The 72,089-nt window shown below is 45.1% G+C and overlaps 2 protein-coding genes and 1 long non-coding RNA gene across 3 annotated transcripts in view; 2 read left to right on the plus strand and 1 right to left on the minus strand.

Moving 5' to 3' along the window:
* The first annotated feature begins 4,706 nt into the window (after window positions 1–4,706).
* CLINT1 (clathrin interactor 1) lies at window positions 4,707–57,716 on the plus strand. Its single transcript, XM_069968803.1, has 12 exons — window positions 4,707–4,958; window positions 33,591–33,695; window positions 35,719–35,815; window positions 43,136–43,244; window positions 45,577–45,741; window positions 48,611–48,788; window positions 49,804–50,041; window positions 50,535–50,607; window positions 52,393–52,473; window positions 53,130–53,419; window positions 53,504–53,681; window positions 55,562–57,716. Exons 1-12 carry the CDS (start codon window positions 4,918–4,920, stop codon window positions 55,846–55,848), a joined length of 1,842 nt encoding a protein of 613 aa, XP_069824904.1. The 5' UTR covers window positions 4,707–4,917; the 3' UTR covers window positions 55,849–57,716.
* Window positions 23,995–25,635, plus strand: LOC138789938 (uncharacterized). The gene is made up of 3 exons (XR_011362818.1): window positions 23,995–24,172; window positions 24,361–24,556; window positions 25,536–25,635. It is a non-coding gene; the product is annotated as an uncharacterized lncRNA (long non-coding RNA).
* A 12,470-nt stretch (window positions 57,717–70,186) lies between the features above and the next one.
* Window positions 70,187–72,089, minus strand: part of LSM11 (LSM11, U7 small nuclear RNA associated) — a 5,071-nt gene continuing 3,168 nt past the window's right edge. Inside the window, exon 4 of the mRNA XM_069953363.1 lies at window positions 70,187–71,534. Within this exon, the coding sequence (XP_069809464.1) occupies window positions 71,205–71,534 (330 nt within the window). The 3' untranslated portion in view covers window positions 70,187–71,204. The remainder of the gene's footprint in view (window positions 71,535–72,089) is intronic.

Below are 72,089 nucleotides of genomic sequence, written 5' to 3' on the forward strand. Positions count from 1 at the left end.
TGTTGTACGGGTCAGTAATGCATCATCCATAGCCGTTAATTAAAGGGGTTATCCAGGCTTAGAAAAACATAACCGCTTTCTTCCAGAGACAGCACGATTCTTGTCTCCAGTTTGGGGCTATGTTCACACAACGTGAACAACAACGTGAGTTGCAGAACCCCACCTTAAGTTTCTAGAAGAAAGTGGCCATGTTTTTCTAAGCCTGGATAACCCTTTTAACTCTACCTTCTTGGGGAGAACACTGGGGGAGATTTATTAAACATGGTGTAAAGTGAAACTGGCTCAGTTGCCCCTAGCAACCAATCAGATTCCACCTTTCATTCCTCACAGACTCTTTGGAAAATGAAAGGTGGAATCTGATTGGTTGCTAGGGGCAACTGAGCCAGTTTCACTTTACACCATGTTTGATAAATCTCCCCAACTGTGTCTACTGGTCCATAATAAACAGCAATAGAGACATGAGAGCGAAGGTTTGCGTATTATCTCCTGACACTGCATTGTACCTAGTATTGTATATTACCTAAAGGTGCGGACTTACACCATACCTCCAAATCATTCTGGATCCAGAGGGAAAGATGGGCTGTCCCAGTAAGTGTGCTGCCTATTCCTCTGAGAGGAGTTAAAGGTAGATATCCAGGTTTAGAGAAACCCCGTCCTTAGGTATTACAGTTCAGCTCCATTTACTTCAATGGAACTGAGCTGCAAAACCCCTCACCTAAACTAAGAACGAGAGCAGTGCTGTTTTTGGAAAAAAGCAGCCATGTTTTTGTAATCCTGGATAACCCCTTTAAGACCTCAATCATATCACATTGAGCAAAACAAAAGAATCCCGGCACTCACCAATTGGTTATTGGTTATTTATTCAGTGAAAGCATCCAGCAGGTACATGGAAGACGCATTTCAGTTTAAATAGCCTTCATCAGCTCAGGTGAGCTGAAACGCGTCCTCTATGTACCTACTTGAAGTTTTCACTGAAAAAATAAGCAATAACCAATTTGGTGAGTGCCGGGATTCTTCTATTCTGGGACCAATCCTACCACCTCCTAATACCAGCATAGCCCTCTGGTATCCTGAGTGTCATCACATCTATCCACCTCCTTTTTCATATTTCCAGCTTAGTTTGATCTATGCTGTGCTCTTCCCATCTTGTAATAAGTCAGGAAAGAAAAACACAGGCGAGAGGCTTCACCTTATGTGATACCACTACACAAGGTGCCCCACTACCTGCAGGACATATAGCAGCTTATAAGTACTGGAAGACTTGAGATTTTTTTTATAGAAGTAAATCACAAATCTCTGGTACTTTCTGACACCAGTTGATTTAAAAGGAAAAAAATATATTGGTGAACAACCACTTTAAGGCAGAGATGGACTGGTAAGATGGACAGGTTCTGCAGCTCTAGATAAAGGAAAGACATATGTTGAATCCTCCACTGATCAGACATGGATGACTTAAACCTGAGGATAACCCACCATTTTTATAAGTCCCTTTAGAGGTAGGTCCACATGTACTGCATACGCTGCAGGTTTTCTGTTGTGTAAACACACCCTGATTCTGGCTATATCTGTCACACCAAGACTGCCCAATGGTGCTAATGAAACTGACCAGCCAAGTCTACCATCATCTCCGCTGATGTAGTGCCCCCAACAGGTGACCCAACTGTACAACACAGTTTAATAAAATATGGAGGCTTGGCCGGCCCACTGACTGACAATCTGAATGGCCCACCGGGAATCTGCCTAACTCAGCAGACTGTCAGTTAAGGCCTGCCAACATCAGACTGATCTATGTGTACAAGGAGACCAAAAAACATTAAAGGGCTTATCCAGCATTAGAAAAACATGGCCATTTTCTTCCAGAGTCAACATGACTCTTGTCTCCAGTTTAGGTGCAGGTTTTGCAACTCAGTTCCATTGAAGTGAATGGAACTTAATTGCAAACCACGCCTGAACTGGAGACAAGTATCTGGAAGAAAGTGGCCATGTTTTTCTAACCCCTTTAAACTCCCTAGATGTAGGTCATCCAAAAATGTATAGGATCAATAGAAAATCTATTGATTACAAGAAATTGTCCTGTAATGAACTATGTCCAAGTTTTCCTTCTTTTTACTTTTATTCTGCAAGTCTCCATTTGGTGCCCCTTTAAAGAGGTACTCCGGGCTGGGGTCATTTTTATTGTATGGCCGGGGAGGAGGTGGATATAGAAGCCGCCTGTCACTTACCTCCCCGGTTCTAGTGTCAGGTCCCGGATCGTGCCGCCCCGCTTGCTGATCTGAGCTGCGGCTTGAGACTTGATGTCTTAAGGCAGCTCAGCTATTCATCGTCCGAGGCGGGACTCTGCTACGACCGCTGAATGGCTGAGCTGCCTTGAGACGTCACATCTCATGCCACAGCTCACACCAGAAAGCAGCAGCCGGACGGGAGAACGGGGCGGCGCGATCAGGGACCCGACTTTGGGACCGGCTCCCCAGCCATACACTAAAAAAAATAACCCCAGCCCGGAGTACCCCTTTAAGTGAGGCCTGGAATGTCTTCTGTAAGGTGCATAGTGGCTATAACAGGCTATAATACCAGCCAATGAGCACGAGGCTCTGATGCAAGCACTGTGTAGTTTTTTTCCATAAAAAAAAAATGGACACTGTGCCAGGAACTGCAAAAGACAAAGCGACGATTGTGTGATTCACCTTTATGATGAGTTACATATGATTTGAATTGGCAGCGTGGCCGGCCTAAGAAATGTCAAGTATCCATCTTACATGGTACATGGTTGATACTGAGACGAAGACCAGGAAGAACTCCGAGGCCTGGATTATTGGGGCATAAATAAAGTTCTCCAGCTCCACCAGTAAAATTCAAATTTTATTGAATTCCTCTCAAAGTTATAGCCAACGTGTTTTACATGTTTCATATGTAATTACTCATGGCTGTAAATTCTAGCTTTCCATAGTAGTATAGGTATTAGAGACGCACGAGTCCGATCGGGATTCCTAGGCAGTAATGGCACGTATATTTCCATATAAATCACGGCCGTTGTACTACGCCTGTGGTTTTATGAAAATATTTGTTGTGTGAACATAGCCTTTAAAATTTACTTTCTAGTGTTGCTGGCTTTACCCCCGATTTCTCTGGGCCTTCAGCAAATGGGATATCCTTTAGTAGATTCCCAATCTCATAGTACACTGCAATATATTACTATAGTATTGCAGTGTATTGTATAAGTAACCAAATTATACTGAGGGGGGAAGTGTTAAAAGAAAAATTTTATTTATTTATTTTTTCAAAAAATACAACCCTCCCCTATAAAATTTCCCAAATAACATTGTCAATGAAACAATGAGGGGCTTGGAATATGGCAATATAAAGCAATGACTTTTTTCATTTATATATATTTTTTACGTAGTAAGGCATACTAAAAAGCAACCATACTTGTCTGTAGAATAAGGCCTGCTTCACACGTCAGGAAAATCTATCCGGATTTACTATCATATATTTCCTGACCCATATGGTTCTGCTGGGTACGGATTTTTCCTGAAGGGTGTCCGTGGCGGAAAATAGACCAGGAAATTAGAGGACATCTCCTATAATTGTCCGGAATGGAATAGAACCTTATAGGGGCATCTGGAATTCCAGACAGCTCCAGAGAAGCACCTGGAAACTGTCCGGAATTCCGGATGCTTTGCTTGGCAACACTCGGGTAAGTGCTGCCGCTGGCACTTTAACTGTACATACAGATGAATGTGGTGCTGTTTGACAGAGCCGGGAGCCATTGGCTCCCGTCCCTGTCAATAGCTCTTCCTATGCCTCCAACCACAAGAGGCCGCTCTCTCCTGCTCAGCGTTGCGAGACCGCACGGCCATGAAAATGTAAAGGGAGCCTCAAACTAAAGTCAGTTTAGAGTTGGTTTCGCATCTCTGTTCTTCTTTTGTTCATCCATTTTGAATGGATCCGTTTATTAATATGGGTGGAGCCTAAAAAGTGGACGAAAAAATTAAACGAAAAACAAAGAGAACACCTGTCTGTTTATGTCCGTCACCATACACCTCAATGGAATTTTTTTTATTTTATTTTACTTTTATTTTTACCGTCATATTTTTCACAATACATTTTATAGTCAAAAAGGGCAATTAAAAAAAAAAACAAGAAAAATAATCCCTCCTACAGCTCTCTCAAGGCAGGGTAAACTAAAAAGTTATGTTAAAAGCTAAATCGCCATCGCCAAAAGGGTTGACTTTTTGTTGCTATGGACAATAAAGTTTAAAAGAAAAAAAAAAATGCCCTTGTTGCCCATAGCAACCTAAAGTCAGCACTCATTTACAAACTGCTGTGGTAAAATGAAAGTTGAAGGCTGATTGGTTACTATGGGCAACTCAGTTTTATAAATGCTCGGCGTTTAAGGGGTTAAAGACAGGTGAGGTCAGGAGCTGTATGATTCAGCAGCCCGCGTCACGTGCTGTCAGTTCCCATTCGGCAACGCCCCCGTGAGTGACGCAGGTGCTTATTATTCCGTTACCATGACGCGCCTCGCTAGTTACCTGTCTCCTGACGTCACTTCCAAGGTGGAGCTCACTTGCCTGCGTGGAGAATCGGAAAAGCCTCAGGTTGAACTCAACCTCAGCGCGCATGCGTGATCGAGACAGCCTGACTACGCAAGCGTGAACCCTTTCCCCGGTTTCGCCTTCGTCGCACTGCGCATGCGTCTTCTGGTTGGCGAGCGACGCGTGCAGCGACTGCGCTTGCGCAGAGCGGTTGGCCTCCGGCCGTAGCTTGCTAGTGCGCAGGCGCGAAGTGACGCGATCGGTCGTTGCGTGTAGGGCAGTGGAGCGGTTGCGCGGAGTGACATCGGCAGGTCTCCGGTGAGTGAGAGAAAGAGGGGAGAGAGCAAGTCCTCGGGACCGGAGGAAGAGATCGGGAGCGAAGATGCTCAACATGTGGAAAGTCCGGGAGTTGGTGGATAAAGCGTAAGTTCTCATGAATAGGAGGAGGAGGGTGCTGGGCAGGGCTGTGTGTGTAGCACCGGCTCCGGGCCAGGCCTGTCAGGTGTCACCCGGCCGTGTATACCATACATAGCGTGTGTATATGATATATATATATATATACACACACATACTGACAGGGGTCCGGGGCGGGTCACGTGACTGTCACACACGTAGTAACCTATGGATTGTGCAATGCATGAGACTATTATTATATTGGAATTTGCCTTCATGACGTCACTGTGCTCTAGAATAGAAACCATGGCGAATGGAAACCCCCTTGAAGGCTTTTATAGATTATACAACATGGACTACAATTCCCAGCATGCACTCTGGTGCTTGCAGCACTACAACTCCCATCATGTCCTGACTGGTGACCAAGCTTGCAAAACTATGATTCCCAGCCAGAACTAACATCGGGGTATGGAACCTTGGCTCTCCGGCTGTTGCAAAACTACAACTCCCATCATGCCTGGACAGCCTGCGGCTGTCCAGGCATGATGGGAGTTGTAGTTTTACAACAGCCGAAAAGCCAAGGTTCCTTACCCCTACACTACTAAGAGATCGGCAGCTGAGGGGTGTCTGGCTGTTGCTAAACTACAACTCCCAGCATGCCCTGAGATTCAGTGGTTACAGAACTACAACTCCCAACTTATAGGACAGATTACCACCTTAGCGTTTGATTTAATAAGCCTTCATTTAAGTGGCCATAGTACGGCGCCACAGGCTGTCCAGGCATGATGGGAGTTGTAGTTTTGCAATAGCTGGAGAGCCAAGGTTCCCTACCCGTGCAGTAAGAGATCAGCAGCCAAGGGGGGGGGGGGTCTGGCTGTTGCTGAACTACAATTCCCAGCATGCCCTAAGAACCAGTCATCTCTAGTATGGAGCTCTCTAGTGGATACGGATTATAACTCCCAATTTATAGGACGGATTAGTACCTTAGAAATTTAATAAGCTGCCATAGTACGTCGCCATACAACCTATACTTTTTTTTTTTTTTTTAACTAAATCGACATCGTTTCTTAAAGAGGTTGTCTTAAGGTGCGTTTACACGAAACGATAATTGGCCCGATCTTACGATTAACGATGTCGGAGTAACGATTTTATTTTCATAACGACCAGCGTTTATACGATACTATATATCGTACGGAAAATTCGTTTTGCGAACGACTGTTCACACGGAACGATCTGCAAATGTTTTGAGAACGACGATTTAATAACATGTTGAAAGATCAAAATGAACGATTTCCCGTTCGTCGTTTGATCGTTCTCTGCGTTTACACGTACGATTATCGTTCAAATTCGATCGTTATCGCGCAAATTTGCAAGATAATCGTTACGTGTAAACGCACCTTTATACAGATAACTCCTGTCCATATGGCCATTCAGGACCTTCATCTATGAAGAGGCGTCCTGTACAAGTCGTCCTTGTAGCACAAGGACAGCCATTCATCTGCATGGCCTCTATGTAATCCTGCATGTCCCTGACGGCGGCATCTGCTGGGATCAGACGTGTGTGATGTCACTTCAGGATTGCGGTCTAACCGGGCACCACAGAGGGTTTTTGGTCACTCCATGTCTCTACCTACCGGCCTGTAAGCTGCTGGCGTTAGTCGGTGGCAGTCATCTGACACCTGCTGACAAATATGTATAATCTCCTTGGAATTTGATCCTTCAGTTTAGTAAACCTCGAAGTAAAGCGCAGACTACAATGTAATGGAAGAAATAGTTTCTTAGGTCATGAGCAGTCTGTGTACAGGCGGGAGCGCTCAGGACTGGCAGTCACCTGGTGGATGGTATGAGAGGTGCCAGCAGTCCCCGTGCTTATAATTGTATCTTGGTTCATGTACAACCTGCACATCAGCTGTCAAGCTCACCATACTTGCAAAACTACAACTCCCATCAAGCTTTAGCACCACCCCTGTTCACTTTAACCTCTTAAGGACATAGGACGTACCGGTACGTCCTATGTCCTCATTAGCACTTCAAAGCGGGGCCGCGATCCCGGGTGCCGCGTGTAGCCCGGGACCGCCGCTATTAGCGGGCACGGTCTGATCGCCGTGCCCGCTAATTAGCTAATCGGAGGCAGCTGTCAAAGTTGACAGCTGCCTCCGATTACCGGAGGCAACGTTTCCCTGGTGTCTAGTGGTGGAGATCGCTCCACCGGGACCTTGTCCCGGAGGAGCGATCTCCGTTACTGATGCCGGCCGGGGACGCGTCCAAGATGGCGCCGTCCTCGGCTCGGCACTCGTTTACTTCCGGCTGCAGCAGCCGAAAGCAAACGAGTGCCGATCTCATGGATCTCTGCAGCATATCTATGCTGCAGAGATCTCTATGAGAGATCAAAGTGTATATACTAGAAGTCCCCCATGGGGGCTTCTAGTATATGTGTAAAAAAAAAAGTGTTGTTAATAGTAAAAAGCCCCCTCCCCTAATAAAAGTCTGATTCACCCCCCTTTTCCCAGGTTTTAAATAAAAGTAAACAAATAAATAAATAAATAAACATGTTTGCTATCGCCGCGTGCGTAATCGCCCGAACTATTAATTAATCACATTCCTGATCTCGTACGGTAAACGGCGTCAGCGCAAAAAAAATCCCAAAGTGCAAAATTGCGCATTTTTGGTCGCATCAAATCCAGAAAAAATGTAATAAAAAGCGATCAAAAAGTCGTATATGCGCAATCAAGGTACCGATAGAAAGATCACATCATGGCGCAAAAAATGACACCTCGCACAGCCCCATAGACCAAAGGATAAAAGCGCTATAAGCCTGGGAATGGAGCGATTTTAAGGAATGTATATTGGTTAACAACGGTTTGAATTTTTTACAGGCCATCAGATACAATATAAGTTATACATGTTACATATCGTTTTAATCGTAACGACTTGAGGAACATGCATAACAAGTCAGTTTTACCCCAGGGCGAATGGCGTAAAAACACATTTCCCCCAAATAAAAGAAATGCGTTTTTTTTTTCAATTTCACCACACTTTGAATTTTTTTCTGGTTTCGCAGTGTACTTTATGCAAAAATTCAGCCTGTAATTGCAAAGTACAATTAGTGACGCAAGAAATAAGGGGTCATGTGGGTTTCTAGGTGGAAAAATGCAAGTGCTATGACCTTTTAAACACAAGGAGGAAAAACCGAAAACGTAAAAACGAAAATGGGCCATGTCCTTAAAGGGTTAAAGGAGAAGTCCGGTGAAAATTTTTATTAAAGTATTATATTGTCCCCCAAAAGTTATACAAATCCCCAATATACACTTATTACAGGAAATGCACATAAAGTGCTTTTTTTCCCTGCACTTACTACTGCATCAAGGCTTCACTTCCTGGATAACATGGTGATGTCACTTCCTGGATAGCATGGTGATGTCACAACCCGACTCCCAGAGCTGTGCGGGCTGTGGCTGCTGGAGAGGATGATGGCAGGGGGATGCTCAGTGTCCCTCCAGTGCCCTGTGTCCCTCAGTGTCCCCCTGCCATCATCCTCTCCAGCAGCCACAGCCCGCACAGCTCTGGGAGTCAGGTTGTGACATCACCATGTTATCCAGGAAGTGACATCGCCATGTTATCCAGGAAGTGACATCACCATGTTATCCAGGAAGTGACATCGCCATGTTATCCAGGAAGTGACATCGCCATGTTATCCAGGAAGTGACATCGCCATGTTATCCAGGAAGTGACATCGCCATGTTATCCAGGAAGTGAAGCCTTGATGCAGTAGTAAGTGCAGGGAAAAAAGCACTTTATAAGCATCTCCTGTAATAAGTGTATATTGGGGATTTGTATAACTTTTGGGGGGGTGTAATACAATACTTTAATAAAAATTTTGCCGGACTTCTCCTTTAATGGAACGGTGCTGCAATACCACACCCAAAATGAGGACAGGAGAGGTGCTATTTCTGCCCCCAGATCCACTCATAGAAGTGATTGTTGTCTAACTTGGGAGACCAAGATACCATTTAACCTGATTAAAGCCCCTATTATATGGGGCGACTGTGAGGTGCAAACAAGCGCTTGCTCTTCTTTCCCCGCTCGCTGCCGGCGCCATTAGTGAGCAGGTAAGAGCCCGGGCTGCCCATAGAAGATAGCAGTGGTCCGTTGCCGCTGCTCCTATTCCACGGAGCGTCAGCAGCTGATCGCTGCTATCCTGGTCGTTTGTCTTTCAACATGTTGAAAGACAAACGACAGCAATGATCACCGAACATCGTCCATGTCGGCTGATCGTTGCCTTCTATTACACTAGAAGCTTATTGGGCGATATCGGCCAAATACGGCCGATGATCATTTAGTGTAATAGGGCCTTGAGATATGGAGAGTGGGGGGAGACCCCTTATTCAGCCTAATTCAGTGCTATGCCCCTTCCACTACTTATCAGCTACTGTATGTACTGCAGGAAGTGGTGTATTGTTTTCATTCAGGAGAGGTTTTCTATGGGGATTTACTCCTGCTCTGAACAGTTCCTGACATGGACAGAGGTGGCAGCAGAGAGCACTGTGTCAGACTGGAAAGAAAACACCACTTCCTGCAGAACATACAGCTGCTGATAAGTATTGGAAGACTTGAGACTTTTTAATAGAAGTAAATTACAAATCTTTGGCCCTTGCTGGGACCAGTGGATTTGAAAGAAAACATTTTGGAGTAAACTACCCCTTTAATGCACAACTGCGCCAGGCCCTATTCACATCCATTCTAGCGATAGGCCAACACCTTATGAGATGGCAATTCCCCTTTAATATAGCACAAAAAAAATAAGATAAGTTCCCACCGGTCTAGAGTTTCGTCTTCCCTGTATAAAGCTTTCTGGGTCGCTTTACATCCCAATACTCCTCCTATTATGTGATAAGATAAGGAGAGGTTTCATTCCCATTGTAATCGGCCTTGGGTGGGCTCTTGTCTGTATGGGGTTACCAGCAATTCACAATGGTGGGAAAATCCAGGTTTCTGTGGAACGAGTCACCATGTTTGATATGCGGCAGACAGGAGAGATACTGACGGTGTACGGCCATCTTACCCGCAATCTATAGTCTACAGTACTTTGTCCATCTCTGTATGCATGGGCTGATAATGGAAGGTGTGTACGCCGACACGTGATGTGGGAGTCATCTGCTGTATGCCTCTGTCTGCATGTGGGGGTCATTGACACTTTCCTTTGAAAGCAAAAGCTGCACCTTAGGGTCCTATTACAAGGAGCAATTTTTAACGACTAACGATAAACGATCGCAAACGAGATTGTTTATCTTTATGGTTCCTTTATACAAAGCGATAATTTACTCAGTTGATCGTTTAACGATTTTGAAGCAACAATTTGGTTTTTCATAACGATCAGCATTTAGACGAATAAATGGTTAGAATAATCGTTTTTAAGATCGCTTAACCCCATCTCACACAAGGTGAAACTTTGAAAGACTGTTTACATGATGCGATCTGCGCATTTTTAGCGAACAGCGATTTTGAGAACATGTTGAAAGATCACAATGAACGATTTCTTGCTCATCTCGCTGTTTTTACAGAGAGCGATTATCGCTCAAATGCCGTTATCGCGAAAATTCAAACGATAATCTTTCCTTGTAAATGCACCATTAACCTGAAATCGTTCTCCATGTTACACAGAATGATGGCCGTTACTATGATCGTTTACTCCTTCTGATCCCAGCAGAACAATGAACAATGTGCAATTACACTGAACGATTAGTGAACTAATGCGGAACTTGAGCGAATGAATGTGAAATTACAGCGAGCGTTTAACGATAATTTTAGGTTCAGATCTGAATCAATGATCGTTGACATACGAACGATTTTTCGATCGTTGCCTGCAATTACACAGAACGATTATCGTTTTAATTCAAACGATATAACTGTTCTTCGCACTATAATTGTCCCGTGTAATAGGGCCCTAACTCTCGCCTCCTTGGGGGAAAGCAGAGTCTATTACAACTAACAGAACTCTACTTTATTTCAGCAATTGGGGGGGTGGGGGGTGGTATCCCACACCCAGACCCCGGTCCAGAGCTTATGACATGTTCTGTTATGACCCATCAAAAGTTTTCTTAAATGATTGCTATGCGGCCAGAGTCGAGCGACTTGTAAAGTAAGATTTGGTAGACACAGAGTTATCTGACAGATTATTGAAGCCAAAGCCAAAAACAGACAGTAAACAGAGATCAGGTCATAAAAGAAAGACTAAGCGTTCTAATTTTTAAATCCATCTGGCTTTGGCTTCAATAACCTGTCAGATACATCTCTGTAAATGCAGCCTTAGGGCCCTATTACACGGGTCGATTATATTATCAGCGGAAAATCTTTGTTGTTTGAATTTAAACGATAATCGTTCCATGTAATTGCAGACAGAGAACAAAAAATCCTTCTTGTGTCGTTGATCGAATAAACATTCTTTATTGTTCGCAGTCCTTTCAGCGTAATTCTACATCGTTCCTCCTTATGCCGCGATCAGATGGAGTAAATGATCGTAGTAACTAACGACTATTGTTCTGTGTAGGATAAAAAAATCTCATTTGCTATTGGGTAATCACTTTGTCTAATAGGACCCTTAAAGGAGAAGTCCGGCAAAATTTTTTATTAAAGTATTGTATTGCCCCTCAAAAGTTATACTAATCCCCAATATACACTTATTACGGGAAATGCTTATGAAGTGTTTTTTTTCTCTGCACTTACTACTGCATCAAGGCTTCACTTCCTGGATAACATGGTGATGTCTCTTCCTGGATAACATGGTGATGTCTCTTCCTGGATAACATGGTGATGTCTCTTCCTGGATAACATGGTGATGTCTCTTCCTGGATAACATGGTGATGTCTCTTCCTGGATAACATGGTGATGTCTCTTCCTGGATAACATGGTGATGTCTCTTCCTGGATAACCTGGTGATGTCACTTCCTGGATAACCTGGTGATGTCACTTCCTGGATAACCTGGTGATGTCACGACCAGACTCCCAGAACTGTGCGGGCTGTGGCTGCTGGAGAGGATGATGGCAGAGGGATGCTCAGTGTCCCTCCAGTGTTCTGTGTCCCTCTGCCATCATCCTCTCCAGCAGCCACAGCCCGCACAGCTCTGGGAGTCTGGTCGTGACATCACCATTTTATCCAGGAAGTGACATCACTATGTTATCCAGGAAGTGACATCACCATGTTATCCAGGAAGTGACTTCACCATGTTATCCAGGAAGTGAAGCCTTGATGCAGTAGTAAGTGCAGGGAAAAAAGCACTTTATAAGCATTTCCCGTAATAAGTGTATATTGGGGATTTGCATAACTTTTAGGGGGCAATACAATACTTGCCCCCCCAATACAAAAAAATTCTCCTTTTAATAGAGGTACAGAAATGGCTGCATCAGTATCAGAGGAGATGATTCTTCTTTCTCAGGGTCGGCTTTTGACCCCTGCCAGACGTCTCGGAGGAGTTATACAGGTATCTCCGGTTTATGTTTGGTGATATTGTAGGTAATCCTGATAACCTGACACATGGAACCTGACAGATTGTGGCCAAATTAGATGTGACGATACAGTCACTGAACTCGACGTGTCAACGGCCTAACGATAAGAGAGCGTCCGATAACATCACCTAATGACATAAGACACAGAGATAACACTCGGCTCAGGGGAACTTGTTTTTACTTGCAATTGGAAAACCATTGTCTGTAATGGGCAAAACATGGGTGTCACAGGGATGCCTGCAACTCGACGGACTAGTTTAAAGGGTGGCCGTACACCTTGAAGAATGAAAGTTCATCCGGCAGCGATCTCTTACGTTCCTACTCTACAGGAACCGTCCGCTCCTGGCTAGACTACTCCTTTAATAAAGGATAGCGTTCACAATGATCCTGTCTCCAGATCAGCTTGTAGTTGCAGCTGATGCCGTCGATCTGCTGATAGAACCATTGTGGCAGGTGCCCTTTAATAATGGAAGAATAACATATGTTCCAGTGACACGTAGGTGGGTGGTTCTATGTATGTATTTGAGGCATCCTGTCTGCTCTCTATTACTGATGATCTGGGCAGGAAACACATTGCCGTCTGACCCAGCAGCGTATTACACATGACATTTTGCCCCTTACAGCAACATCCGGCACCCTGAGCTCCATATGGCGGCTTACAATACTATAATCCATTACTTTATTACTGAGACATTTGCGGCTGCACTTTCTTGGATTCTTGGCATTTAGCGATACTTTAGGGACCTTGAATATTTTTGACTGAGAGAAAGGAGAGAGGCGAACCTGTCGCACGACTGTTGTTTTGTGGTTGTATCTGTAACAGGGTTTTAGGGAGGGGCAGGAAATTTGATGAAGTAACACCCCGAGAGAGGCGTAGAGAAGGTAGACGTAGAAGAGTCCCCTCCATTCTGCATGTTTAGGTCTAGGCCACATGGTGACTTATCGCCATGGAGCCATACAACAACAGTGATTTTTTCATTGTCAACTTCTTCTTCTACATTTCCCATGATGCCTCTTGCTTTGCAGAGACCGAGGGAATCGAGTCTCCATACTCTTGCTCTGCGTCTTTCCAAGTGCAGTAGGTGATAGATCAATGACACAGAACATGTCCTGTAACTCACTCTGCAGAGTCTGTGTATTCCTCTGAGATGCAGCTTCAGTCTCCTTATGATGCTTTACACCCCTGAGAGCTCCTACAAGCTGGAAGGAGAGCAGGGTGAAGCTACATGTCCTTGGAATAAACTGAGATAAAGACAATTGGGGGAGATTTTATTTTTTGGCCATATCGCCCAGCCCTAGATGAATAACACAGAACATGTCCTGTAACTCACTCTGCAGAGTCTCTGTGTATTCCTCTGAGATGCAGCTTCAGCCTGTCTCCTTGTGATGCTTTACACCCATGAGAACTTCTACAAGCTGGGAGGAGAGGAGTGTAAAGCTACATCTCCTTGGAATAAAGTGAGATAATATCATTGGGGGAGATTTATCAAAGGGGTGTAATTCTTCATAGATTCCTTGGAAAATGAAAGGTGGAATCTGATTGGTTGGTAGGGGCAACTAAGCCAGTTCTACATTAAACCAGTTTGATAAATCTCCCCATTGTGCACATGGCAGAAACTAGCAGCATGTGTCATTGTATGAATTCACCTACTACATCACTGCCCTCCTGGTTCGTCATATAGAGCAGAAATATTTTAGCATGGGAAGAGAAACAATGGAGTTAGGTCTTGGTGAGGAGCTGCCAGGACAGACAGGAGAGACAGGAGAGACTGATATCCTATCTACACAGTACAGCATGCACAGACCTAGGGGTCTGAGTGGGGATCATTGCAATGATGAAAGGGCTTTTGATGTACGGCTGCAGCTGAGCAGGGATGACACACGTTACACTGCAGGAATACTGGCGGAGTTGGCTGTGTAATTGTAAGCAGGTGGTTCATTTTCTGCAGAACGATCTTGTCATTCAGTATGTGGCTTATAACGTACAGTAAGTGTGTGCACTTGACCTGCCGACGCGTAAGTAATGAGGCCGCTACGTTGGAGTGACAGCGCACCATTATTTGACAGCACTTTGCTTCTATAATTTGTCTCTTTGCTCCTTTCTGGGCACTTAAGATGCAAATAACCCGGAGTCTGGAGACTGACATTAGAAGGAGTTTGCCTTTCAGCCATGATGGGATTGTTCTGCCGGATACTCCTATATCCGCAGTTATTAAATAGGACCAGATGGCTTAAAGGGATATTGCGAACTGGCCCATTATATTAGTACCTGATGATGTATGGTAGCAGACCTGCCCTACACTTGTACAACATCACCGCCTTCCAGCTGTGGCAGAACTACAATTCCCATCATGCCTGGACAGCCAAAGCTGTGGGAATTGTAGTGAGTTCTATACCCCTGAACTAGCTGATCATGGAAGTAACCAGAGGGGTGGTCAAATAACAAGGGACCCCCATCTCCCAGCGGCGGGAACAAACCCTGTAGTATAAAATACATGATGATTTCCGGTTGTCCGCGCAGGATAAATCTTTTTTTTTTTTTTTTTTTTTTTTTTTATGTTTTCCTCCTCTTTCCTGTTGTCTACTAATTTTTTATGTTTTGATCCCTGTGGTTCTTAGCTTTTTTTTTTTCCATCTTGCACGTGTCTTGGACTGTATCCTTCCAGATAGACTTTAGTGGATGCTTCAGTATATAGGTGGGACTTTGATAAACAGGTAGCTGCATGGGCACCACATTTGCCCCCAGGGAGAGATGGCATGTACTATTGGAGTACAGTGGTACCTTGGTTTAAGAGTAACTTGGTTTAAGAGCGTTTTGGTTTAAGAGCTCACAGTTTTTCAAAATTGTGACTTTGTTTAAGAGCATTGCTTTGGTTTAAGAGCTCCATGTTCTGGATGGGAGGGGGAGTGGAGGAGGGGCATGGTCTGCATAGCGGGGTCTACAGCACTGTACTCTGACCCAGGAAGTCTCCCTCACCTTCCAAATCATAGCAGATCTACTTCAGGCTGGGGCTCACATCAGGGGACAGGACTGTGGAGGTAATCTTTCCATAGCTGTAACCCCTCTCTCACCGGACAGAGAGTGCTGCATGTATGTGTCCACATCTGCCCTGCTCGTTCCTTCCTGCTCCCTGCAGTCTCTGTCCGCCCTTGTGTTTCCCATCCTCTACATTACTGTACAGTAGTTTATGATATCACATATTCTGCTGTTTCTTAATCTTTGTTTCATCTGTTTTACATGTAATTCAGAAAAATAAATCATTATTTTTGGAGTGTGGAACCAATTGTCTGCACTTCTATAATTTCTTATGGGAAAATTTGCTTTGGTTTAAGAGCAGATTTGGATTACAAGCACCGTCCCGGAACGAATTATGTTTGTAATCCAAGGCACCACTGTATCTTCATTTGCTGCTGTTCATTGTCTTGAGGGACTGGCGTAACTTCCTCTTGTGAACTGCATTTGAGCAATGAATGAAACACCGTTGCATGAATCCTAGTACAAGTAACTATAATACATCTTATTAGATGAAAATGCCCTGTTAGAGAATTTCCAGCCCAGGCCCCCCCCCCCCCCCCCCCATCCTAAAGCTCATAATTTACTCTGAAAAATAGTTTGATTCTGTACTAGGAGGCAAGACAGACTAGTATTTCTATTGAAGTCTATGGAAGGAGTTGCTGGCTGTAAAGAGCAAGAAGGAAACGGAGACTACAGGAGTTTATAGTGAGTAATAGATCTCACCCCTCTGCTGGATTACACTGCTCACTACTGCTCTATAATGTCCTTCATGACGCTATAGGGGAAATAGGGGAGCAGGGTTCATTCTTCTGTCATGATAGAGACTAGGCTTCATCCATTAACTCAGGAACAGCTAAAATATTACACCCCGGAGAGGGCTGTAAACCGTTTATATAATGGATATAGCGAATATAGGGCTTACGCCATCTACACATAAGACAGCTCTCGTTGCAAGTACCACGGCGGCGGCAGCTGACGTTTTATATCATGGGGTGGCTGTTATTTTTTTTGGTAGGGGGGCGGGGGGTATTAAACAACAAAACCCTCTGTTAGAGTTGCCCTTTAACACTTTGTACACTGCAGTAATACTTAAGGTCGATCTATTCTTTCCCCTCTGGCGGGTGCCTGGTGCAGTCCGGGCATCATAGAGAATTCATGAATCACTGACTGTCCCGGACTCTGGCGGTATCACATTACACAGTATCTCATGACACTTTGTCATTGTGCCGGGCGGCTGTACCCGCAGATCATCTCCTGCCATGCCGGCGTCTCCGCAGGCGCGCATCATCTCATGGCTAATACTTACATTTCACATCGCTGATAATGCATCACTGGCTATTTGGCTCCAGGTGGGATGGTGACATCCAAGAGATTCATCATAAGGATACGAGCTCTGCTGTGCTGTACCGGGCTCTGCCGCGTTATAGCGTGGCTCTGCTTACTTAGTTTTCATTTGTTTATTTGACAATGAAAATTTTTATTTTCTTTATAAACCATTACGTGTTTGCATATATTTCCAGTCACTGGGCATGGCGATGAATACTTACCATGGCTTCATGATTGGTCTGGTCCGACTTGTAAGACCCCCCCCCCCCCATCACTCCTGAGGGGATGTAGTGTGTTACTTCGCTGGTTCTCCCTTGGATTGATTTAAAGGGGTTTTCCAGGGGGAGGGGATATTTTAAATCAACTGGTTTCAGAAAGTTATATAGATTTTGTAATTTACTTAAAATCTTTCAGTACTTATCAGCTACTTTGTGTCCTGCAGGAAGTGGTGTATTCTTTCCAGTCTGACACAGCGCTCTCTGCTGCCACCTCTGTCCAGAGCTGGGGAAGTTTTCTATGAGGATTAGGAGAAACAGGTTTTCAGATAGTTATAAAGATTTGTAATTTACTATTTAAAAAATCTCAAGGCTTCCATTACTTATCAGCTGCTGTGTGTCCTGCAGGAAGTGGTGTATTCTTTCCAGTCTGACACAGCGCTCTCACTATGTCAGGAACTGTCCAGAGCAGTAGCAAATCCCCATAGAAAACCTTTCCTGCTCTGGACAGTTCCTGACATGGTGAGAGCACTGTGTCAGACTGGAAAGATTACACAACTTCCTGCAGGACATACAGCAGCTGATAAGTACTGAAAGACTTGAGATTTTTTAAGTAGAAGTGAATTACAAATCTATGTAACATTCTGACACCAGTTGGTTTGAAAGAACCTATTTTTCACTAGAGAACCCCTTTAAATAAAGATAATGCAGTTACCATTCAGTGTACTAAATCAGAGCGATCTCCCCTTCTTCTTTCTCAGGATCAGAAGGGACCCCAACAAGTCTCAAAGTGTTGGTATATCCTAGTGATATGAGATGTCAGGGCAGAACTACAAGTCCCAGCATGCATCACTGTTACAGACACTACAGGTCCCAGCATGCCCTGGCAGCTTCTGCCACAGCTGGAGCACCATAAGAGATCACCATTTTGCTGCCTTTATGCCTAGCCCAGATCATTGTAGTAGTTTTTTTAAGCACTATGGGATATGTATTGTATTATTCAGGTTTATGTAGTGGTTGCGGCCCCCACGTGGACACAGCATAACAGTAATGAATGGAGGGATACCTTTCTGAAGGAATATATTTAAAAATGTTTCCCTCAAAGGGGTACTCCAGAGGAGAAACAGGTTTTCAGATAGTTATAAAGATTTGTAATTTACTATTTAAAAAATCTCAAGGCTTCCATTACTTATCAGCTGCTGTGTGTCCCGCAGTAAGTGGTGTATCCTTTCCCGTCTGACACAGCGCTCTCTACTGCCACCTCTGTCCAGAGCTGGGGAGGTTTTCTATGAGGATTTGCTGTTGCTCAGGACAGTACCTGACATGGACAGCGGTGGCAGCAGAGAGCGCTGTGTCAGACCGGAAAGTATACACCGCTTCCTGCAGGACATACAGCAGCTGATAAGTACTGGGAAACTTGAGATTTTCAAATAGAAGTAATTTACAAATCTGTATAACTTTTGATTAAAAAAAAACAAAACTTTCCAATCTGGAGTACCCCTTCAAACTCCATCCTCCATCTGCACCTTTATTCTATGATGGATTACTAGGAGACCCCTTTACCTCCAGCTGATCTCATGTGATTTACATCTCTCAGGTTTATACATTATTCTTCCCAGTGACATCCCAGCCATAATATATAGCCGCCATGTATGTGCACAGATCTCTGTGCGTTCCCGAAGCTGATCAGCATCTCAATGTATGTGTAATATGTTATACATTGAGACATCATCTTATGAGAACACATTCACTTTGTAGCTGCCGGCCTTTTTTTTCCCCCGTATATTTTAAGAATTCTTGAAGGAGATTTCTTCATCTCTTTCCCCTCCAAGAAGCGATTCCTGTATAGCTGTGGCCGCTTTATATTCAGATGTGGTTTTCTCCTGTGCTTCCTCTTCTTGAGTAGTTTATTGGGCTTTTATTTCTTTTAAAGGGGACCTGTCATAGATGGGATATCGGGGGGATAGATAACAACCGTACAGGTCGATGATCGCCATGTATAATAAGGTCGGCGATCAGCTGATCACACGTTTCTAATGTGTTTAGGAATCGCCGTTCATCGGCTGCACATATCCACGTATTGTAGTCTGTTGGTTCATTTTTTTCTAACGTGCAATGTTTTGGCCGGTGGCCTTCCTGATGGCTATTAGGAGGAAGCAGGAGGACTTGCTAGTGACCGAATCAGCATTAAAGTGTCACTGTCGTTTTAAAAATTTTTTTTTTTTTTTTTTTTGCAGAAATCAATAGTCCAGGCGATTTTAAGAAACTTTGCAATTGGGTTTATTAGGCAAATATGCCATTATCTGCATTCAAAAAGACTTTTCCCAGCCCCCCCCCTCTTCTCTCTCATCCACTGCTCATTATCAGGAAATCTCGGCTCTTTTGCATCAGTCGGGCCCTGTGTAATCTATGGAGGGGGCAGGAGGGAGATTAGTCACCAGCAGAGAACAAAGGATTATACAGTGGGACCTGTGTGAAAGCCGGTATTCAGAGATTCAGAGAGGTCAGTGCTGACTTCAGAGGAGATAGCCCGGTGATGTAGCTGTAAATTAACTGTTGTCCTGTTTTGGTGCCTCATCTCCCTCCACCCCTCCCCTCTCCATAATGAACCATGAAGACAGGGGGGAGAGAGCTTCAAACTGCTTTCTCATGATAATAATGCTTTTTTTCGGCTAATAAACCCAATTACAAAGTTTCTTAAAATCGCCTGTACTATTGATTTCTGCAAAAAAAAATTTAAATGGCAGTGACACTTTAAGACATTGATAGTCAAAAGACCTGATACTTTCATTGCCAAACCTGTATGCTGTGCAGATCTGCTGTTCCCTGTTACCAGCTATTTCAGGCTTGATCTGTAGTTGTCTTGACTGGTGACAGGTGGTCCTGTATAGTCCCTGCTACCATAGTCCGTCTCCACTCATAGAACCCCCAGATAGATAGGTGAATGCTATTGTCTTTGTTATGCAGGGTCCGGGGGGTGGAGCATGACACTTGAAGCCATGCCCCGCCCCCTGAAGCCATGCACCATGCACATTTCCTCTGTATCCCCCTCTCACACAGGTCTATGCACTTTGTGTCATCCTCTCCCTCCTCCTTGTTGTGAGGATTACCGGCGGCTTAGTGTGCGCTGTAAATGATTGCCTTCTATTGTCTCTCTGATCCCGACATCACCGTATAAGTGCCGCTCCGCAGTTGTCACCTGTCACGCGCTGTCCTGCAGTCATATCTTTGAAGTGACACTTTAACACCGGCCACATTATTTTATTGCCTGTAGAAAGGAACCAGCGAGAAGAGGCGGCTGGGTGCGGAGCTTTGCTTTTTAACTCTTTATTTCTATCTAGCAGGATATCCACAACTCCATCTCCCCAGCATAGTCACACAGGGAGGGGAAGGAGCAGCTGAATCGATCACGTTTTACGGGAAAAGAATCAAGAGAACTTGTCTGTGATCTATTTACATCCCTGCTTAGGAGTCCAGAGGGCGGTCCTACTTTGGTTGCTGTGCATGTAATGATCTGTCACTACTTAAAGGGGTATCCCCATCTCAGCTGATATAGTTTATACTTGTAGGACTGTCGAGATAAATATTTTTGCAAATACATTTATTTGGCCTTCTCCTGATATGCTGCTCTTTGCCTCCCAATGTTCACAGCTCATTGTATTGGTTGTCGACCACCGCTCTGCTCTAAAAGCGGTGGTCTGGCTGATATATATAGAGAAATAATGTAGATATAGTGAGACAATGTTTAATACATACATACATATATATGTATGTATATATATATATATATATATATATATATATATATGTGTGTGTGTGTAATATAAATATATATGCCAGCCAGACCACCACTTGTAGAGCAGAGTGGTGGTCGGTAACCAAGACAACAAGCTGTCTAAAATGTGAGGGAAAGAGCAGCATATCAGGAGAAGGTAAATGAACATATTTGCTACATTAGCATAGATGGGGATACTCCACAAGCCCGCCCACTTGACTCCTAAGAGGAGAATGGGCAGGGATTTTAGTCAATACTGAATCTTTTTCAGTAAAATTTTTTATATATATATATATATATATATATATATATATATATATATATATAGTTATATAGTGCTCTGTCCGGTCAGCCAGCAAGTTTAAAAGCATGGTTTACAAAAAAAAATAAAAAATCTTCAGTATAGCAGTACTTATCTGCCGCTGTATGTCCTGCAGGAAATGGTGTGCTTTCTCCAGTCTGGAGAGCAGGAGAGGTTTTCTATGGGGATTTGCAGGGAGCACTGTCAGACTCGAAAGAATACACCACTTCCTTCCTTCAGGACATACAGCAGCTGATAAGTACCGAAAGGCTTGACATTTTTTTTTAGAGGAGTAAATGAAAAATCTTTGGCACCAGTTGAATTCTTTTTTTTTTTTCTCTTCCATTTCATTTTTCATGCTAAAAGTCCCCAGTAAACCAACCCAAATAGGTGATAAAGCTGCTGTAGGTCACATGAGGTGATGGAGCCATGTGCTCCCGGCCTGTGCCTCACACAAATCCCCGGTATTATAGAGCTGTCTCTATGCCCCGGTGTCTATACCCGCTCCCGTGCCCTCCGGTGTGGTCTCTCTCCGCCATTCTCCACCAGCTCCTGCACACTCACCAGTCTTTCTTTATACATACAAATAGATCTGGCTGCCAAGGAGATGCAGCGGCACCCACGTAGGTCTGGACGGCAGATTGTGCCAAGTTCTCCATCTCCCTCCCGTTGCGTTTCGTCACAGTGGCATCCATTGTTGGCAGCAGAGCAGCAATGCCGATGCCAGCTAATCCAACGGTCTGCATGCAGTATAATGGCTGACCTAAGGCAAGGCTGGGGCGGGCAGCCAGTGTATACAGATACAGAGATGAATGGTGTGCAAGGAGAAGTCACTCTCCACCTGATGCAAAACTACAACTCCCATCATGGGACATGTAGGAGTTGTAGTATTGCAGCAGGTTGCTTTACAGATGCTGCAAAATGACAATTTCTGGCATGTATAAAGGGGTTGTTCAGATTTGTAATTTACTTCTATTAAAGAAAAATCTCAAGTCTTCCATTACCTATCAGCTGCTGTATGTCCTGCAGGAAGTAGTATTCTTTCCAGTCTGGAGATCAGGAGAGGTTTTCTATGGGGATTTGCTACTATTCAGGTCCGTTCCTGACATGGACAGAGGTGACAGCAGAGAGCACTGTGTCAGACTGGAAAGAATACACCACTTCCTGCAGGACATACAGCAACTGATAAGTACTGGAAGACTTGAGATTTATAATTTACTTTTATTTAAAAATCTCTGGTACTTTTCTGGCAGCAGTTTATTTGAAAGAAAATTTTGGGGGGTGAACAACCCTCTTTAAAAGGGGTTATCCAGTGCTACAAAGACATGGCCCCTTTCCCCCTACTCTTGTCTCCAGTTTGGGTGCAGGGTTTGAAACTCAGTTCCATTGAAGTAAATGGAGCTTAATTGCAAACCGCACCTCAGTTGGAGACATGAGTAGGGGGAAAGTGGCCATGTTTTTGTAGCGCTGGATAGGGTTATAGTCTGGAGAGTCACAAGTTGCAGATCATTGCTTAGAATAGTGAGTAGATGATAAAGTGCACATGGCTGTGTTCACACTGATGCATCACAGCATTCTGGTTGTCCCTGCCCGCTCCAGAATTAGCTTCCCCTGATAAGACCTGTCGCTGTCACATGCTTCCTGATCACATGACCCCAGCCCGCTCTTGGCTTATTGCAGGGGGCTGGCATGCGGCAGCAGCGTGAACTCAGGAGTTAAGAGGCTGAGCACATAGTCTGATTATGGGCTTACCCCGCCGCTATAACAGCATCGCCCTTTAGCGTTGAGACTATTTTAGCCATGTGCCTTTATGGTGGCCGCTCACCCCCCGGGTCCAGATACCTATTAACCATCTATACCAAATTGCAAAAAAAAAAATGGACAGAATTAGACATTACCCAGGGCTTGTTATTCCTGGAGGCAGATGAAACGCATCGGAGCTGGATGCGGGTCACATCGACCTGACATGTGTTGTATGGTCATGTGACGACGGGTAGGCCGTGTGCTCTCTAACCATAGGCTGCTCCCCCGCCAGGGATCATAAACTTAATAGTCGAAGATTACAGCCATTAAAATCATGTTTAACGCAAATGGCTCTCGCTACACTTTCCCACGATAGTAAAAGCGTATGGGATGTCCGGCTACGGATTTGTATGTAGCAGAGCCCAACCTGCGTGCTCAGTGCAAAATGAAAGAAATTTATATATATATGAGATGGGGAGCCCCTCTCTAGGTGGGATGCTATGGATGGTAGACTATGTAGTGATGCATATAGACAAAACCTCTGTAGTCTAATTCTGCAGTCCTCTTAAAGGGATTATCCAGGTTTAAAAAAAAAAAACATGACTGCTTTTTCTTTCTTTCTCAGAAACAGCACCACCCTTGTCCTCAGGTTGGATGTGGTATTGCAGTTTAGTTACATTGAAGTGAATGGGACTGAGTTGTAATACCACACACAACCTAAGGACAGGGGTGGTGCTGTTTTTTGCAAGAAAGGTAGCTGTGCTGTTTATAACCCAGGATAGTCTCTTTTAACCTTACCAGAGCTAAGTGATTACAGCTGCAGAGTCAGACTACACTGAGCTTGTAGTCTGTTACCATGGAGATTCAAAGGGGGAGATTTATCAAACATGGTGTAAAGTGAGACTGGCTCAGTTGCCCCTAGCAACCAATCAGGTTCCACCTTTCATTCCTCACAGACTCTTTGGAAAATTAAAGGTGGAATCTGATTGGTTGCTAGGGGCAACTGAGCCTGTTTCAGTTTAAATCATGTTTGATAAATCTCCCCCAAAAAGCTTAGGAAATGACATACAACCTCTAACAAAAGCCGCAGGTTTATACCCTGTAATATGTGCGGTACTACCCAGTATGAGATCATCGCTCTGGTGTTTCCTGACTTTTATTTCCCGCTTGGCTCCATATAGGTTACAGTCGCCTTCGGCTATGTATATCAAGCTGGTACTGTAGTCTGTATGTCAGGCCGCTACCGAGTAACCACAACTACATCTGTGACTGCAGGAGACACTATTTTATATCTCATGCCATTACATTGTGTCTGATGGAACAGCACCCCTAGTGGCCAGTGCATTGACAGCACCTGATATGTGTGTGTGTATGTATTATTATTTTTTTTTTTACAATTTCTATATATTGTTATATAATTAGTTATTTAATATATATATATATATATATATATATATATATATATATATATATATATACATTTTTTTTATTTTTTTTTTGTTACTATATGGATATATATTTTGGATATACTGTACCTTTCGTGCCTTACACAGGAGCACAAGACAACTTGTGTAAGAGACTAGAAACCCCGGCCGGGATTACAGGGAGGTATACAGGTGACTAACCGGTTCTCTGCATCGCTTCTCACCCAGTAAAGCTGCTCCTCCAGTTTTCCTCCATGCTTCCGGGGTGACGACAGAGTCCACCGGCACTCACACACCAGAGTATGGCTAGTACTATAGAAGACAGGTAGTTACAGATCTATAAGTGGGGCGGGGATCCGCAGCTGATATATGTATATATCACACCTTGTGTACATACTCACCCTAAGGAAATGTATATACAGAGTATTTTGCACAATCCCAGATCTCAGTCTCTTCCTGTGAAGTGTCCCCTGGGCAGTACGGGGTTAACTCCGTGCCACTTTGCCCCTTTGGACCTCTTCCATGTCACATTGTTTTCAGTATTTGTTCATTGCTGGAATCTGCTGTGTAATCCGATCCAGATGAACGGTCGGATCTGGACAGGTTTACACAGCAGCACCTGCTGCATTCGTCTGATGTGGTTTTTCCGAAGGCGAATTTACACACAGCAGCCGTGATGTGTCCGAAAGAAGCACAGACATGCTCTTATTATCAGAAAATGGCGTTTTTTTGCAGGCAATACAAGACTCTACATGTCTCTATGTATGAACTTGCCGATAGTGCCCTTCACAATTGTGCCAAAACCATAGAATTCAGCATTAAACCCTTTAAAGGGTTGTTGACCAAAAAATGTTTCTTTCCAATCTACTGGTGCCAGACATTTGTATTTTATTTCTGTTAAAAAAAAAAAAATCTCAAGTCTGCCAGTACTTATCAGCTGCTACATGTCGTGAAGGAAGTGGTATATTTTCTCCAGTGTGACATGGTGCTCTCTGCTGCCACCTCTGTCCATGTCAGGAACTGTCTAGAGAAGTAGCAAATTCCTAAAGAAAACTACTTCTGCTCTCCCGACTGGAAAGAATGCACCACATCCTGCAGGACATACAGAAGCTTATAAATACGGGAAGACTTGATTTATTTTTTATTTTTTTTACTATAACTAAATTATAAATCTCTTACACTTTCTGGCACCAGTTGATTTGAAAGATAATTTGGTGAGCAACCCCTTTAAGGCTATGTTCACCCATAGCAAAGAAAGCAAGGAATTCCTTCAGCTCATATAAAATGTTCAAATTCTATTGTAGGTATCCTTAAAAGACAACAGCCATAGTGAAAACCCAAATGATTTGAACGCTAGTGAGACTTCAGCCGCATTGTGACTTCTATGCAGTAACCCAGCCAAGCAGCAGTATTAGTCGCAAAAGCATGTGCTTATTAGGAATCCGAGGACCATGCCATACAGCTTGTCTGTGCAGCGTCTTAGCCGTGCTCTGCGAGGCCGTACCATCACACGTCAGCGGTTTCACCTAAAACAGAGCATTGTTTTGAGTAGAAATACTTGTTTTGCTTAGTAAAGCGAGAACTGGCCATACTTGGGGACAGGTCTTTGTAAAGACCCAAAAATAAATGCGCTTGTCATGTACTTTCCTAGAGGTGTAACATGTGGCCATAGTGCCTAATCTATAACCGGGCCCAGGTGTGACTGCCAGCGCTGTGTGCCTCCTATAGTATCCATAGTGCTTCACTTTTTCTTTGTCCCTTTCTGCTCCATATATTGGTCAGAATCAGAAAAGTAATAGAAACTAACCCCATAGCTGTCTGTGTAGTCTGGACCGCCCACTCTCATCTAATACATGGTAGGGGGCGGTCCAGACTACAGTTCTGACCTCAAGATGAGGGCATAGGAGACAAAGCTTAAAAACTAATGACATTATACTATGTGTTATTTTAAGTTGTTGTGTGTTTTTTTTTTTTTTTTTTACATTTTAAAGTGGTTATCCAGTAAACATGGCGCCTTTCTTCCAAAAACATCTCTCTATGGGCTGTGTCTTGTATTGCAGCTCCAGTCTATTGAAGTGAATAGGGCCACATTGCGATGCTATGTAGACAGGTGGTGAAAGCAGCCATGTGTGTCCAGTCCTCGACAAACCCTTTAAAGGGGTAACATACTTTTTCTTTCAAATCAACTGGTGCCAGAAAGTGGCAGAGATTTTTAACTTACTTCTAATAAAAAATCTTCTCAATCAAGTCTTCTAGTACTTATCATCTGCTGTATGTCCTGCAGGAAGCGGTGTATTCCTTCCAGTCTGACGCAGTGCTCTCTGCTGCCACCTCTGTCCATGTCAGGAACTGTCCAGAACTGCAGCAAATCTCCATAGAAAACCTCTCCTGCTCTTCAGACTGGAAAAAATACACCACTTCCTGCAGGATATACAGCAGCTGATAAGTATCTGAAGTTTTTTTTTAATAGAAGTAAATTACAAATCTCTGGCACCAATTGATTTGAAATAAAAAAAAAAAAAAAAAATTGTGATCTTCTTTAAATATGAAAAAAAAACCCTATGATGATGACTGATGATTTTGTGCATTGTTCTTTCACGGCGTGTGAGAGTCTTGACCCAATCTGTACAGTAAAGTTTTCTGCCATCTCATGTGCTGAACAAGAGTCCCATGCTTCTGGATAGAAGGGTGCAGTGTAGTTTCTGTTTTGCCTCTTTGCAATGTGGTAGAACAGGTAGTGCGCTTAGTCCCGTCACATCAGAGATCTGACTATAAGATCATGTTTCCCGTCCTTACTACAGGTGGAACAACCTCTTACAGAGTCAGAAGTTTACGTAGGAGGATCCAGGCCTGGGCGTGGTGTGAGCGATGGGAACAATGACCTACTTCTATACCCACCGCAGAGCTCATCTGCCAGCCAGCCTGGGGAACTGCTCCTAGTCACACATCAGTCTCATATCAGGACTCGTGGCCGTTATATTGATCGTCACTAAGTCCTTCCAGGAACAGACGTCTGGCGATCAATGCGTCTGGTCCTCACCGCTTTCCCTATGGACATAAAGGAATTGCCTGCTCGGTTGTCCAGGCGCGGTGGGACTAGTAGTGCAGGCGCGGTGGGACTAGTAGTGCAGGCGCGGTGGGACCAGTAGTTTTGCAACAGCTGTAAGGCGGTGACTTTGACACCTGCACCCCATGCACTAATCTCCCTCTAGTGGCGGCTGCAGGAATTGTATTACATAAACTGAGCTCCTATAATGCACATGGATCATGGGTAACGTCCATCCTTTCCTTCTTCTCATCCATCATTATCGTTCACCTTGCAGGGTACAATACGTGTGATGTCTACCACTCGTTCCTCCGTAGCCGCAGGGGCAAATGTTTGCGCCGCTCGTTGTAGATGTTACAGGCAGCGGGCACCATTTATTTGGATTGCACTGAGCCAATAAGTCCTGGGTCACAGGAAGGGGGCTTGATGTATTGGCATTGCCTGGAGGATGCGGCTGGCTGACACCGCGGGCTCCGCAGTAATGATGTACAATTATTCTGCCATTAGAGCCGTAATTACAGATCTGGCAGCACTTCTCATGAGCTGCGGATAGACAAATGCACACTCGCCTCCATCCTCTAGGACGTTCACCGATTATAAATTGATGTCCTATCCTAGTCCTACACCACGGTAAGACCCCTGGATAAAAGTTCTAACGCCGCACAGAACCCTGATGACAGTAAAGGGTGTCTGACACTATCGGATTCTGCTATGTGCGCCCTCTGGTGTGTGCTTTTGGTATTACACCAGTTGTCACGTTTAGGATCAGGATATGTACACTGACAACCTTAGAATAGTTTTCTATTATTTCAGTGACAAAATACTTTGCCCTGTAGGAGTCTGGCTACTAAGCAGGCAAATTATTTAGCTAGCTACAGTCTCAATGCTCAATGCTATACTGGCCATAGGCTTTCTATAACCCCCCCCTCTCTCTCGGGACAGCCAGGCTTGGTCTGCGGTCAGGAGAAATGCTGAACGTTACTCGGCCATTAACATCCATCATCTGATTCAGAAGATAAAGGAGTCTTCATCGAAGTGATGCCATGAAGATCATATAGGATCAATAGGATTTTATTTATGTGCTGCCATGCTCCATCATTACAACAATGGGGTGGGGGTCCCACTCTTTCCTATTGAGAACACATTTATGAAGGGTTTAGGGGTCCTAGCCTAAGCCTGACAGCTATCTAAGCTATATGGCGGTCCCCTCGGTTGCCATCCAGATAAGTTCTTACCTAGAGACCACTACAGTATGAGCGGGACACAGTCAGAGCCTTTGCCCTGTAGTACATCTATACCAGAGCTCCACCCGGAGCATCATAAATGAATGATGAGGCCATGTAAAAAGTGATGCAATGTAAATGGTTCCTGGAAGCCGAGGTTATTACATCCGCACCTTCCAGGAATATCTAGTCACTCCACACACCACAACACTACAGTCCTCCTGCCGGGATCACTCCGCTATCATAACACCATAGAAAGGATTGTTATCACCACTAATGGAGCGCAAAGTCCTCCAAAATCCATTCCTGGGGTCACATGGTGCAGCGTTGCTCAGTGGTCGTCTGTATCTGCCCAACAGAGAGGGATCAGTTCTGTATCTGCCCAACAGAGAGGGATCCGTTCTGTATCTGCCCAACAGAGAGGGATCCGTTCTGTATCTGTTCAACAGAGAGGGATCCGTTCTGTATCTGCCCAACAGAGAGGGGTCAGTTCTGTTTCTGCCCAACATAGAGGGATCCGTTCTGTATCTGCCCAACAGAGAGGGGTCAGTTCTGTATCTGCCCAACATAGAGGGATCCGTTCTGTATCTGCCCAACAGAGAGGGGTCAGTTCTGTATCTGCCCAACAGAGAGGGGTCAGTTCTGGATCTGCCCAACAGAGAGGGGTCAGTTCTGGATCTGCCCAACAGAGGGGTCAGTTCTGTATCTGCCCAACAGAGAGGGGTCAGTTCTGTATCTGCCCAACAGAGAGGGATCAGTTCTGGATCTGCCCAACAGAGAGGGATCAGTTCTGGATCTGCCCAACAGAGAGGGATCAGTTCTGGATCTGCCCAACAGAGAGGGATCAGTTCTGGATCTGCCCAACAGAGAGGGATCAGTTCTGGATCTGCCCAACAGAGAGGGATCAGTTCTGGATCTGCCCAACAGAGAGGGATCAGTTCTGGATCTGCCCAACAGAGAGGGATCAGTTCTGGATCTGCCCAACAGAGAGGGATCAGTTCTGGATCTGCCCAACAGAGAGGGATCAGTTCTGGATCTGCCCATAAGAGAGGGATCAGTTCTGGATCTGCCCATAAGAGAGGGATCAGTTCTGGATCTGCCCATAAGAGAGGGATCAGTTAATCCTAAGCCGTCAGGTTCTTGAATAAAACATCACAATGACAGTGAAGACTGACACACGGGGAGACGTTCCTATTCCCAATATACATTTATACCCTGTAAGAAGGAGGAGAAGATCCACAGCGTCCAAAAAAAGTTTTGTTGTCTTTATTATGAGGCATATAAAAAGTTACAAAAGATAAAAACGTAGGCCTACATGTTTCGGGGAAACACACCCCCATGATCACGGCAGTCATTTATACCCTGTCCGTGTGCTTGAGGCAAATCATATAGAAACCTGTTGTAGAACTACAATTCCCATCATGCCTGGACAGCCAAAACTTTGAGAATTGTAGTTTTGCAACAGCTGGAAGGGCTGCGACTTCGACACCTCTGGTCAAGATTGATGGCTGTCAACCCACACAAGGGTTAATCCACAGCTATCGTATGTGTGGGACCACCTTAAAGGGATTTTATGAATTAACAAAAAACATGGTTGCTTTATTTAAAGTCCGTCTTCATGTCCAAAGCATATTTGTTGTACCCAGCCTTGAGGAGGACAGAATTGTGATACCTCTGGGCAGGTATGGCGCTGTTTTTGAAAGAAAGTAGACATGTTTTCTCTAAAACTGGACAATCCCTTTAAGTATGCGGTTTAGTTCTCTTCCAGAAGAAACAGTCTCCCTAGTGCCACCTATTGGGCGGTGTAGGCCCTATCTGATGGCATATGAGCCCCTGTGGTCCAGCGTCATGTACACGGCTTGTACCTGGGTCAGCAGAAACAGTCTCCCTAGTGCCACCTATTGGGCGGTATAGGTCCTATCTGATGGCATATGAGCCCCTGTGGTCCAGCGTCATGTACACGGCTTGTACCTGGGTCAGCTGTAATGCTGCCGCCACGCTCGGCTTCTATAGTAATATATGGGGCGGACATGGCCCGGTGTAATGAAGCTTGGTGTATACCTAATAATTTATCTTCCTTGCAGTCAGAGGTTTCCCGTAAGACATTCTCGTCTCCAGGTTCATACTCCGAATGTGCTTACATACAGAAAACCTTGTCAGTTTTGTGGGTCTCCCACAGTGCGGAGGGTTTACTATTCTCCCAGAACAGGGTCAGAATCCATATGCTCGGAGCCCAATTTTTGCAGTCGGCCGTTTGATTTATTTCCCGTCACACAAACCTAATTCCTTGAGACGTGAAGCTGAAGGGGTGCCAAGGATCTGCCATCGCAGCCCGCTCCTTCCTAACACCCCCCCTAAAAATAAAAAATCTCCCCATGATTTCCTACCGAGAGGCCCTAACTAACCTCCCCCGGGCCGCACCTCCCTTCCAGTTAGCCGTGTATCCTCCAATATCACGTCCATATCAATCACACAAGGTTTTATGCTAACAAGGTCCTCGGCCTCCTCCCAACAAGTCCTCCACATCTGGACGTAAATTCCTTCCTTGCACCGAGGTCACCGGGACCCTGGGTACGGCACAGAATGAGGTCTGAGCTTTACATGGGAAAGGAAGAGAAAGCCGGGGGTCCCCTCCTTCCAAGATGTGTTTTGGATTTAATTGCCTTGGATTAAAGCCACGTTACAGTTTTTGGTTTTCTTAACTCCATGTCAGCTGGGGGATCGGAGACACTGATAGAGCCGACCATGAAAGCCATTTCCTCTGAAATACCAGAATCTGTTAGGCCTCGACTCCGCAGGTCGCTGTAAAATCTGCCCCTGGAAAAGCTGGGTGACAGCTAATATGGCCGCCGTTACTTAGAGGTGCAGGGATATGTCCCTTGCTGCAGGGTTAGGAAACCTTGGCTCTCCAGCTGTTGCAAAACTACAACTCCCATCATGCCTGGACAGCCAAAGCTATAGTGGAACTGAGTGCTATCACTTGTATATGGGGACCTTAAAGGGGTTATCCAGCGCTACAAAAACATGGCCACTTTCCCCCTACTGTTGTCTCCAGTTTGGGTGCAGGTTTTGAAACTCAGTTCCATTGAAGTAAATGGAGCTTAATTGCAAACCACACCTGAACTGGAGACAAGAGTAGGGGGGAAAAGTGGCCATGTTTTTGTAGCGCTGGATAACCCCTTTAAAGGGTCACTGTCGGGATGAAAAACTTTTTACATGTCAAAAGCTTTGACCAGTTTGGATGTTAAAGCGTAACTGTCATTTCAGGGTAATTTTTCTGAAAACAATATATATCAATAGTATAAGCGATTTTAAGAAAGTCTGTAATAGGTTTTATTTACCAAAAGAGTTTCCTTCTGTACTCAATAAGCAGTTTTCCTAGGTCCCCCCTCACTTCAGAAGAAGTAGGATTTCTTTGTCCATTATGCTCTATGGAGAGGGGAGGGGCTGAGAGGAGTGAGTGAGCACGGAGCAGTCCTGCACAGCACAACACCCTGAAATCTTCTCTCAGCAAGTTCCTAGATAAGCACTGACCTTTCTGACCCCTGAATCCAGTGTTTTAGGTGCCCAGACAGTCTACAAACAGCTGACCTTCATGTCTCTCCTTCCTGCTCCCTCATCTCCCTCAGCCCCTCCATAGGATATAATGGACACAGCAGAACCTGTCTTCACTGGCTTCTCTATAATGAAGACTGCTTTGCCTCATAATGCACAGATAAGAAGGGAGGGGGGGATCTATGAAATTGCGTGTTCAGTACAGAAAGAGGTTTTTTTGCCTAATAAATCTATTATAGAGTTTCTAAAAGTCGCCTATACTGAAAAAAAAAAAGAGTAACTGGTACCTGTACCAATCATGAGAACAAGCTGGGAGAAGACTGGGAGTGCAGTCCTGGCTCTGCGTCATGTGATTAGTCAGGCTCATAATGTAAGTCTGTCAAAAGTTTTACATAATGACTTGTGATTTGTAATTTACTTCTATTTAAAATCTCCAGTCTTCAAATACTTATCAGCTGCTGTATGTCCTGCGGGAAGTAGTGTATTCTTTGCAGTCTAGAGAGCAGGAGAGGTTTTCTATGGGGATTTGCTCCTGCTCTGGACAGTTCCTGACATGGACAGAGGTGGCAGCAGAGAGCACTGTGTCAGACTGGAGAGAATACACCACTTCCTGCAGGACAAACAGCAGCTGATAAGTACAGGAAGACTTTTAAATAGTAGTAGTTTACAAATCTGTATAACTTTCTGACACCAGTTCATTTGATTTTTTTCTTTTTGTTTGAGTACCCCTTTAAAAGGGTGACAATGCAAAGTAGTGCTCCCCGTAGAGGGGGAAAAAAAGGATTGCTCTCTAGTGCCGCCTATTGGAGACAACTTGACTTTGCACTCATGGGTCACACTGTCATTTGGGGTCTCAACTTTTTTTTTGATCGGTTAAAATCAGCCGATCATTGATCACAGAGGGCACTATCGGACTGATCGCCCTGTATAATAGTGATCGGGCCCGGAGTTCTTTTCCTTCTGGGGGAGATTTTTATTTTTTTGCATCAGAAGCTTTGGTCATTGTTGGTTCCGGAGTATTACATGGGACAGTGTAATACCAAGTTATTCCTGTAGTGGCCGCTGCCTAATAACTTTACAGGACTCCCGGCGATCAGCTGATCACTTAGAAAAGTCCCAAACTCTTCTTTCTAACCTGAGCTTAGTCCCCGTCCTCTACAAGCGAGTATTTGCCCACATATTGCCTGTTCATTACCATCCTGCAGTTCCTGCCAGTAAGAGTGGCGCTCCGTCCCCCCGCTATGATCGTTTTATTTCCACCACAAGCCATTTAGGCTGGTTTATATCCAAGGGTGATGTGATCCCCCGGTCTCATTTGTATTCAAGATCCTAATGGAATTGGATGGGGGGAAAAAGCCTCCGCTCTTGTAAGTTAAATGCATAGTAAGGTGCCCTGGGGGTCTGGGCGGCCCGGTCCCCGCGCTGTACAGCAGCTCATTACGGAGCCCAGCGGTGGCATTATTAAGTCTCTGTCTGCCGCTCAGGACTAATGCTAATCACCTGTGTTTTCTCTCTTTATTTTATTTTTTTTGCAGCACCAACGTGGTGATGAATTATTCAGAGATCGAGTCCAAGGTTCGAGAGGCGACCAACGATGACCCCTGGGGACCTTCCGGGCAGCTCATGGGAGAGATAGCCAAGTAAGTCATGGCTGATTTCCCGGGAGAAGAGAAACAATTCTTCCAATTCTTCACTAGCTACAACTTCTTCAGGAGACGGAGGGCAGAGGCAGGAAACTTTCCTCACCCCCCGCGCTCTGTGCACTGAATAGGAATGGAGCCACGCTGGTGCCGAGCTCGGGGTTAGCTGACAGGTTGGTTCCAGCCATGGAGCGGCCACACCAGCACTCTTTTATGTAGTCAGTCATTATGGGATAAATACAGATTATAATCCTCGTAAATTACATGTTCTCATCAGCATTACAGCAATAGGTGTTCTTACATGTCCTCTACTCTTAAAGGGGAACTTTGGCGAAACTTTGGCTGGTTTCAGAAAGTTATAAAGATTTTTATTTTTAAAGTCTCAATGCTTCCCATACTTCGTTATTTACTTCTATTTAAAAATATCTAGTCTTCCAGCTGCTGTATGTCCTGCAGGAAGTGGTGTATTCTTTCCAGTCTGACACAGTGCTCTCTGCTGCCACCTCTGTCCATGTCAGGAACTGTCCAGAGCAGTAGCAAATCCCCATAGAAAACCTCTTCTGTTTGGACAGTTCCTGACATGGACAGAGGTGGCAGCAGAGAGCACTGTGTCAGACTGGAAAGAATACACCACTTCCTGCAGGACATACAGCAGTTGCTAAATACTGGAGAGTAAATTACAAATCTATTTAACTTTCTGAAACCAGTTGATTTAAAAGAAAAACATTTTTGCCAGAGTACCCCTTTAAAGGGGAACTACCAGCAGGTTAGACGAATCTAACGTCACCCGGCCCATTCCCTCCATTGATCATCATTAGAAGGAGTGGGCCAATGACGCTGCAGTGTTCTAGAGCAAAGAATACTCCAGCTTACAGCGTGGGACCGGGACAGAGGAGGAAGGTAACACACATGCCTTCCTCCTCAGCACCCCGGCGCTATAGGGGGCAGTCGGCAGCTTAGATTTGTCTAATCTGCTGATAGTTCCCCTTTAAAGGATTTTCCATATTTTGTGAGTAATGCAGGTCCTACGCTGTTCCAGTATGAAGGGATGGCATATGCTTAGGGTATTCCATCGCTTTATGATCAATGGCACCCCCAGCTATCCTGAGACTGAAAAGGCTGCAGGTTTGCTTTACCCCCTTGTCGTTTTTCCCTATGCAGCGGCACTACTGGCCGTCCGCTGTGCAGGGTATTACGATCGATCCCGTTCATGTGAATGGAGCTGTACTGCAGTTCTGCACACATCCGGACTCTGCTGTGTATGGAAAGACTATACAGCAGCACTCTGACCGATTCATTCTCAGAGATGGAACCCCAGGGATGGCAGAACATTGTCACTTTGAGAGGAGAATGCCCCTTGAAGGGGGGGTCACACATAGGTAGAAACGTAAAAGATTAGTCGGGAAAAAAAAACATGGTTCATGCACATTTAGCACGGATCATCATGGTAGTGGTCTTATTGGAGGCCTGTAAACTCCAATGTAAAATATTATTATTATTATTTATTATTATTAAATCCTAATCTTCCTGATTTATATACTGCATCAGATTGCAGCATGTCAGGCCTAGGACAGCACATTGACTCACTCATTCACAATCCTGTGCCCCCCCCCCCCCCCATATAATGGTGGCAGTCATGCTCTATCCACATGGGCCCTATACAGGTCTGGACACCCGCAGAGCACATTAGGCATATTCTCAGCAGTCCCCCTTACATGTGTCTGATAATCCATCATGGACAGTAAGTAGGATGATGCGCTGACCTCTTAAAGGCAAAGCATATGTGTTATGGATGCCCTGTAGCCACGTGTAGACTGATATATGACGGATAATTCATAACTCACAGCGGAGTGGGATGTCAGGGGATCAGAGATGTGAGGTGGAGGCGGAGTAGCAGAACACACAGGCAGCTCTGCAGCGTTTTTGCATCGTATTCCAGCTCTCTGCTGCCATCTAGAGGACGTGAAGGGGAAGAGCAGCCAGGAGATGAACTCACCTCTTCTATTAACCTTGTGTGTTTCAGGGCCACGTTCATGTACGAGCAGTTCCCGGAGCTGATGAACATGCTGTGGACGAGGATGCTGAAAGACAACAAGAAGAACTGGCGCAGAGTTTACAAGGTGAGTGACGCCCACAGGCCGCTTTGTGGCCCCTTTAGGTTTTATCCGCACTGCAGGTTTGCACATGGAGATTACAGCAGGAGGCGAAGGAATCCGATTTTACACATATCGTTGTGCTGCAGACCTTAAGTCTTAAAAGAAGCGTGCCAGCCCAGCCCATAGTGAGTGATGGAGTGGATGCGCTGCCACGCCATTCACACTGGGAAACAAGGGACCCCCATTCTTAAAGCAGTCAGACCACCACTGATCAGTCCCTTGTCATCTGTACTCTGGATAGTAGGTGGTAAGCTTTAATCTTTAGATAACCAGGTGGTGTATACGACAAGTTCAGTAAAAAAAAAAAAGCTGAGGGCACTCACCGAGTCGTAGCAATACTTCTTTATTCCAACATATGTTAAAACCTTCGGGGATGCATGTCACTGTTGAGCAGACGCCAAACCACTTCAATATAGCACAGATATGACGACCATTTCGCACGCATGCGCGATTCATCAGATTCACCCTTTAAGGTGTACCAATGATTTTAAGGTCATGTCATAGCACCTTGCCAGAAATATACAGATTGGGGGGGGGGGGGGGGGTCCAGGTGCTGAGACCCCCCATCTATTTCTAAAATAAAGGGGCAGTTGGCTTTACGCCCTTTATTTCTGCACCTGGAAGGGCATGTATATGGATATAAACCTCCAGCCTATGAGATTTACAGTTGCTTCTTGAGAAGAAAGAGTTATTCAAAATGATAGGTACACTGTGCGGAATTCTTTGCTATGTATATAGCACTAGCATATTCTGCAGCACTGTACACTGATATTAGTCCTCTGCCTCTATTATAGCTACCAGCCTACATTCCCTTTCCCAGAGACACATTTAGGTCTGGGCACTTCCTGTTAAAGGGTATTTCCATCTGGACATTTATGCTACATCCAAGGATGTACCACAAATGTCTGATAGACGCTGCAGATTGTGGAGCTCCGCAGTTTATACAAGTCCCATGAGTTATATAAGATGCAAAAAATGGAGGTGAGAAGACACGCCTTTATGTACATAGAGTAGTGCGGTATTACATAACAGCCATTAAAGGGGTTATCCAGTAATAGAAAAAAAAACAGCGCCACCAATGTCCTTAGGTGGCGTGTGGTACTACAATCCAGCTCCGTTCACTTCAATGGAACGGAGCTGCAATACCACTTACAAACTGAGGACAGGAGTGGTGCTGTTTCTGGAAGCCGCCATGTTTTTCTTATCCTGAACAACCCATTTAAATCTGGTGGATAGACAGACTGACGCGGAGTTTTCCACGATGGTAGTCGCTCTTGTCAGCCATTGTATGACTCTTCCATCCCAGTCAGACGTTTACCTGAACCCTCATTAGTATTGCTGAGCTCCCGCCTGTCGTAAATCCATATACACCTTGTATTTTCTGCTTAATCTTCCATGTAGGCGATGGCTCCCTACTCCCACCAGCTCGTATTGATCCCAACGATGGCCTCACCGCTCACTTTATAGTTACAGTATACAGCCCTGGCAGCATAATTTATGCCTGGGATGCAGAGCCGCTTTGCATTGTGGGAGAGCTGCAGTTGACATAGCGGAATATGTTGCCTCCCCCCCCCCTCATCTCTGTGTACATATTAAATAATTCTGCCGGCTGCTGCGTTGCTGTATATTATAGCCGCACATGCTCTGCAGTTTGATGTATGTTCCCCGGCAGATGATGCGGCGCTCAGGGTGACGGGAAGCAGGAGGTTGCGGATGGCAGCCTGCAGGGTGCACAGCGCGCTCTCTCCCCGCGCTCCCCGGAGAGCTGTAGCGTTAATATTTAATGCCCTCACATACTCACTAGTTACACATCCAGCCTCTCTTCTGAGGATTAGCTGCCGGGCTCGTCCAGGCTCTCTCCTTTTATTACTAACATTTTTTTTTTTTTCCTCTTCTGCAACTAAATCTCTGTTTCAATAATCAGGATCGGGGAGACGAGAACTGACAGGAAGAGACTTTGAATTCTGGTAACTTCTGGAGTCGTTGGGAATGGGTTCTCTTCTCGTGCACCCACTCCTCCTTTAGAGGAGGGATATTAGTCATATTTAAAGGGAAGGTGTCGCCTAGATTTTCTTTTACTGATTTAGAATCAGATACAAAAACCTTGTTCTTTTATTCTAATCTGCTTCTGTTTTCTGACTGTAATATTTTTTTTTTTATTTTACTTTTTGTATACTGTTATACGGCATTTAGTGACGTGCTTTACAGCAAGACTCATGGATATAGACGACAATAGACATTCTGTCCCCTTAAGATGAATGTAAAACATTACTGAGCGCAATCTGACCTTTGAAGAGGTCATTCCACAGGGAGATGCTATTGTCTCCTCTATCTACTGGTGTCACATGACGCTGCATTGTTGTACAGATCACTTTACAGCAGCCTCCTCTTACCACCACAGACACAACAGGAAGTCTCAGCTTAGTTTTAGCCCCAGTGGTGAGAATGAGAACTGCAAGATATCAGGATTATTTTTTAATTTAGATAGAAAAATGGAAAATTAGGGAAAAAAAGTCAAATTTGTTAAAAATATTTTAACATAAAAGCATTATTAAAAAATTATTATTTTTTAATGACACATTTCCTTTAATAGGCAGGCACATTACATATGCAGCATTAGAAGAGAACCACCGCTGCATTGCATTATGGAAGCTGATGGAGAGCAGGACTGTGCATTTTTATGAAGCCGAGGTCACTCACTTTTTTTCTCCATCTCCTCCCTTCTGAGACAGCTGATGTAAACAAGTCCCTGGCAGGCTGTATCTGCAACACTGTAGATTCTTTGTAATGCTTGGAGGATTATTCTGAGTGCAAGTTGCTAATGAGCTCACTGTGATTAATCCTCCCGGCATTACAAAGAAGCTACAGTGTTTCAGATACAGCCTGCCAGGGACTTTTTTACATCAGCCGTCTCAGAATTGAGGGGGTAGGAGGGGGAGACAGTGAGAAAAGCTCACACACAGATTTCTGTGTCTCCAGCAGAAAGCAGCAGCTCAGAACTGGGGGAAGGAGACTGAATAGATAAAAAACAATTATGGAATATCAAAAGTTGTATTTGAGCGGAATACTTCTTTAAGGTTAAAGTGTCACTGTCGTTTCATTTTTTTTTTTTTTTTTTTTTGCAGAAATCAAGTGCAGGCGATTTTTAAGAAACTTTGTAATTGGTTTTATTAGCCGAAAAATACATTTTTATCATGAAAAAGCAGTTTGAAGCTCTCTCCCATCTTCATGGTTTTCTATGGGGAGGGAAGGGGTGGAGGGAGATGAGGCACCAAAACAGGACAACAAAGAGTTTATTTACAGCTACATCACCGGGCTATCTCCTCTGAAGTCAGCACTCGCCTCTCTGACCTCTGAATAAAGGCTTTCGCACAGGTCCCGCTGTGTAATCCTTTGTTCTCTGCTGGCGACTAATCTCCCTCCTCCCCCTCCCCTCTCCATAGGTTGCACAGGGCTCGACTGATGTAAAAGAGTCGATATTTCCTGATAATGAGCAGTGGATGAGAGGAGGGGGGGACCTGGGGAAAGTCTTTTTGAATGCAGATAATGGCATACTTGCCTAATAAACCCAATTACAAAGTTTCTTAAAATCGCCTGGACTATTGATTACGACTATTGAAACGACAGTGACACTTTAAGTGCCACGTCCATCCCATTGTTTATCAGGCGCAGCTCCACACGTTTGATAGTGGCCATGCCTGGTATTGCAGCTAAGTTCAGCTTATTTGCCTCCAGTATTTGACTGACTGGATCCAGGCCCAGCATAAATGACAGAAATAAAGTTCCCGTGGCTTCATTTATCTCCACATACTGTACGCTCTCCACAGCCCGCTCCATAACTCACAGGTATCGCTGTTTATAATGGCAGAAGATCTGTCATGGGGAGAAGCCTAGTAAATGACTTGCATATGGAAAACTATATAAAAAATGACTGTGTCTCGGTGACATTCCTCGGGCTGACCTCTGTGTAGACGCCTCGCCGCCGACCTCTCCTGCGCCGTGAGAGGACTTAAATCCTTTTTGCCATCTGTGAGTATTGAGCCATTCTTCATCCCATCTGTATGTTGATTATTAAGCACAATTGAGCACATGCTCCGACTCCGATCCCCCCCACACTCCTCTCCAGTCGTGTGCGCTTCCATTTGGTAGAAGAGTCAATTGGAAGCATGACCCACTCCATAATTTACATTTAATAGCTTTTGTGTCTTTGTCCCATATGCTTAACTCCCAGCAAATCCCGCAGAATGTGCAATTACCGCTCAGCTTTTTGTACAAGCAAAAAAAAAAAAAAAATGTTTTTAACTACCAAAGCGCTGTCTGAGGATGATAGGGATACGGCCATAACAGACCAGGTATTTGATTACTTCACTATGATCGGTGGGAAGGAACAGCGCCACTCTTGTCTGCAGGAAGCATGCGGTATTGCAGCCCGTCATTCAGTGGGACACTACTTAAAGGTGAATTTCTTTTTTAAATAAAATGGTACCAGAAAGTTATATAGATTTATTTACTTCTATTTCTTAAAAAAAAAGAAAAATCTTCCAGTACTTATTAGCTGATGTATGCCCTGCAGGAAGTTGTGTATTATTTCCAGTCTTGACAGTGCTCTTTGCTGCCACCTCTGTCCATGTCAGGAACTGTCCAAAGTAGCAAATCTCCATAGAAAACCTCTCCTATTCTGTACAATTCCTGGCATGGACAGAGGTGGCAGCAGAGAGCACTGTCAGACTGGAAAGAATACACCATTTCCTGCAGGACATACAGCAGCTGATAAGTACTGGAAGGGTGTAGATTTCTAAATAGAAGTAAATTACAAATCTCTGTAACTTTTTGACACCAGTTGATTTGAAAGAAGGAAAAATAAATCACCAGACTGGCCCTTTAAATGGGTGGCACTCTTTGTAGGATTTAAAAAAAAAAAGACCCTGTCTTTTTTTTATTCTGGACCAGGGCACTATGAAGCAGGGCTGTTTTAAGATGCCTGTAAAGGGTTAAACAGCTGCTTTTAGTACCGAGTAGAGCAATGCCTTTGACATAGCACACAGAGTACTTGTTTCTTCTGAGGAGATCCAGCTGGTGTATGGAGACAGGCAATGCTCCGTGAGAACGTAATATCTATAATGAGAACCACCACCCTGCTCTGTAGTGTCGGGGGGCGAGACCCCCAAAACCTGGATTGCCTGATGTCCCAAGGAAGAAAAAAAATATATAGGTTTGACATTGACCTATAGGGTAGCTTCCTTATAGATGGCACTAGACATGACATGAGGCATTTCTTATGCGTCTCCATGAGTCGGAGGGGAGGGGCAGGGCACCATAAGAAGGAGGGGAGGGGCAGGGCACCATAAGAAGGAGGGGAGGGGCAGGGCACCATAAGAAGGAGGGGAGGGGCAGGGCACCATAAGAAGGAGGGGAGGGGCAGGGCTCCATAAGAAGGAGGGGAGGGGCAGGGCACCATAAGAAGGAGGGGAGGGGCAGGGCACCATAAGAAGTAGGGGAAGGGCAGGGCACCATAGGAATGAGGGAAGAAGCAGGGCACCATAAGAAGTAGGGGAGGGGCAGGGCACCATAAGAAGGAGGGAAGGGGCATGGCACCATAAGAAGTAGGGGAAGGGCAGGGCACCATAGGAATGAGGGAAGAAGCAGGGCACCATAAGAAGTAGGGGAGGGGCAGGGCACCATAAGAAGTAGGGGAGAGGCAGGGCACCATAAGAAGGAGGGGAGGGGCAGGGCACCATAAGAAGTAGGGGAGGGGCAGGGCACCATAAGAAGGAGGGAAGGGGCAGGGCACCATAAGAAGGAGGGAAGAGGCAGGGCACTATAGGAATGAGCGAAGAAGCAGGGCACCATAAGAAGGAGGAAAGGGGCAGGGCACCATAGGAATGAGCGAAGAAGCAGGGCACCATAAGAAGGAGGAAAGGGGCAGGGCACCATAGGAATGAGCGAAGAAGCAGGGCACCATAAGAAGGAGGGGAGGGGCAGGGCACCATAGGAATGAGGGAAGAAGCAGGGCACCATAAGGAGGAGGGAAGGGGCAGGGCACCATAGGAAGGGGGGAAGAAGCAGGGCACCATAAGAAGGAGGGAAGGGGCAGGGCACCATAGGAAGGAGGGAAGAAGCAGGGCACCATAGGAAGGAAGGAAGAAGCAGGGCACCATAGGAAGGAGGGAAGTTCAGTTCTCTGTAGCATTGGGTGCAATAGCAGGCTGACACCTTATAACCCATAGAGCAATATATAAGTGATGGGAATTTCCTCCATATCGTTGGTTCCAAGTTAATAGTTTGGTTCTAGTCTCAATATCTACACGTAGGGGGCGCTTCATTATAATTCACCCAACCTCATTCTGCAGATAGACCTTACTTTTCTAAAACTTTTGTCTACGTTACTGAAGGCTATCATGTGACTTTTAGTCCACAACTTGTTTGTGATGTCGGCTAGATGGCTTGGGGATCTCGTATGCCAGTGGGGTACCCCCTGGGTCTCAGCCCCCCAATGGACATCATCTGTTCCATGAGCGAGCTGCATGTATACTGTATGAGATCCTGAGATGTAGCCCCCAGCAAGACCAGAGGTTGGCTCATCCCAGTGTGGCTTATAGAGAGCTGCTGGGATCAGTCACACACGTAGGTTTACCAAAATGGAGAGATGTCATGTAGCTTGTGAGAGCAGACGTTCTCCAGCCCACAATGGCTGACACCTGGAAACTATAGATTGCATTGCGATGCAGAATTTCTTTTTATTTACTTTAGGGTGCCTTCACACCTACCGGATCCGCTGCGGTCCTCCACCTGCAGTTGACTGGTGGGGGGGGGTCCTCCATCCACAGCTGCCTAGTGGGGTGTCCTCCATCCACACCTACCTGGGGGGGGGGGGGCGGGGGTCCATCATCCACAGCCATGTGTGCTGCCGCTGTATTTACCTTTCTCTGTATTTTCATGGTCCCATTGATCAGACCCTCACCAGACAGTCTATTTACTCAAGGGACAATCGTAATAGATGGGGTCTCAGTGGTCACATCCCCACCGATCAGCTAGTTGTCTCTTAGCCTGTACATAGGTGATGAATTTTAGGAACCACCAACCCCCCCCCCCCCCCTTTTTTTTTTTTTTTTTTAAAGCCTAGTTACCTTATCTGCTAATTCCTTAACTATGTGTATCCTCTGTATAAGCTGACCTGTCAATAACCTCCTGTATAACCTTCTCGTATTCCTGGCAGACTAAGGGTTACCGTCAGCGAGAAATGACTAATTTCCACCCTTGTGTTCTCTTCCCTCCTCCCTGCAGTCCTTGCTGCTGCTGGCGTACCTCATACGGAACGGATCGGAGCGGGTCGTCACCAGCGCCAGGGAGCACATTTATGACTTGCGATCCTTAGAAAATTACCACTTTGTAGGTGAGTATTAAGCAAGAAGGAGAGGGGGAAAAAAAACAAAAAAACCTTGGGATGGAAAGGAGGGGGAGGGGGGGAGCAAATTAAAGCAGTTGTCGGACTTGTCAGTCACCGGAACGTCTTCACAGGCTGCGGAGGCCTAATTGGGCCCGAGCGGCTGCGGGCTGTGTGAAGAACACATTCCAAGACACCGGGCCCTAGAGTATTAATTAGCGCCGAGAAGAACTTTTCGCCGAGAGGAGAAACCTAATAACAACACAAGCAGCACAACACGAGCGGCCGGGGTTTATATTAAAATATGCACCAGAGGCTGGTCCCCTGTGGCGGCAGAAAGAAAAGGGAGCGCTTTAATTATACACCGGGAAAAAGGTCGGCCCTCCAACACACGAGCGCCGCGGCTGTTTGAAGCCGGGTTTATTCCAGCTCCACTATCCTTCCAGCCTGCGCCAAAGTCGTATTTACAGTGCAAAGAAAAAAGCCGGGGTGTGTTTTCCAATGCATTAAAATAAAAATTAAAGGGGGGGTCTAGCGGAGGAAGAGGCGGCAGACAGTGTATTATGTGGCTGGCTCCTTTCACAACCAGGTTATCTGCAATTAGGAGAAGCCGGAGCGCGCCGTGTGTTGTCTGCCCAGTAAAACGTGTTAATTTGCCTGAAATTGGCTCTTTGTGCGTGCTCGCCCGCAGTCTTTAATAGGGGACAGGAGTGAAGTTGTAGTAATGAGGAGGAGGCATGGCAAGTTGTGAAATATTTAATATATGGGATTTTTTTTTTTTTTTTTTTTTTTATTATGAGCAGCAGGTTTAACTATTGAAGAGTCAGAATAGGTAGATTTAAATTGCTTAAATTTCTGTATTAGGTTGTGATAATTCAGCGATATAATCGGTTATCGTTCGTAAGGCCCCTCGCTTTAATCCGGTATTGTGCGACCGATGGAAACCTGTAAGGACTGACTGAGTTAAAGGGGTTCAGTGTACAATATTAGTAAGTGTACTTACTGTATATACTGACAGCAGCTCCTTGTGTACTCACTGTATATACTGACAGCAGCTCCCTGTGTACTCACTGTATATACTGACAGCAGCTCCCTGTGTACTCACTGTATATACTGACAGCAGCTCCCTGTGTACTCACTGTATATACTGACAGCAGCTCCCTGTGTACCTCATAGAGAGAAAATCAGACTCCCTTCCTCCAGGCTGTGCTGCCCTGCTCTGTGGTGAGTCTGTCCATAAGATGACTGACATAGAGAAGCATGTGACCAAGCCCCGCCCCTAGTGTCCTCCATAGGCACATACAGGCTCAGTGGTGGACACTGCCGGGGAGGGCATGGTCACATGCTCCTCCATGTCGGCCATCTTATGGACAGACTCACCACAGAGCAGGACAGCACAGCCTGGAGGAGGGGAGTCTGAGTTTAGCTCTATGAGGTACACAGGGAGCTGCTGTCAGTATATACAGTGAGTACACAGGGAGCTGCTGTCAGTATATACAGTGAGTACACAGGGAGCTGCTGTCAGTATATACAGTGAGTACACAGGGAGCTGCTGTCAGTATATACAGTGAGTACACAGGGAGCTGCTGTCAGTATATACAGTGAGTACACAGGGAGCTGCTGTCAGTATATACAGTGAGTACACTTACTAATACTGTACACTGAACTATTTTACCGTTAAGTGGCCAACCCCTCTAATAGACTCTCTTTCTCTGTATCAGAGTGGAGGACAGATACAAAGAGCGTCTCTTGCTCTGGAGGACCTGTGCCATCGAGCGTTACTCACAGTACATTGATCCTAACAATATTATTAGTTTATTTTCAAGTAGGAAAAAGTAAGATTTGCTGAATCTAAATGGAATCAATCTCCCATCGATTAGTTTAGTCTTTAAGAGGTTGATCCACTTCCCAAGTTTTCGGAATCCTTCAGAACTTATTTGATGAATCAGCCATGACAACAACATGTGGCAGAGAGTTCCATAGTCTCACTGCTCTTACAGTAAAGAATCCATTCATTACACAAGGATTCAGCGGATCTTACTCTTAGCTTAAGCCCATTGACAATAAACTGATCACAGAGTGGCCTCCTGCTAGGACCTCGATCAGCTGTGGTCTCTAAAGAAACATTGGCAGAAGTGTTCAGTTTCCCTACAGCGCCACCACAGGGAAGATAAAACATTACACGTTGGCCATTTAAAATCTATGAAATTCATGGAAGAGCGAGATGCTCGTGTGAATCTCGTGTGAATGCTGTGAAGGAGACCACCACTAGTCGGGTAAGGAGGGGTGTAGCTATTGATGGATTTGGTGATGGGCCACACATTTATCATTCCTTTTCTAGATGAAAATGGCAAAGACCAAGGTATCAACATCCGACAGAAGGTGAAAGAAATGGTGGAATTTGTCCAGGATGATGACCGCCTCCGGGAAGAGAGAAAGAAAGCCAAAAAGAACAAGGACAAATACATAGGGGTGTCTTCAGAAAGTGCAGGGGGGTTCAGATACGGTGAGTACTGTGTGTGTGCTGCACAAATGGCAATGGGTAGTGGGAATCACAGTGATTATAGCCTGGCATTGTGTGGGCATACTGCAGTGTAAGCGCGTCATACTTCCTCTTTGTATCCTCCAACCTGTGTAAGGTCAAGCCACATTCACACACGCAGAATTGGGGCGCAAGTCAGGGCTCGACTGCCTGAGCTAAGAGTATCATAGAGATCTATGGCGCGTTGAGCTTGGGTTATTAGACCTGCAGTTGGGCCTAAACTTGAGCCTGTCCATTTTGCAGAAGTGAGCGTATTCTGTGCGCTTTAACCTTTTTGCAGTTAGGACATATCACTCTTTTAGCATACACAAGTAAAACCCTTATACACCCTTATATTTTGTGAAAATACTACCAGTTCTTTTACCAGTTATGGACGCCTTCATGCAACTTTGCATCAAAGCGGAAAACTTAAAGGGAAACTGTAAGCAGGTTAGACAAATCAAGTGTCCTTGCTCCCCAAATTATTCCATACACATAGTCCATTAATAAAGCGTAGTTTTAACATTACATTACATCTTCCATATACTTCAATACAGTCCATAGACTTCTACATATACTGCGCCCCCTGCTGGACACTCCATAGGAATTACACCTGATTCGTGACGTCACGATTTTTGAGAGAATTTGAACAATCCATGATCTACTAAATTAAGGGAAATAGCCGTATATGTGCATTTCCCATAATTAATGTACATTTCCATTAAAAATAACATATTAGAAAATCCTTTTTAGCTGAACTTCTCCTTTAACCTTCGTCCTCTGCGCCGTAGTTGTGAGATGGTCTGCCTGGTAAGGCTATTACGAGCAGTGGTCCAGCCCGCTCCATTGATAATCATTAGAAGGGGCGGGCCGGATCAGCATGCAGGGTCTGTAGCCCCGCCCCCAGTGCGCACAATGGCCTTACCGGGCAGAGCATGTCACAACAAACAGCACAAAAACAGTGCAGAGGATGAAGGTAAGACACATACCTTCCTTCTCGGTGCCCCATGCGCCATAGGGAGATATCAGCAGGTTAGATTTTTCTTCCCCTTTAATGGAAGCTGCCAACAGATAATTTTGCAAGATTTCCAATGTGGAGCAATTGCCTTCAAACCTGTGGCTTTCCAGCTGTTGGGAAACTACAACTCCCAGGATGCCAATGTAGTGTAAAGGGACACAATCCATATCTTCACACTAGAGCAGTGGTCACACAAGAAAACTAAGCCCAATGCATTTTGCACACATCACATGTTCTTCCTGCCCATTGGCTGTCCATGACACAAAAATGTGTCAGTGACCTGATCTCAAATGTAGGAAAATAGTGGTCATGCTCAGTGATCAGTCAGGACCTAAGCCTTCATTGCAGTATGCCCCCTGAGCTTCTGCTATTTAGCTCTGCTGTTTCCAAACTCTCCCCGCTGTCTGTGCAGCACAGGCACGGGTCCCTGCATCTGTACCCTCCTCTTCTTTCATCTCCAAGAATCCCTCCTTGATGTTGGAAATCCTAAAAATCTGGTGGTCGCAGAGATTGATGATTTGTACATTACTGAACTAAGCATGCCCAATTTAATGGTATTACCTGATTGGCCTCTGATCGGTCGTCTTCATCATAATACAATCCAGTCTACAGATTTCATTGAAAATTATGTTTGAATTACTTAAATTAACTTTATACTGTCCGGAGCGTCCTCTTTCTGATACAGTGCACCATCTTTGAATCCTGGCAGCTACCTCTAGGGATGGCCTACGAGCACACTGCATACTGTTTTATTATTGTGTTAGAATATAGAATAGTCTACAGTAAGCTTCTAAGCTCCCCCTAGTGGTGGCTACAGGTAGTCAGAGATTTAATATTTAAAGTGTCACTGTAGTTTAAATTTATTTAGCAGAAATCAATAGTACAGGCGATTTTAAGAAACTTTTGTAATTGGGTTTATTAGCTCAAAAATGCATTTTTATCATGAAAAGCAGTTTGAAGCTCTCCCCCCTGTTTTCATGGTTCTCTATGGAGAGAGGAGGGGTGGAGGCAGATGAGGCACCAAAACAGGACAACAAAGAGTTACAGCTAAATCACCGGGCTATCTCCTCAGCACTGACTTTTCTGACCTCTGAATACTGGCTTTCACACAGGTCCCACTGTGTAATCCTTTGTTCTCTGCTGCCGACTAATCTCCCTCCTCCCCCCTCCCCTCTCCATAGATTAGACAGGGGCACGTCTGATGCAACAAGACGTGATTTCCTGATAATAAGCAGTGGATGAGAGAGAGGAGGGGACCTGGGGAAAGTCTTTTTGAATGCAGATAATGGCAGATTTGGCTAATAAACCCAATTACAAAGTTTCTTAAAATCTCCTGGACTATTGATTTCTGCAAAAAAACAATATGGTAGTGACACTTTAAGCTCTGTATCAGAGAAATAGCGCTACACCCCTGTAACTACATAATGAAGGGGCTAAAACCTCTTGGGGTGACATTTATGGGGCGTTGCTGGTAGCGGAATCTTGAAATATTCCATAGGAATCAATCATAAAACTTCAGTCTGGTAGGGTTTTCTTGTACCACACACCAACCAGTGTCGGCAACAAAGGTGTCGCCTATTGTAACTATTCTCGCTGTTGTCCCATCGCAATTTGTTGTTGTCCGCCATTGTCTGTATATTTGCCTGTCCTTGTGCACCAGCATTGATAGATGTCACTGACGTGCCTGGTCTGTGTGCCACCCCCGCTCCTTAGATCTGTTTAGAGTCGTCCCTGATGTCCATTATAAGAGTCCTTTCTCCCACCAGCGTTTACGGTAACATTCACTATTGGGGGCTGTAGGGGGGCTTTAACTTGTCTGTGCTGGGTGTCCTACAGGTGACCGATACGACTCAGAACCTAGGTCTAAATGGGACGAAGAATGGGATAAAAGTAAGACAGGCTTCCCATTCAGCGATAAGTTAGGGGAGATAAGCGATAAGATCGGCAGCACCATAGACGACACCATCAACAAGTTCAGGAGGAAAGATCGAGAAGATTCTCCCGAGAGGGGCAGGTGAGTGATCCGCCGCTCGCTGTATACAATGCTTTTGTGGTGCGTCGTGTCTCCTATAGTAAATTATAAGGTAAGTTTATTACCGTACGCCTTCTAGACACTGTGGGGGGAGATTTATCAAACATGGTGTAAAACTGGCTCAGTTGCCCCTAGCAACCAATCAGATTCCACCTTTCATTTTCTAAAGAGTCTGTCAGGAATGAAAGGTGGAATCTGATTGGTTGCTAGGGGCAACTGAGCCAGTTGTCCCCCGCTCCAGTTTCTGGTCTATGGGCCTCTTCCTGGTCTGATCAGGGACCTGGTTCGTGACATGTCAGCCCTGCTCAGCCAGTCAGCAGCCGTAGTGGGGTCCAGCCTCGACCACCGACTGGCTGAGCAGGGCTGACACGTCACAACCTGGGTCTCCGATCAGACCAGGAAGCGACTGGGGGACAGGAAACCAGAGCGAGGGACACATAACTTTTCATATGTTACTGCCCATGGTGAGACTAGCAATTCCTTCCATACTTATTATCTATTCGGTCTCCTTCTCCCAGTTCTGAGCTGCTGCTTTCTGCTGAAGACACAAAAAACTGTGTGAGAGCTTTCCTGTCCCCCTCCCTTCTGAGACAGCTGATGTAAACAAGTCCCTGACTGGCTTTATCTGCAACATTGTAGCTTCTTTGTAATGCTGAGAGGTTTAATCTGAAGTCAAGGTGCTGATGAACTCACTGATTATCCCTCCTGGCATTACAAAGAAGCTACAGTGTTGCCGATACAGCCTGCCAGGGACTTATTTACATCAGCCTTCTTGGAAAGGATGGGGGGAAGGAGGAGACAGGGAAAAGCTCACACAAATTTTTTCCTGTCTTGTTACTCTCACCATGGGCAGCAACATGAAAAGTTATGTTTGAGTGGAATACCCCTTTAAGTAAAATGAGAAGATGGGAGGTGAATAGACTTATCCTAAACTTACAGGGTGGGTATAGACATTAAGTCTCACTAAAGACTGATTGCATGAACACCTTCTCTCTAGTGATGATGAAGAAGAGCGGAAAAACACCCGGGTAAAACAGACTGGAGAGTTCAAAGACGAGGAGGAGACGGTCACCACCAAACATATCCACATCACGCAGGCCACCGAGACCACCACCACCCGCTCCAAGCGCACAGGGAACCCATCCAAAATAGACCTGGGCGCAGCCGCACACTACACCGGAGATAACGCAAGTCCCGAGCTCACCTCCTCCGCCAGTCATCCTGCTGTAAATAAGGTGCTCACCCCTCTGTCTATTACTGGAGATCTGTCAGCCCCTTACTGTACACCAGCAGTAGTCAACGACTGACGGCTAAGTCATAAGCCAAGGGGGTCATAAAGTGATGGCATATCCTAGAAATATGGGTAAGCCGTAAAAGGCAGCCCAGTGACTCTCTCAAAAAATAGGTCATGTGACTGCCATATATTGGGCCATGTTTGTTACCATTGTCTTTGTAGCCCAGTGCCCAGGATAGGGGATAACTAGGTGTGGGGGATCTAACAATCATAGAGAATGAGTGGTGTCCGGGATGCACGTGCACTGTGTACATATCACTTGTGTATCCATCATCTCATAGGTTCCTGTCAGGTCCCCACCGTTTAGCTGGTTATCCCCTGTACACAGGGCATAGCCTTTGATGGTGGAATTAACCCTTTACAGGTCTCCTTTTCAACTGTCCCGTAAATAAACGGCCAAGTGGTTTAATCGTCATGTTCTCTTTCTTTTTCAGACCGTTTCTGGTGAGAGCGGTAAGAAGGCATCGAATGATCTAGTGGATCTATTTGATTCAGAAGGCAAAGCAGGTAACACCCTTACAGAAAGGAGAAGATTGGTTCATGTGCAGCCTGCCATACACATGGGCTTGACCTGAGATCTTATGTGTATGAACAGATCTCTGCTTGACTGCAGATGCAGGACAGATTGGATTCGGCATTCCTGCCGTAGAATATTCTCCTCTCCCCAAGCATGTGTGTTTATGGTGGAGTCTGGTCCTATAGCGGTTGGCCAATGTCTATGACTTGTACATGTTTAAACGGGTTGTCCAGGCTTACAAAAACATGTTCGCTTTCTTTCAGAAACAGCACAGCTCCTGTCCTGCTCCTGTACCTCAGTGAATGGAGTTGTAATAGTACACACAACCTGAGGGCAGGGGGGCGCTGTGATTTTCAAGAAAGTAGCTGTGTGTGTCTAATAAACGAGTGTTGAACAGGTCAGAACCATGAGTTTGGCTGACAAATGAGTGCTTGGAATTCTGTCAGCTGGGCATAATACAGATAGTTTAGCCATGTAATATGGCCCTAAGCCAGCTCTACATTAAGGCTAGATAAAACCTAACATGTCAGTCTCTTCTCTTCCCCCAACATCAGGGTTGAGTCCATAGGCCCCATACACACTAGTAAGTTTGTCTTTGGATGACTTCTCTGTAATGTGTATGGAGCCTTAAGATCTCACCAGGACCATGTGACTTTAAGAACAATGAGCAGGCTTGGTTCACTCTTCCTTTGTGGTCCTCTCCGCCTCGCTCATTGTTCTTCTGTTTCCAAAGATGATGAAGCTTATTTGCGTACATCCTATTTCTTTTTGTGCCCCCGATATTCGGCCTCCCAGCAATTTCCCAAGCAGAACACTTTTTATGTTCTGTCCTGTTGGTCGTGCCAGATGGTTAGAATTTGTTGTAGAGTTGTGGCAGCACGGGCATCGTGCCAGGCATCAAAAATGGTCTTTAGGGATCTTTGAGTGCCGGGCAGATGTTATGGCACCACCTGCCTTGGCAGCTGTGCTGAGAGGACGGTCACAGAGTAGACATGACTGTCAAGAACGGACCCAGGCAGTGCTGTATGTTACGTGAGAAGAAGGTGGGTGGATTCTGCCGGCTTATGTTATCCATACTCCGAATACAATAGAAAAACGATGTTTAGTAAAAGAGCAAAGACTATGATGTGGACAAACCCTAAAAAAAAAAATATTCTGTTATTTGCATTTTAAAAATTTGTGGCATAAATAGTTGCTCAGTGGGGGTCTGGCCTCTGGGACCTCCACAGATTCTGTTGTCCCTCTGAATGACCCTTACGTTTTGGCAGTCTGCCCAAGCCACATAGGTCTTTAAAGAGGTTATCCAGTAATGCAAAACTATAGCTATATGGTTGCAAGTATGTAAAATAACAATAAAGAAGCTATACTTACCTCTCCACGCTCCTCCAGTGTCATCCTACGGGTCTGTCCCGTCGTGGCCAGTAATTGGCTGAGTGGGCTGTCATCCCCAAAACGGGTAGTTTTGGGGGAGCGATACTGGAGACCCGTAGGACGATGCCACGGAACACAGAGAGGTAAGTATTGCTTCTTTGTTTTTTTACATACTTGTTTTGCATACCTGGATAACCCCTTTCATTTAGCGCTTTATTCCAAGGGCAGTGCACCTCCATTCTCTGGATCTGCTAGTTTTGATCTTGGAAGAATCTGAACAGATGGCTATGAAGCAGTCAGCTGAATGCTATCCTATGTGTTTGGCCAGATTTAGCGATACAGTTTTACCTAAATCCCTATAATTAGTTGCACATATGGTTACTACTTTTATGTTTTCCGTGCAGGCTCCAAAGCAGATCCATTTGGTGGTTTTGCAGATTTCAATTCATCCGCCGCTCAGTCTTCCAGCTTCCCCGCACCACAAGGTATTCTTCTGCACACTTGTAGCCACGGCTTATTTCCTAACAAAACAAAAGGATCGGGCAGATTTGAATTGTATACAGTTCTTTTCCTATAATTGTATTGATCCTGCGTTAAAGCCTGCATTATAATCCAGAGCTGCAATCACAACTCTGCTACTATAGGATGAGCGAATCTCGAGCACGTTGGGGTCCGTCTGAACCTGAACGTGCGGAATTTGATTACCGATGGCTGCACAAGTTGAATGCCGCTCTAGAGAGTCCAGAAAAACTTAAAACAGCAATAGGCTGTATCTATGTTTTCCAGGCAGCTCTAGGGCTGCATCCAACTTGCTCAACTACGGTTATCAAATGCCGCACGCTCTGGTTTAGACAGACCACAACGTGCTCGAGATTTGCTCATCTCTAATCAAAACTAACGTAAGATATAAATAAATTTCCTTCATCAGATGACTAGAAAGACAAATCGCCAGATAAAGTTGTGATGCGAGGAACATTTGGCAGTTTCAGCTGAATTGCGAATGCAGCTCTGGACTATAACTCTGTGTGACGTGACTCCATGTTTTATGTAGCTTCTTCCTCTTTGTTAGCAATAGTCAGTGAGGTTCAGAGATGGACAATCGCTCCGCACTGGGTAAATGTTTATTATGTTGATTTTTCAGGCTCAACACCAACTGGAAATGGAGATTTTGGAGACTGGGGCGCCTTCAGCCAGCCGCCACCAGCCCCAGCCCCATCAGTACCGTCAACCAATATGTTTGCAGTCGCACAACAGAGCACTGACCTATTTGCTGCTTCTCATCCGCAACCCACCCCTGCTGCCTCCAACACAACAGACCTCTTTGACCTCATGGGGCCCACACACGCCACCATGAGCACGTCCCACAGCATGAACCTGTCCATGATGAGCTCTAGTACTGTGGGAGTGACGCTTCCTATGTCAAGATCTCAGGTAGGGGGAAAAAATGGTGTGTACCAGGCAATAAATTATAGATGTTACTGGCGCTATGTGAGAATGTAATGTATTGTTTCTCAGCCCCTTCAGAAGCAAAACACATTGCCCGCACATGGAACGGACATGAAGGTTCAAGGCAAAACCCTTCCATCCACCTGGTCTGACCCCAGCGTCAACATCTCCCTGGACAGTCTCATGCCAGGCATGCAGCAGTGTAAACCATCCCAGCCCTCCTTAAACGCCATGATTCAGCAACAGAGTAAGTGCCTCCTTTTCAGGAACTATAGTGGAATCCCGGGAGACCTCTATTTAAAGGGGTCTCCACATAAACGTGACAAGTGTTTTTCACATACAAACCCTTTAAAGTGTCGCTGTCGTTTTGCAAAACTTTTAACATGTCATAGAGACATGTCAAAAGTTTTGATCGGTCCGGGTCTGAGTGTTCAAACCCATATCAATCGGGAGATAGAGCGGGGAGAGGACGGTGCTGCAGCACGTCCTCTCCCTGCTCTGTTACTTATAAGGGAATGAGGGAGCTTACACTAATACAAAAAACAAGGGGTGCAGGTTTTTTTTTTTTCCTCTCTCCGCTCTGTGTCAGCATAATCAGTCGGGCTCCATTATAATCCTTACCGATCATGTGACACAGAGCCGCAAAAGGACTGTGCTTAGCGCGGTCTTCACCCGCCTCTATCTCCCGATCGGTTATCTCCCTGTGTAATAGCAAATGTGGTTAACCCCTAGATGCACCAGACGTTACTGAAAGTCTTGGTGCCACTAGGGGAGTTCAGAGGGGGGTCGCACGGCGACCCCGCTCTAAATTACCATGGTCCCCGGTGCTATATGCAGCCTGGGACCGCGGCTATTAGCGGACACGGTCCGATCGCCGTGCCCACTAATTAAGTATTTAGATGCAGCTGCATCCAAATGCTTGCTGTCTGCCTTCCCTGTTGGTCAAGTGGTGCAATCGACTCCCCCCATGCGACGGGATCACGGAGGGGCAATTCCCGCATCCTCACCCGGCCAGGGTCTGCGCCGTAATGGCGCTAATCCTGGCTCTGCACACTCTTGCTTTTGGCTGCAGCAGCCAAAAGCAATAGAGTGCCTATCTCATTGATCTATGCGGTATATCTACACTGCATAGATCTCAATGAGAGATCAGAGCAGTCATACTAGAAGTCCCCCAGGGGGAATAACATTAAGGAGCATGTATAACAAGTCAGTTTTACCGTAGGGTAAAAACAAAACCCCCCCAAATAAAAAATTGCGTCTGCCAGTGCAAAGTACAATTATTGGCGCAAAAAATAAGGGCTCATCTGGGTCTCTAGGTGGAAAAAAATGAAAGCGCAAAAATGAAAACTGGCAGTGTCCCCTAAGGGTTAAGCCTTGTTTTAATCTATGGGATCTGCGATTTTTTTACACAGTACATTGGCCCATGTAATAGAGCTCTTACTCCCCTTTCTCCCATGTGTATGGGAATAATAATGGTCAGCTGACCATACTATAGTGTATGTCCGACTTAAAGGGGTAGTGCGGCGGTAAAGAATTATTCACAGAATAACACACATTACACAGTTATACAACTTTGTAATGTATGTTATGTCTGTGAATGGCCCCTTCCCCGTGTCCCACCACCCCCACCCGTATACCCGGAAGTGTTGGTGCATTATACATTACCTGATTCGTGTCGCGCATGTCCTCCATCTTGTGCCAAACGTCATCTTCGGCCGGACGGCCAAATCCCTGCCGCCGCCCCCCTCTGCCGCGTCATAACTGTGCTCAGCCGCGATTGGCTGAGCACAGTTATGCTCAGCCAATCGCGGCTGAGCATCGGATGACGCTGCAGAGGGCGGCCGGCATTTGGGACAGTGGGAGCTGTTCGCCGTCCGTCCGAAGAAGACGTCACTGACTGAAGATCGGAGACGGGGGTCGGCACGTGACAGGTATGTATAGCGCACTACACTTCCGGGTACACGGGTGGGGGTGGTGGGACACGGGGAAGGGGGCCATTCACAGACATAACATACATTACAAAGTTGTATAATTATGTAATGTGTGTTATTCTGTGAATAATTATTTACCACCGCACTACCCCTTTAAGAACAAGCATTTTGATGACTATCACTTCTTCTTCCACAGACATACAGCAGCCCATGGGGATGATGCCACAGAGCTTTGCAAATATGAACATCAGTGGAACCCCAGGCATGATGCCCATCCGACCTCAGACCAGCCCCATAATGCCTGGTCCCATGCCAGGAGCCATGGGTATCCCTAACATGATGACTGGCACTATGGGCATGTCAGGAATCCCTCCAATGATGAACCAGGGGATGATGGGCATGCCCCCCACCATGGGAATGCCTATGGGAGTAATGCCACCCAAACAAGATGCCTTTGCAAACTTTGCCAACTTCAGCAAATAAAAAGCTTTATCCGGCCGATCCCCGCAGAGCTGGCATATTGAAGGATTTTCAACTGCACACATGTGAACGAACGAGAGGGGAGGGAGCGACCTGGAGGACCGGACAGATCCTGATCCTCCACGAAATCGATATCTTTTATAAATGAATAAAAATGAACTTCCAGCCGAGCTGTTTGTAGAGGGGAGACTGGGAGAGACCCCGCTCTGTAAGAGCTCTATTGCCTTTCTGTACCAGGCGACAGGTTTAAGCGGGTACACAGTGTCTGCTATCAGGGTACGTGACAGGGCGCCTTTAAGTCTCGTTTTTGTTTTTTTTTGTTTTGTTTTTCCCTCCCTGCCTCCCCCCCGCTCTTTCTCGTTTTAGGTTTCTGAATGACCCGGATGTGATCTGATAGACACAACACGTAACTTTCACATTCCTAACCTCATGAACAGTATCGGCTCCTCCGCTCATTTGGGACGGATTTTTTTTTTCTTTGTAATGTAATATATATAAGAAATGATCTATTTTTCTCCAAAGTGACTTAGGTTCAGTTATCGCTGCTTCTCAGCATGCACGTCCTGCAGTGTAGACTCCTAAGCTGGGGGATGGCACCATAGGGTAGACAGCCCCGCCACACCCTATGCATGTAGAGATGCTCAGAGACCCTGCACGCATTTGCATTGCACCCTACCTTAGGCGCATGGTTGCTCAACCTGTGGTCCTCCAGCTGCTGCAGAGCTTGCTGGGAGTTGTAGTTTTGCAGCAGTTGGAAAGTCACAGGTTCTGAAACACTAGTTCAAACTAAAAATGACCCCCTGCTTTTTCTTTGGCATCAGTCACATCGCTTGCACCACTCCGTCATTGATACCCCTGGCAGCCGAACCAAACCGCAGCGTTACAAACCAGTCCGCCCTTAGCTATATAGCCGTAACTATACGTTTTAAGATCCCTGCTTGCTGTTGAAGAATGGAAACAACCAGCGCTGCTCTGATACATTTAAGCTATGCAGTTTTTTGAGTGGTGCACGATCAGAGGGAGTTTTCCATTCACTGACAGCAAGCTTGGATCTTAAACCTTGGAGGAATGTAAAGTATATTGGAACGGTGCAGATTTATCTGGTATAAAAAAAACAACAACACAACATTCTTAGTAAATACTGTAGATCTGGGTTGCCCTCCCCTCATCTGTTAGTGACAAGAGAGGCAACCAAATAGCATATCAATGCGTTACACAGACATCAGTCATTGGTGTAATACCGCAGTTCTCCAGTGGTGGCGCTGCAGGGAAACAACACTTGCTTATAGCCCTTCTGTCAAAAGGAAATAAGCAGACATTTTTTAAAGATTAGAAATAAACTAAACATGGCTGCTCTTTCCAGCCATGTGGGCAGGTGTGGCGCTGTTTCCGGAAACCAGCCACCATGTTTTTCTCCTCTGTACATCAGATCTCACAGTTCACTACACGCCGCCTTGTCTACTATGTGGGAATCATAGGGCAGCGTTCCCCGATCCCGTACAGACTCCTCCTCTACGAAAACCCTTGATTTTAGATTTTATATAATTTTCCTGCTTCTCTTCCCCTGTACATAAGGCAGCGGACGGTGTTGGGAATCAGTTATGGAATAAATACAGATCTATATTATTACCTAAGGTGAGCTGTAGCCGCCTTTTCAGATTTATTGGCTTGAAATAAATATGTATAAAAAAAACTAATAAAATCTGATTTTTTTTTTTTTTTTTACGGTTTTCTTTTCCTTGTGGAATCGGTTCCTGATTTTTATTGGCGGGGACGGCCCCTTGTGTTTTATAAAGGCATTGATCACTTACCTGTCTCGATAGCAGTCCAGATGTTTTCCACCATTAAACCTTCTGACCCCGGGCTTTTTACCTGCCTGCTTCATTCCTTCCGCCGTTTCGCACCAGCATTCACACAGAGAGGAAATAATTACAATTTGGGCAAAGTAATTTTCATCAATAATTTAGGATTGTTTAATGACATCTCCTCGTGCTGACGGGCGTGGGGGTGCCAGGGCCGCTGCCGCCTCTTCATCTCCAGCCCTTCTAATTAGACCAAAATTCATGGGCTGCAGCTAATGGTGATGGAACATGATTCACGGCCTGAATAAGAGATGAGGCGCGGGGGTAATTAGCAGACTACCGACGGTTTTAATCTTTCAACAATTCACCCCGGTTAAATTGGTTTCAAAGAATAGAAGCTTTCAAGTATTGTTACATCAACCGCTCCCGCACTCACCTTTTTACACGGCATCTGAAGTTTTCATCTACGGAGGTCGGTGTCATAATGATAACGGTAACAGGCCCGATAGACGCTGAGACCTGTACTACCAGCTATTCCAGTGAAAGAGGACGTGTACTTATATGTTCTGCATATATTACCTTTTCTGGTTAATCTGTGTGTATATATTCTTATGAGCACCTTATGCCACTAGGTTTATGCCGCCTTAAATGAGGGCAGCATAAACTAGTGACAGAAATGCTGAACAGATTTGATACTTTATATTGTTTAGCCGTTCACCTAATATGCAGGAAAATAGGATTCTTGCCACACCCCTCTCCCCGCCCTCCAGCTGCTGATTGACAGTTGACTACCTATACACACAATGGATAGATAACTGCCAATCAGCAGCTGGTGGGTGGAGTTTCCTGCTTCTCATGAATATCCAGGACTACTGTGCTGGATAGATCCAGCAATCAAGACTGACAGGGCAGACGGAAGCTACTAGAACCCACATTTTAAGATGCATGAAAGTGAGGACAGGTTCCCTTTAAGGGTTCGTTCACACATACAGTGTTTGCTGTAGAATCAGTAGCTACACTGATATACACAGTATAAAATCTGCAGAAAACATGGTACATGTGAATGAACCCTGATTTAAATTTTTTTTTTTTAATATATCATTCTATGTAGGCTCCCCCCCCCATATTCAGTATCCTTGGCTAGTAGACTCTTGCTCTGGAGGACCCGAGGTATCTATGCATTACACAAACTGGTGGTGGTGTTGTGGGACTGTATCGAGACACCAGGTTTCCCTACAGCAGGCATGGGGAACCTTCGTGTCTCCAGCTGTTGCAAAACTACAATTCCCATCATGCCTGGATGGCCATAGCTAAGGCTTTGGCTGGCCAGGTATGATGGGAGTTGTAGTTTAGCAACAGCTGGAGAGCCGAGGTTCCCCATCCCTGCCCTACAGATTAGAGCAGATCAGGGTCAGATAATTTTCACAAAAAGGGATGGATGGATTTTAGAGGTTTATTCTAATCTGCCGATAATTGTTGAGAATGAGTTTAGTAAACTGTACAGTTCTTTTTAATGCATTCCGAGCTAAAGTTGTTTTTACATAGTGTGAACACAACCTTAAAGCAAGGACTGCCCGGACATCGTCAGCCCAGCTCATACAATTATCGAGCCATGTAATCTAGCAGATCAGCGCTCGCCTATAGCGGATGTCGGGCCATCTAATACGGCCTTATTCAGCACAGAACTGCAGTATTATGCAGCTTTTATAAGCGCATGATCTGAAGGCTAAGCAGCTACAGTGGTGCTGGTTCTCATTCTAATGCAGCCAGATCCAATACATAGGTAAGGTTGAACTACCAATAGGAACAATAGCACCACCTTATGGCAAGCTTCTGCATTACAGGAGCACATCAATGTTAGATTAAAAGTGAATGCAGATTTGTTTCTCGTTGTTCCTTAAGTAAGTGTATCGAATAGTCTTAACCATGATAGTGTCAATAATGCTGCCATATAATATACATTGTACCTGCAATTATTCGGAAATTCACTTGTATGCAACTAGAGTTAAACTACCTGATAGGTAGATTAGTTATGTTCATACAGATCAGACTGGCCTCTACTGGGGGAGAAAAAAAAAAATATATATATATATATATATATATATATATCTAGAAGCATTGCTTATGGCAGCAAACTGGCACTCACACATGGTTGTATTATGGATCTGCAATAAGGCACCTATAGAATTTGATGGGTAGAAATTATCACAGAGAAATCTTTAACTTTGTAATCTGTAATTATCAAAAATGATGTTGTTATAGATGATGGAGGACATGCACCACTCTCTAAAACAGGGATGGGGAACCTTCGACTCTCCAGCTGTTGCAAAACTACAATTCCCATCATGCCTGGGCAGCCAAAGTGTGCATGTACTAGGTACCTCTTGAAATCTTATTAAAGGGGTACTCCAGCAAAAATCTTTTTCTTTCAAATCAACTGGTTTCAGAAAATTCTATAGACTTGTAATTTACTTCAATTAAAAAAAAAAATCTCCAGCCTTCCAGTACTTATCAGCTGCTGCATATCCTGCAGGAAATGGTGTATTCTTTCCAGTCTGACACAGTGCTCTCTGCTGCCACCTCTGTCCATGTCAGGAACTGTCCTGAGCAGTAGCAAATCCCCATAGAAATCTGCTCCGGACAGTTCCTGACATGGACAGAGGTGGCAGCAGAGAGCACTGTCAGACTGGAAAGAATACACCACTTCCTGCATGACATGCAGTAGCTGATAAGTACTTGAAGACTTGAGATTTTTACATAACACTAAATGACAAATCTATATAACTTTTTGAAACCAGTTGAACGCCTGCCCGATATACATTAGAGCATAAATTCTATTTTGTGCTTTCCAGCTGTTGCTAAACTACAACTCCCATCATGCCCTGACAGCCTTCGGCTGTCAGGGCATGATGGGAATTGTAGTTTTGCAATGGATCTAAAATAAAGAAATCCTTTAAATCACTTATAAAGTCCTAAACTTTACAAAAAGTTCCAGAACATCTTAAAAGTTCCTTCCAGTATTTCCCCCCCATTGTTCGGTAAAGACCCGATTACCGGGGAAGGTGCCAGGTGTGCAATTAACATTTTTTTTTTTTTTCTAATTTGACCACAATTACTTCTGTGTCAGGAGAAAAGAAATAGTTTGCGTTAGCATATCTCTCTTTGGCATCTGGGATCTACAGAACAGCTGGCAAGCTAATGAATATGCATCTGCTTAAGAGCCTGCAGTTCATTAATAAACCAGTAGATGGAAGGGAAGAATTGTGCTCATCAGCTGCGGAGGAGATGAGAGGCGGCGAGCTGTGAAGTGTTACTGTCACACGCAATCCTGTTATACCAGTAACTTCTGCAGGATGACTGAAGCGATGAGAGGGGACAGGCTCCTATCTCCGCTCACTCACTAGGATGTACTTGCAATAGTCTAAAGTTGGATAGATGATCAGTGGCGGCCCGACTTATCCTGAGAATGAAGGTCAGTTGTCCCTCTAAGTCAGGGATGGGGAACCTTTGGCCCTCCGACTGTTGCATAACTACAATTCTCATCATGCCTGGTCAGCCAAAGCTTTAGCTTTGGCTGCCCAGGCATGATGGGAGTTGTAGTTTTGCAAAAGCTGGAAAGCCAAGGTTCCCTACCCCTGCTCTAAGTGAGCCAGCATGTTTGGTCATCTCTATTCATTCTCTATAGGTTTTCCGCATAGAGCGCTGACCACACATGCTATTTTGTTCTATATACTAGGGATGGGGAACCTTTGGCCCTCCAGCTGTTGCAAAACTGTCCAGGCATGATGGGAGTTGTAGTTTTGCAACAGCTGGAGAGCCAAGGTTCCCTACCCCTGCCATATACAGTGCAGTGTAAAACTTTCTGAACCTCATAAACAATCCTTTAAACGAGGTATTTAGCGTTACAAAAACATGGCCACTTTCTTCCAGAGACAGCGCCACTCGTGTCTGCAGTTTAGGTGTGGTTTGCACTTAAACTTTTGAAATTAACTTCAATGGAATTAAGTTGCAAAACCTGCACGCAAACTGGAGACAAGAGTGGGGCTGTCTCTGGAAGAAAGTGGACATGTTTTTGTAGTGCTGGATAACCCCTTTAGGCTGGGTTCACACTGCGTTTTTGCAATCCGTACTTTTTTTCATCCGTTTTTTGCAAAAAAACGGTGAAAAAAACGGATGCATTTGTGTGCATTTGTTTTGATCCGTTTTTCCATTGACTTCCATTGTAAAAAAAAAAAAAAAGAATCAAAACGGATCAGTTTTTTTTTACGGACACAAACACGTAGCTGACACTACTTTTGTGTCCGTTAAAAGCTAAAGCTTTGGCTGTCCAGGCATGATGGGAATTGTAGTTTTGCAACAGCTGGAGGGCTGAAGGTTCCCTATCCCTGCCATAGACTGTATCCGTGTTTTCCAAGATTCCCTATGGCTGCATCCAACTTCTTCAGCCACCGGTAATCAAATGCCGAATGATCAGACTTGAGATTCTACTCATCTCTAATCTGAACCAAATCTCAAGATATAGGGCTCACAGCATTGTTGAATTTTTTTAAAAAAATTAAAAGTTAGTTTGTGTGGAATGTATTCACCTATCTAGTAATAAACATCAGTAGTCCCGTCGCTCCTCTATTCCATCGTGGACGCTGCTGACCACACACCAATCAATAGCCGGAGTCTCACAGTGGCCTTTTCTTCAGTTCTTCACGTTCTTTAATGAGGAGACAAGACAAGATGAACGGCCTTTTTTTTTTTCGTTGCTCCGCAGCCGGAATACAGATCACCCTTTGTCCGCAAGTGACCTAATTAGTTAATAAAGTAATTGAATATTAAAAAGGATGTTGCAAGTGATTAAAATGTAAGGGGCACTCAGAACATTATTAAAGCCATAAATCATGTATCAGTCTGTTCATTTACATATTCCGGCTGCCATGTAATGTGCCCGCTCCTCTCCAATTAGTCTGTGAGCACAATGTGCCGAGAAGGTTTGATAATCTTAGAAAAAGGAGATTAAAAGGGAAAAAAAAATAAAGTCTGAGCTGCCGCACAGGTAAAACATCTCAGACGCGGGAAACACTTATCTTCATTAAAAGCCGCCAAAATGAGGACGATTTGTAGGGTTTTTATACGACAAGAGACATGAGAGTGCTCTGCATTAACCTGTCATAGGGAAGAGTGCCCGGGAATAAGATGCTGTAGTTTATACCAACTGGGTCGGCGTCATATACTAACAATAGCAGTAATGTACCCTGTCCTGTTCGTAACGCCAACAATGCCTGTCTTCTTAAATCTGGCTCCATGGTTAAGATGGTTAAAGGAGCCATATCTATCATATAGGCATGTAGGTGGTGAGGGGACCCCAATAAAAGTCTAACAGTGATACAAATGCTTGATGGTTGTAGACACAATGAGAGTACCATACGCTTGAAGGATATAAAATTATCTAAAAAAGGTTGTATCACCTCATTCTATTAAATCCAGATACTGATGCATGTTATTATTTTTTTTTTATCTATTTAGAGTTCCTGATTGTTCTTACATAGTTATGAAGCGGCCATTAAGTCTAGGCTGCATTTAACAGCACTGTACAGCAGCCACAAAAATCATAGGCTGGAGCACTCACCTGACTTTGATAGGAAAGTGTTGTGGGCATGCTCTGTGACCTGTGCAGAAGTCAGTATGCAGGGCGGGGTAAATGTGTGACCTTATGTTATCTATATACAGATGTTATCTTTGTTACAAGAATCCTACCTGTAATGATGTAGAGCAGGGGTCCAAAACTGGCGGACTGCGGTCCGAACACAGACCGCAGAGGCCAGCTGTCCAGACTCCTGCTGCAGCTCAGTATACTTGTTTACTGAGCTGCACTGCTCCCCTCTGCACACTAACTATGAGTGCTTGTAACGTGCACTCATAGTTACCGTGCAGGAGCCATTGGCTCCCTCCCTATCAGTCACTCTTGTGGCCGCAGCAGCACAAGAGGCCCCTCTGTCCTCTCTCTGGTTTCGGCTCTCGAGTGATGTCACTGGAGCGCTGACGCCAGGACAAGAGCAGAGCGGCCTAAGTGTTAGCTTTTTTATGTTATATGCTATATGGGAGAGGGAGCATAAGGGGGCTGTATAACTGGTGGAGCACACAGCAGGGGTGCTATATACTACTGGGGGACCACTGGGGGCTATATACTACTGGGGGAGCGCACAGGGGGTCTATATACTACTGGGGAGCACAAAGCGGGGGGCTATATACTACAGGGGGAGCGCACTGGGGGGCTATGTACCACTCGGGGAGCGCACAGGGGGACTATATGCTACTGGGGGAGTGCACAGGGGGGCTAAATATTACTGGGGGAGCGCACAGGGGGGCTATATACTACTGGGGGAGTGCAACACGTTTGCTAATGATGATAATAGACCCCGGTAAGTGGACCTTCACTAAAAGTTGTTGAGTACCCCTGATATAGAGGAGACCGCTACAAAGTGATCTATACAGAACACCGGGGGTGGATTTATCATTATGTGCCCCCTGGTGTCCGCTATGAGAAAGGGGCAATTTACTCCTTTCTCATGGCAAACACCAGTCGTATTCCCTGCCCATCAGGCACAAGGCAGATAGGAGGCGTTGCCTCATCCCGCACTTGATTTATGAGGGTTTATGCCTGGAAAAAGCTCTAAACCAGACAAAAATCTACAAATGCTTCAGAGCAGGTGAAGATTTTTGCGCAATACCTGTGCTGCATGCAGGGCCGGCCGTGCGCCGCAAGGTAAAAAGAGGCAGGGCTGTATTTAAGACTGGCGTACACTAGTCTTAATAAATGACCCCCAAAGTGTCTGCTTATTCTAAGCTTTAGTTACTCGAATGAAAACTGCAAGAATTTTTCTTAATTTTTTTAAGCTGGGACCTGGAAAATAAAAACCAAAACAAAAAAACAATAGGTCTTTTTCTGGTGACGAAATCCCTTTAAAGACAGGGTGGTTGTCTTTAATGTAGTTGCACCATTTAATTAAAAGGTAAAATACTTCAACATAACCAATTTTGACGGCAACATTTTTTGTCTTCTTTACTAGGGTTGGGGAGCATACGAAGCCACAGTTACACATAAGTTTATATAGTACTCAAAGAGTTTTAAGGAAGCACTAAAAATTGGTGTGTAGCAAGCTCCACCTAGTGGAAGCTGGAGGCAACAAGGAGCCAAAATTTAAAAGCGGGTTATTTTGTGAAAATCTTTTTCTTTCAAATCAACTGGTTTCATCATGTTATATAGATTTGTAATTTACTTCTATTTAAAAATGTCAAGTCTTCCCATATTTATCAGCTGCTGTATGTCCTGCAAGAAATGTTGTTTTCAGTCTGACACCCTCTCTGCTCTCTACTGCCACCTCTGTCAGAGACAGGAACTGTCCAGAGCGTGTGAGGTGTCATTTTTTGCGCCATGATGTGTTCTTTCTATCGGTACCTTGATTGCGCTTATACGACTTTTTAATCACTTTTTATTAAATTTTTTCTGGAGTTGATGCGACCAAAAATGCGCAATTTTGCACTTTGGAATTTTTTTTACGCTGACGCCGTTTACCGCGCGAGATCAGGAATGTGATTAATTAATAGTTCGGGCGATTACGCGCGCGGCGATACTAAATATGTTTATTTATTTATTAATTTATATTTATAAAATGGGAAAAGGGGGGTGATTTGGACTTTTATTAGGGGAGGGGATTTTTTATTAATAAAAACACTTTTTTACTTTTTTTTTACATAAACTAGAAGCCCCCCTGGGGGACTTGTATATACATAGCACTGATCTCTCATAGAGATCAATGCTGTGTATATACACAGCACAGATAGATTACATCGGTCATAGATTGCTTTTGCCTGCTGCAGGCCGCAGCAATCTATTGCCGAGCCGGGATCAGCGTCATTGCGACACTGAGGCCCGGCACGGGCAGAAGAACAGATCTCCCCCCTGCGATCGCATCGCTGGGGGGAAGATCCGACCCACTAGACACCAGGGATGTGAAATGTAAAGCACTTCAATGCAGCTGTCAGGTTTGACAGCTGCATTGAAGTGCTTAATTAGCTGGCGCGGCAACGGGAGCCGCGCCGGCAAGCTGCAGCCGGAGGGACCCCGCTCTGAACACCCCCCGAACACCCACCGCTAAGGGGTTAAAGGAGAAGTCTGGCAAATTGTTTTTTTTTATTAAAGTATTGTATTGCCCCCCAAAAGTGGATGGCTGGGGGACACGGGGCACTGAGCATCCCTCTGCCATCATTCTCTCCAGCAGCCACAGCCCGCACAGCTCTGGGAGTCAGGACGTGACATTACCATCTTATCCAGGAAGTGACATCACCATCTTATCCAGGAAGTGACATTACCATCTTATCCAGGAAGTGACATCACCATCTTATCCAGGAAGTGACATCACCATCTTATCCAGGAAGTGAAGCCTTGATGCAGTAGTAAGTGCAGGGAAAAAGGCACTTTATAAGCATTTCCCGCAATGGGGAGCAATACAATACTTTAATTAAAATTTTCGCCGGACTTCTCCTTTAACCCTACATAGTGACATCATGCAGCTATTGGACATTGTGTTGTCATAAAATTAAATAAACAATGGACACTTACCATCCTCACTCAGGTATGCTCAGCAGTGTTTTCCCTCGTTCTAGATCTAAAAAGCGTTCTGGACAACCCCTTTAAGAAGTTAATAATTTTAGTCAATGACAACGAAAAAGGAAAGCAGCAAAAATCTCATGGACATGTAACCCCTGCTGCAGAGGAAGCTGGTACAGTTAGGTACAGACAGGGATTTACAATAGGAGATGCAGGGGCAACTGGGCCCTAACAGACAGATAATTGCTGGCCATCAGACTGTATTAGAAAATCATAGAGGTAGATAGGAGGATTTGGTCTTTCACCAGAGACTGTATGGAATTGTTAGTAGTTGGGAGTACTATTGCTACTGTTTCACCACGTATGCTGAGCTGTAATCTGTCCATTACCTGTTTATTACTTTATACAGACACTTTCCACTAATAAATCTGTTATTCTTTCCTGGAGTAAGCAGGGGTTTCCTAAGTCGATCCCTGGCAGTAAAGCCAAAAGCCTGCTGCTTACCCAAAGAGCTGCAATCAAGATTTGGGTGGGGGCACTGTGCCATAGTGAGGTGACAACTACATTACAACACAACCTGCCTACAGAGGTTGGACAAAAGAAGGTGTTAAAAACATCATTTTCTTGCAACGGCACCTTAGATTTCTATGTACATCCCTAAAGACAGTAACAACTCTTAAAGAGCCACTGTCTCTAAAAACAAACAAAAAAAAAAAATGAAAGAAATCAACGGGGGTTGTGATCCCAAGCAGTTTTGCACTATTTTTTTTTTTTTATGTTTTCTATGTCAAAATTATACATATGGCCACTAGGTGTCTCCAATCCCTGCACATGTGTACAGCTGCTGCCCATCCACCTTCAGTAGCAAAGAATACTGACATTAGACTGACTGAATTATTACATAAAGAACATTGTCTTCTGGTAAGCAAACATTATTTATTATATATATTTTAATGAACAGGTGTCTTTCCTTGTGTGAGCGCGGCTTCTTGTGTTTGGTCTCTCTATTAAATAGGTAAAACACCAAACATTGGCACAATAGGGAACATGGACCACAGTCTTGCTATATATATATATATATATATATATATATATATAGAAGCAAGACAGATTCAAGCGGCACAGCTCCTAGAATGCGGTGGGTGCCAGCGGTCCAAGTCCTGATCGGGACCGATGCATATAGTAGAAGATAGTCCACGGCACACCAAGTAACGGTGAAAAAATTATAGTGTTTTATTCACAGCATTATCATGTTACAGCACTCCAGTGACGCGACGTTTCAGCAGCCTCGCGCTGCCTTTTTCAAGCGTGTCATGTGAAACTCATACAGGGATTAAATACATCTCAGTGATACAGTGATTGGTTTACATCAAATTACAAAATTAGCTCCACTTGTGTTACAAAGTGATGATGTTAAGGAAAGTACCGCCCTTCCATGGGCGTGTATATTTCAGTGCATGTGATACATCATGTGAGGACCTAGATCCACCCACTGTGCTTGGAGAATCTGTGCATCACAGTGTCAGTGCTTAATTGAAAAAGTCTTTATATACAAAGTCCACTTGAAAAGAATGGCGCTTCTGTACAGTTCTTTTATAGTAGTAGAGGATACAAACGTATTAGTAAAAAACAATTCGTGCTATGTCCGGACCCGGCTCCAACATTCCACCCGATTAAGACGTAAACAGTCAGCGCATGCGTATAAAGTGTGGCCCCGCGTCCTGTGTTGTCATGGCGACTGAGCTCTGTACGCATCCGGAGGATCACTGCTTGGCAATACGTTAGCAAGTTATACACATAGAATGAACACGGCCCCGGGACGTCACTCACACCTTCAGGTTATGTATCATCCCGTGTCATCTGGACTGGGGCGTCTAACTTGATCAGGAGGTCATCCTAACCAGGAGAATAGCCTCTATCCTTCAGACCAGGCCAGTGTTCACGAACCTCTCCAGGTCCATCTGTAAAAACGCACCATTACCGCTGCATGTGAAAACCTCCCTACAAGGTCCGGACATAGCACGAATTGTTTTTTACTAATACGTTTGTATCCTCTACTACTATAAAAGAACTGTACAGAAGCGCCATTCTTTTCAAGTGGACTTTGTATATAAAGACTTTTTCAATTAAGCACTGACACTGTGATGCACAGATTCTCCAAGCACAGTGGGTGGATCTAGGTCCTCACATGATGTATCACATGCACTGAAATATACACGCCCATGGAAGGGCGGTACTTTCCTTAACATCATCACTTTGTAACACAAGTGGAGCTAATTTTGTAATTTGTTGTAAACCAATCACTGTATCACTGAGATGTATTTAATCCCTGTATGAGTTTCACATGACACGCTTGAAAAAGGCAGCGCGAGGCTGCTGAAACGTCGCGTCACTGGAGTGCTGTAACATGATAATGCTGTGAATAAAACACTATAATTTTTTCACCGTTACTTGGTGTGCCGTGGACTATCTTCTACTATATATATATATATATATATATATATATATAGATAGATAGATAGATAGATATAGAGATATATACACATACACATACTGATTTAAACATAGAAACCATTAAAAAAAAATTAAAGGGAGCATATTGCAAAACTGTTTGCGATCACAACCTCTATTGACTTGACTTGAATAATAATTTTCACGACAGGTACGCTAAAGCGTAGCGTATTCCGAACTTGAAATGTTTTCCACTATCCGCAGACAACTGGGACTCCCCACCGATCAAGGGAATGGATTGTATAGGATTTATAAGTTGAACTCATTAAAAATAATAGTATGCAGTAAGTGCTCCCCCTAGTGGTGGCTGCAGGCAGCCTGAACTTTGTCATTTCCTCTATGCCTACGCAGGGCATTTGATGCGCTTAGGGCTATAGGATTTATCAATGCATAATGTAGGACCTAAAAGCAACATACAGCTAAAGGTTGGAGTCAAAGAGACAAATAGATGGACAGATTACTTTCAGTTTATTCTGTCTTTTTGAGTAGTATAGACATGACATCCACAGGATGGGTCTATAGGATATTCACAGTTCATAGAGCAAGATCTTTTTATACGGCTGGTGACGACCACCGGCTGTCCGGTCACCTGGGAGGTTTTCACACTTGATATGATAATAAATTACACTTTATGGCAAAAATTCACCTACTAAAGTACAGGAACCTCCAAGGACTAATACAGAAAGCTACAGTGTGACGTTATACAAGATGGAAATCCAAGGACCAGAGAAGGAGTCAGCATCCGGACTCCTCTGATATAATCTTATTACACGTGAGGAGGTCCCGAGACTGGACGATTATAATAAAGCAATATAAGAAACACTGGAGAGTAACATTTAAGGCTTCTCCAATAAAGTCACATATCCTGTCTGTGTTGGGTCTGAGGTACAGGTCAAAAATAGGAACAGATCCCTGTAGATGCAATAACAAAAATTCATGTGGTTTCCAGGTGCAGTAATAGCCGGACCTCCTGTGTCCCCCAGAGACCCTCTGTAAGTATCTGGAGAGGCCTACATGACTACTGGGAATTCGTAGGAGGGGGAAGTATAAGGAAAGGGAAAAAAAGGGGGAAGAGTCTGCCGTAACTACTGGGGAAATGAGGGAAGCGTCTGCCGTAACTACTGGGGAAATGAGGGAAGCGTCTGCCGTAACTACTGGGGAAATGAGGGAAGCGTCTGCCGTAACTACTGAGGGAAATGAGGGAAGCGTCTGCCGTAACTACTGAGGGAAATGAGGGAAGCGTCTGCCGTAACTACTGGGGAAATGAGGGAAGCGTCTGCCGTAACTACTGAGGGAAATGAGGGAAGCGTCTACTGTGACTACTGGGGAAATGAGGGAAGAGTCTACTGTGACTACTGGGGAAATGAGGGAAGAGTCTACTGTGACTACTGGGGAAATGAGGGAAGAGTCTACTGTGACTACTGGGGAAATGAGGGAAGCGTCTGCCGTAACTACTGGGGAAATGAGGGAAGCGTCTGCCGTAACTACTGAGGGAAATGAGGGAAGCGTCTGCCGTAACTACTGAGGGAAATGAGGGAAGCGTCTGTGATGACTACTGGGGTAATGAGGGAAGAGTCTGCTGTGACTACTGGGGAAATTTTGACAGCGCCTGCCATGATTACCGGGGAATTGGTGCTAGGTGGTGCTGTGACTACTGGGGAGGTGATGGGGTGCTGCTGTGACTACTGGGGAGGTGATGGGGTGCTGCTGTGACTACTGGGGAGGTGATGGGGTGCTCCTGTGACTACTGGGGAGGTGATGGGGTGCTCCTGTGACTACTGGGGAGGTGATGGGGTGCTCCTGTGACTACTGGGGAGGTGATGAAGTGCTCCTGTGACTACTGGGGAGGTGATGGGGTGCTCCTGTGACTACTGGGGAGGTGATGAAGTGCTCCTGTGACTACTGGGGAGGTGATGGGGCGCTCCTGTGACTATTGGGGAGGTGATGGGGTGCTGCTGTGACTACTGGGTAGGTGATAGGGTGCTGCTGTGACTACTGGGGAGGTGATGGGGTGCTGCTGTGAATACTGGGGGAGCAGAGGGGACAGTGTGGGGGATAAGTATGGTCAGGCCCCCACATCCTCTGCTTCAGTGTTCCTGGCCCTAGAGAGCCTCCTGCAGGCTCCTATACCAAGCTGCTATAATATACATTGTCACAGCTGCCTGCCAGGTGCTGTCACCTCCAGCAGTGGTCTCCAGCCTATGGCGCCCCCTCAGGGCATGCTGGGAGTTACAGCTCCCCTGCAGTCACGCTGCGTCCTGGTATAACTCCACCTTTTCGGTCCTCATTTCATACAGACGTTTCTTGCATATTCCTGCATCAGACATACAGTCATGTGACTGTGCCGTTCCTCCAGGCTTTATTTCCACCATAAAGCTTTATGAGATCTATGTTATATAACGGCCACCTATCCGGGTTCAGAAGAACGTCCACCATTCCTGCCGCCATCACTCCGGGACATGTACCAGTAGGACGTTCTCTCCTCTAATAAACACCTGCTTCATGTGCCGTGTGAACACCTCCTGATAGTCCGGCTTCTCCTTCCGCTGTCTAGTCCGTTCTTTAGGCTTCACACCTATCAGTCTTTGGTCCTGATGGCCGACGTCCTGTCCGGGCTGCTGAGTCGCTTTCCTCCGCTCCCTGCTGGTGGTCGGGGTCTGGTCCTTGTCTTTTTTATGCTGCGCCCCTGTATGTGGAGGCTCTAGTCTCCGGGAAAAAGAACTCCGCGCTCCTGACGGCCGGTCACCTGACTCCTGAAGCTTCAGTCTGTCAAACAGCTGTATAGTGGAATATACGGATGATATAGGTGACAACAGGAACAATGGATGGAGAATATGTGGCAGATATGCAACGGCTTCTTCCACCAGAGCCAGAGGGTACAGAATATATCCACTTTTTCCCCCAAAAAAAGTGGAAATATTTGGTGGAGGGGGCCCCAGTGATTGGACCCCTCCACCAAATACTTATCACTAGAAGTTGTAATCTTCATAAACGTCCTTTAAAAGGGGTACTCAAGCAGGAAAAAAAAAATCTTTCAAATCAACTGGTGCCAGAAAGTGACCAAGACCTTCCAGTACTTATCAGCTGCTGTATGTCCTGCAGGAAGTGGTGTATTCTTTCCAGCCTAGAAAGCAGGAGAGGTTTTCTATGAGGATTTGCTACTGCTCTGGACAGTTCCTGACATGGACAGAGGTGGCAGCAGAGAACACTGTGTCAGACTGGAAAGAATACACCACTTCCTGCAGGATATACAGCAGCTGATAAGTACTGGAAGACTGTAGATTTTTAAATATATATATATGAAGATCTGCGATATGGATCCCATTCTGCTT

The sequence above is a fragment of the Dendropsophus ebraccatus genome, chromosome 1, assembly GCF_027789765.1.
Source record: "Dendropsophus ebraccatus isolate aDenEbr1 chromosome 1, aDenEbr1.pat, whole genome shotgun sequence".
Classification (NCBI taxonomy): Eukaryota; Metazoa; Chordata; class Amphibia; order Anura; family Hylidae; genus Dendropsophus; species Dendropsophus ebraccatus.

What these genes read in the sequence shown, in the direction of transcription:
- CLINT1 (XM_069968803.1), top strand. Translation starts at nt 4,918, where the DNA reads ATGCTCAACATGTGGAAAGTCCGGGAGTTGGTGGATAAAGC. An exon ending in AGAAAATTACCACTTTGTAG is followed by an intron (nt 43,245 to 45,576) that starts GTGAGTATTAAG and finishes TTCCTTTTCTAG; the next exon opens with ATGAAAATGGCAAAGACCAA. An exon ending in CAGCTTCCCCGCACCACAAG is followed by an intron (nt 52,474 to 53,129) that starts GTATTCTTCTGC and finishes TTGATTTTTCAG; the next exon opens with GCTCAACACCAACTGGAAAT.